General features: G+C 45.0%; 1 protein-coding gene, 1 long non-coding RNA gene and 1 pseudogene across 2 annotated transcripts; 2 read left to right on the plus strand and 1 right to left on the minus strand.

Annotated features, from left to right (window-relative positions):
* Positions 1–4143: 4143 nt before the first annotated feature.
* Positions 4144–8937, plus strand: LOC139032705 (uncharacterized). Its single transcript, XR_011485277.1, has 2 exons — positions 4144–4857; positions 6611–8937. It is a non-coding gene; the product is annotated as an uncharacterized lncRNA (long non-coding RNA).
* Positions 8938–12630: 3693 nt separating this feature from the next.
* Positions 12631–18929, plus strand: LOC110121946 (beta/gamma crystallin domain-containing protein 1-like; annotated as a pseudogene).
* On the minus strand, positions 18923–31631 carry CCL24 (C-C motif chemokine ligand 24). Its single transcript, XM_070460236.1, has 4 exons — positions 31355–31631; positions 22098–22164; positions 21510–21627; positions 18923–20021 (listed from the first exon to the last, which is right to left on the minus strand). Exons 2-4 carry the CDS (start codon positions 22159–22161, stop codon positions 19853–19855), a joined length of 351 nt encoding a protein of 116 aa, XP_070316337.1. The 5' UTR covers positions 22162–22164; positions 31355–31631; the 3' UTR covers positions 18923–19852.
* Positions 31632–61436: the final 29805 nt, after the last annotated feature.

The raw sequence follows: 61436 nt of genomic DNA on the forward strand, positions 1-61436 counted from the left end.
AGGGAGCCCTCAGGTAAAGCACCTCAGGTGCGTTCTGATGGGGGATGGAAGGAACAGTGAAAATAGGAGGGTGAGTGCGGAGGGAGGTGGGCTGGGCACCCCCAGTATCTGCTACATGTGGACTCTCAGGTAGGAGCCAAATATCCTTCCGCTAGGGACACTGTGCCCTGTTCCGCATCTGCAGAGACTTCACCCTCTGTACCTACAACCTATGTCACCGGCTCACAAAAACTTCCCTCCATCCTCCCTTGCAAGCTCTCCCCTGGTTCCCAGAGAACCTTGTGCCACATTGAATCACAGACAGCATCACCAGTTCAGTTCAGTTCAGTCGCTCAGTCATGTCCGACTCTTTGAGACCCCATGTATTGCAGCACGCCAGGCCCCCCTGTCCATCACCAACTCCCGGAGTTTACTCAAACTCATGCGCATCGAGTTGGTGATGCCATCCAGCCATCTCATCCTCTGTCGTCCCCTTCTCCTCCTGCCCCCAATCCCTCCCAGCATCAGGGTCTTTTACAATGAGTCAACTCTTCGCATGAGGTGGCCAAAGTATTGGAGTTTCAGCTTCAGCATCAGTCCTTCCAATGAACAGCCAGGACTGATCTTTTTTAGGATGGACTAGTTGGATCTCCTTGCAGTCCAAGGGATTCTCAAGAGTCTTCTCCAACACCACAATTCAAAAGCATCAATTCTTCGGCACTCAGCTTTCTTCACAGTCCAACTCTCACATCCAAACATGACCACTGGAAAAACCATAGCTTTGACTAGATGGACTTTTGTTGGCAAAGTAATGTCTCTGCTTTTTAATATGCTGTCTAGGTTGGTCATAGCTTTTCTCCCAAGGAGCAAGCATCATTTAATTTCATGGTTGCAGTCACCATCTGCAGTGATTTTGGAGCCCAGAAAAATTAAGTCTGACACTGTTTTTCCACTGTTTCCCCATCTATTTGCCATGAAGTGATGGGACCAGATGCCATGATCTTATCTCTTTTCAAACTCACCAGCTTATCTATCTACCTTCCTTCCTGGACAGTAAATTCTTTCTTCACTGACTCATTCATTCAACATTTATTTTTTTTCCCATGCTCTTTGCATGGTGCTAGAGGCTGAGAGCCAGGGGTAGAGAAGTGTCAACTACACATTGGCTCTTGCCAAGAGCATCTGCCAGTGACTGAACAACAGCCAGGATGTTTGCCATCTGCCTCTGCAGAGACTGAATCCTGTGCTGTTGCAGCTGTTGACCTTCAACACCCCCTGAGGGGGATTCAGAGTGGAGAGTGAGGCACTCTGTGCTCCAGTGAAACTGGTTCAGTTCAATTCAGTCCCTCAGTCGTGTCTGACTCTTTGCGACCCCATGAAGTGCAGCACTCTGTCCGTCACCAACTCCCGGAGCTTGCTCAACCTCATGTCCATCGAGTCAGTGATGCCGTCCAACCATCTCATCCTCTGTTATCCCCTTCTCCTCCTGCCTTCAATCTTTCCCAACATCAGTCTTTTCCAATGAGTCAGTTTTTCACATCAGTGGCCAAAGTATTGGAGCTTCAGCTTCAACATCAGTCCTTCCAATGAACATCCAGGACTGATCTCCTTTAGGATGGACTGGTTGGACCTCCTTGCAGTCCAAGGGACTCTCAAGAGCCTTCTCCAACACCACAGTTCAAAAGCATCAATTCTTTGGCACTTCTTTATGGTCCAACTCTCACATCCATACACGACTACTGGAAAAACCATAGCTTTGACTAGATGGACTTTTGTTGGCAAAGTAATGTCTCTGCTTTTTAATATGCTGTCTAGGTTGGTCATAGCTTTTCTCCCAAGGAGCAAGCATCATTTAATTTCATGGCTGCAGTCACCATCTGCAGTGATTTTGGAGCCCCCCAAAATAGTCTATCACTGTTTCCATTATTTGCCCATCTATTTGCCATGAAGTGATGGGACTGGATGCCATGATCTTAGTTTTCTGAATGTTGAGTTTTAAGCCAACTTTTTCACTCTCCTCTTTCACTTTCATTAAGAGGCTCTTTAGTTCTTCTTCACTTTCTGCCATAAGGGTGGTGTCATCTGCAAATCCGAGGTTATTGATATTTCTCCTAACAATCTTGATTCCAGCTTGTGCTTCTTCCAGCCCAGCATTTCTCATGATGTACTCTGCACATAAGTTAAATAAGCAGGGTGACAATACACAGTCTTGACGTACTCCTTTCTCGATTTGGAACCAGTCTATTGTTCCATGTCCAGTTCTAACTGTTGCTTCTTGATCTGCATACAGACTTCTCAAGGGGCAGGTCAGGTGGTCTGGTATTCCCACCTCTTTAAGAATTTTCCATAGTTTGCTGTGATCCACACAGTCAAAGGCTTTGGCATAGTCAATAAAGCAGAAGTAGATGTTTTTCTGGAACTCTCGTGCTTCTTTGATGATCCAACAGATGTTGGCAATTTGATCTCTGGTTCCTCTGCCTTATCCAAGTCCAACTTGAACATCTGGAAGTTCACAGTTCATGTACTGTTGAAGCCTGGCTTCAACATTTTGAGCATCACTCTGCTAGCGTGTGAGATGAGTGCAATTGTGCAGTAGTTTGAACATTCTTTGGCATTACCTTTCTTTGGGATTGGAAGGAAAACTGATCTTTTCCAGTCCTGTGGCCACTGCTGATTTTTCCAAGTTTGCTGGCATATTGAGTGCAGCATTTTCACAGCATCATCTTTTAGGATCTGAGATAGCTCAACTGGAATTCCATCACCTCCACTAGCTTTGTTTATAGCGATGCTTCCTAAGGCCTACCGGACTTTGCATTCCAGGATGTCTGGCTCTATGTGAGTGATCACACCATCGTGGTTATCTGGGTCATGAAGATCTGTTTTGTATAGTTCTTCTGAGAAGGGAATGGCAAACCACTTCAGTGTTGTTGCCTTGAGAACCCCATGAACAGTATGAAAAGGGAAACTGGTGGAACTGGTCTTTCCTGTTCCTTAGAGCGAACAGGTAGTTACATATTTTCAGGAACTGATTTCAGGATCCCAATCCTTTCACCTCTTCATATCTAGAAGAGCACTAAATCACTAAATGATGACATCAGATCCTCATCACTGGCAGAAAACCTTTTGTAAAGTAAGCACTTGATTGTATTGCACTCCCCCTTCACCAAAATCTTATATATTGACCTTCCCCCACTGCCTCTTTGGAGCAGTCTCCCAGAGCTATCTGAGACACTGTCTCCCAGCCTGCATTTCTCCCCAAGTAAAACTTAACTCCCAGCTCTCACGTTGTGCATCTTTTCAGTCAACACAAGACATGCAGTCCTTGCTGTCGGAGAGTGTATATTCTAGTGGAGGGACTAGATGTTGAACAGAAAGCAATCACCCAGTATATTACTTTTTAATTAATTTATTTTTAGCTCTGCTCAGTCGTCATTGCTGTGCATGGGCTGCTCTCTAACTGCAGTGCACAAGCTTCTCACTGCAGTGGCTTCTCTCGCTGCAGGGCGCTGGGCTCTAGGGCGAGTGGGCTTCAGTAGTGGTGGTGCGTGGGCTTAGTTGCCCTGAGGCATGGGGAACCTTCCCAGACCAGGGATTGAACTTTTGTCCCCTGCATTGCAAAGCAGATTCTTAACCACTGGACCACCAGGGAAGTCCTGCAGTGGATTATTAATTCTACCTGGATTAAGAGTGTAGACTAAGGGAATATGAATGAGGCTAGGGAGTCAGAAAAGTCTATGGTTTTTCCAGTGGTCATGTATGGATGTGAGAGTTGGACTATAAAGAAAGCTGAGCGCCAAAGAATTGATGTTTTTGAACTGTGGTGTTGGAGAAGACTCTTGAGAGTCCCTTGGACTGCAAGGAGGTCCAACCAGTCCATCCTAAAGGAGATCAGTCCTGGATGTTCATTGGAAGGACTGATGCTGAAGCTGAAGCTCCAATACTTTGGCCACCTGATGTGAAGAACTGACTCACTGGAAAAGACCCTGATGCTGGAAAAGACTGAAGGCAGGAGGAGAAGGGGACGACAGAGGATGAGATGGCCGGATGGCATCACTGACTCGATGGACATGATTTTGAGCAAGCTTCAGCAGTTGGTGATGGACAGGGTGCTTGGTGTGCTGCAGTCCATGGGGTTGCAAAGAGTGTAACGTGGCTGAGTGACTGAATTGACTGAACGCTTATACGTTTGGTGGCTTTCTCTCTCTCTCTCTTTTTTTAAGATGCAAAGCTACCAAATGAGGTTCAGGGCTTGGAAGGGATCCTGAAAGTGACGGGCCTCGTGGTGAATTCCCTCTGACTCTGCTCTGTTGCTTTCTATATAAAGCATGGGTCAAGCATTTTCTTCTTCTTTTTTTTGACTGTACCACATGACTTGCAGGATCTTAGTTCCCTGACCACGGGTCAGGGATTGAGCCCTGGCCCTCAGCAGTGAGAGTGTGGAGCCCTAACCATTGGACTGCCAGGGAATTCCAAACATTTTCTTCTTTATCCTAAACACAATGGGGAGACATTAGGGAATTTAAAGCAGTGCATAAGATTAGATTTATAAAGAACCCCCTGGCTGTTGTAAGGAGGATGTACTGGAGAGGGACAAGCAGGATGTGGAAGACTATTAAGAAACCTCCTTGTTTGTCTACACAAGCCTTCAGCACAGAGCCTGGAACCTGTTGATCTCACAAATGTTTGTTGAGTTCTTACCAGGTGCCCAGGAGCTCCCCAAGGCTTTGGTGGATCATGCTGGACGAGACCCACCCCTGTCCTTACCAAAGCTGAGTGGACGGACACGACCTCCACCCATGGAACGTTGCAGTGAAAACTCCGTCAGGGAGAGGAGAGGCCAGAAGGAGTCACCATGTGTCAAGAGGGTTTCCCCAGGAGGTGGGCAGTGTTCTTGTGGTTTTCTTGTTTAGTCACTAAGTTGTGCCCTGCTCTCTGAGACCCCATGGACTGTAGTCCTCCAGACTCTTCTGTCCGTGGGGCTCTCCGGGCAAGAATACTGGAGCGGGTTGTCATGCCCTCCTCCAAGGAATCTTCCCGATCCAGGGATTGAGCCCACAACTCTTGCGCTGGCAGGCGGATTCTTTACCAGTGAGCCACCTGGGAAGCCCAGGCAGTGTCCTAGTCTGGATGGAGTCCAGAAAAGAAAACATGTTTCCAGGAATTGGGAAAAGACAGGCTTTTATTTGGGGAGCGGGGGGAGGGTATTGTTCGTTACCAGTTACTCCATCTATCCTCATGGCAGTTCTCTGGAGGAGGTTTTCTTATCTTTACTTTTCATCCAAAGACACTGGGATTCAGAAAAGGGAGGTGATTTGTTCAAGGTCGCACAGATAGCAGGCGGCAGATTGTTTTGTTGTTTAGTCGCCAAGTTGGGTCTGACTCTTGTCACAGACTGTAGCCTGCCAAGCTTCTCTGGTGATGGGATTTCCCAGGCAAGAATACTAGAGTAGGTTGCCATTTCCTCCTCCAGGGGATCCTCCCAACTCAGCGATCGAACCTGTGTCTCCTGCATTGACAGTCAGATTCTTCACCACTAAGCTACCAGGGAAGCCCAATAGCAGGTGGCAGAGCCAAGGTTCAAAGCCAGGTTTGTCTCATGCCTGTGTCTTATCCTGCCTCTGAGTGTCTCAGGGTCCTGTCCCCTGTCCCACCCCGCTACCCTGGGAAAGGGCCTCCAGGTTGACTTGCTTCAGGCTATGTCCTGGAGCCAAACTCCTCAACTAGGTGATAACATCAAAGCAAAGGGTTAGTAAGGACTGACAGATAAGGTGTGGCACCTGTTTGCCTTAGAGGGTTGGCAAGCTTTCAATGAGCTAATAATATCCAAAGGGAAGTGCCATAAATCCCAGGATTCATGACATATACAATATAAAAGCAAGCCGCTGGTTGTCTGAGATTCGTGCAGCTCTTCCTAATTCTGAGATCCAAGAGATGTTTTTCCAGGTGACTCTTGGAAACAGGTCCCTGGGTGATATCACCAGGGGGGTCATACCCACAGCATCCAGACAAGAAGTGTATGTTCCCTAGGGTTTATCCTTGTTCTGAAGTTAGGGCTTCCCTTGTAGTTCAGTCAGTAAAGAATCTGCCTGTAAGACAGGAGACCCGGGTTTGATCCCTGAGTCGGGAACATTCCCTGGAGAAGGAAATGGAAACCCATTCCAGTATTCTTGCCTGGAAACTTCATGGACAGAGGAGCCTGGTGGGCTACAGTCCATGGGGTCGCAGAGTCTAGCATCATTTCGCGAACCACCATCACTAGAGAGCCAGGAGAAGGATACTGAGATTTCCAGGGAAAGCCAGTCACAAGATAATTTTTCCCCTAGAATTAAGAAATATAGAGGCCAAGCAAAACTTAATCTGAATGTGTTATTCTCCTTAGCAAAGAAGGGGCAGAAAGAGTGGAGATGAGATTGGTCAGGAGGTGCCTGAGCTGTCCTCCCTTTGTCCCCGCCCCCTCCTCCCCCAGCCTCACCCGTTTCTTGGGTGGAATGCTGGGTTGAAAGACCCAGGCACACAGCTTTAGGAGAGTGAAAGCAGAATGTTTTCTGAAGGGATTTCCTGGAAATTGATAAATGTGTAATTCTGGGAAGTTAAACAATTACTTTTTTTTTTTTGGCTGCATGGTTTGCAGGATCTTAATTCCCCAACTAAGGACTGAATCTGAGCCCTTGCAGGGGAAACAGAGCGTTCTAACCACCAGAGCATCAGAGAATTCCAGACAACTCAGGGGGCAACTGAGGATAAGATGGTTGGATGACATCACCGACTCCATGGGCATGAGTTTGAGCAAACTCTAGGAGATAGAAGACCCTGGAGTGCTGCAGTTCATGGTGTCGCAAAGAGTCAGACACGACTTGGCAACTAAACCACCACCACCTTTTCACAGGGCCTTGAAGAGATGAGGCCATGGGATATTTTGGAAAAATTAGTTTTGCAAGGGTGGGGATCTAGATCTGCAATAAGAATCCAGAAGTTCTGATGGCAAAACAGATATCTTTCTCTGCCAAACAAAGCCTCTTGCCAGTAACCCCTCCCAGAAGGTCTGTTTCCAGGAAGGAAGTGGGAAGGAAGTGTGGAGAAGAGAACCAATGCTTTTCTGAAGGAAACGATCACTGGGGGGTCAGCTGTGCAGGAACTCCCATCATCAGATGGTCGTCCTCTCGATAGGTGGGTGGGACCTTGTTGAACCCAGTAGGAAGCCTGGCTGGTGGGAGAGAGGAGAAAAACCCAGGAAGGAGGAGACAAGGGAGAGGAGGAGAAGGGAGGGGAGAAAGCTCTGAAAAGTTCAAAGGCTTTGAGCAAGTACAAGACTTTAGGTTGTGGATTGGAAGAATTACTGTCGTTAAAATGACCATACTACCCTAGGCCATTTGGACCCTAGGTCATCTGGGCTTCCCAATTGGCAAGAATCCGCTTGCCAGTGCAGAAGCGGCAGGAGACTCAGGTTCGATCCCTGGGTGGCGAAGATCGCCTGGAGGAGAGAAGGACAACCCACTCCAGTGTTCTTGCCTGGATAATCTCAAGGACAGAGGAAACTGGCGGGTTACAGTTCTTGGAGTCACCAACAGCCGGACATGATGGAAGCATGATGGCATGCTCGCGCTCTCCCTAGGCAATCTATAGATTCAGTGCAATCCCTTTCAAAATACAAAGGACAGGGGTGAACTGGCCGAGTTAGGCTGCTGTCTGCTGCCTCTGAGTCGCTGCTGCCACTGACATGGCTAGCCAGTTGGGGGGAGAAGGAATTCCAGGCCAAGGAAGCTGGGCTCTGCGATCCCACAGCAGCTGCAGCCCTGAAGTGGAGAAGGACACCCAGGAGAAGCTGACCATCCTTCAGACCTATTTCCGGCAGGACAGGGATGAAGTCCTGGATAACCTCTTGGCCTTTGCGCCATCCCGCCAGAAATCCATGAAAGCTACCGCATAAATGGATAGAGGCCGAAGAAAAGCGCCTGTTCCGTGGACTGGTGTTCTTAATGCCTTCATGGAACCTGAGGCTTGAGCAAGGCTGGAGTTACAGTCTTACAAAAAGGCATTAAATTATTTCTGTGTTTTATATAGTAGGTCCCTTCACTTTTTGAAAAATAGAAAACATAGATTCTTTGTACAGGCTGCAGGCTTATCCACAGATTGTATCTTTTTACCTCATATATCTTAGAAATTTAATGGATATATGTTGTCTGTTTTCTATGCCTCTTCGGTCAAGCAGCATATTATCAACACTGACTTTTTCTTTCTTAGATAGTTTTTAAAAACCCAATTTTCTTAAGAAAGAAAGGGTTTAAAATATTTTTTCCCTAAATCTCTCTTGAAGGTCAGGGGCTTTATCTATGAAAAAGTAGTAAATAGTTATTTGTAACTGATTTGAAGCAGCAGCCAGCCTTAATATAGTCCTTTTTCCGGCTAAGAGTTAGAACAATGGGTCCTAGTACTGGGCTGCTTTTCCTTTCTCTTATTCAAAATTGCTAGATTAGAATTCACTAACTTGTTACATGTTACTACTTGATGTACTGAAAATCATTTAAAAGTAAAGACTGTCATGCATTTCCCCTCCCCCTTCCCCCAAAATACAAAGGACATGTTTTCAAAGAGCTAGAACTAATAGTTTTTTTTTTAAGCTCTGACATCTACTTAAGAAAAAAAAATTTTTTTATATTTATTTAGTTGGCTGCACCAGGTCTTAATTGCAGCTCGCAGGATCTTGGATCTCTGCTGTGGCATGCAGGATCTTTTATTTTCAGCATTCTAACTCTTTTTTTAAAAAAATTAATTTATTTATTTCCATTGGAAGATAATTACTTTACAATATTGTGGTGGTTTTTGCATACTTCAACATATAGGATCTAATTCCCTGACCAAGCATTGAACCCAGGCCCCCAGCATTTGGGGGCTTAGAGTCTTAGCCACTGGAACACCAGGGAAGACTCTACTTTTTAAAATATATGTATACAGTAGGTCCTTACTGGCTATTTATTTTAAATATAGTAATGTGTACATGTCAATCCCAAACTCTGTAACCATCCCTCCCTACCACCCTTGCCTCTGGCAACCACAAGTTCTATAACAAATAGTTTTAAATTTTGTATGGAAACACAAAAGACCCAAATAGTCAAAACAATCTTGAGAAAGAAGAACTGAGCTGGAGGAATCACATTTTCTGACTTCAGACTATATTACAAAATGACAATAATCAAAGCAGTATGGTTCTGGCGCAAAAACAGACAGAAATCAACAGAATAGAATAGAGGGCCCAGAAATAATGTGATCACATACTCATGATCAATTAATCTACAACAAAGGAGGCAAGAGTAAATAATGGTGAAAACAGAGTCTTTTCTGTAAGTGGTGATGGGAAAACTGGACAGCTACATGTAAAAGAATGAAATTAGGGGGCGGGCCATCCATGGTCATCCTGGAACCGTGGATTCCAGTTTTGCAGAACTCTGATATCTGTGGACGCTAACACGGACTTCATTTAAAGAAATCCATGGACCACTAATGGAAAAAAACATGAATCAGTTTGCATTTTGGCATTCAAATCTTAGCACTTTGGGAAAGCATCAAGTACAAGTTTTTGAAGACCCTGGGGCCTACCATGATTCTGCGTTCAAGATTTCAGTTTGAATCACTTCATCAAGACTTAGATCCTCTTCAAAAGCCTCAAGTCTCACCTGTATTAAAGCTCCCCTCTGAACCCTCTCACAAAAATAAAAGCTTAAATGACTGGAAAAAAAAAAGAATGAAATTAGAGCATTTTCTAATACCATATACAAAAATAAACTAAAAATAGATTAAAGACCTAATATAAGTCCAGAAACTATAAAATTCCCAGCAGAAAACATAAATGGAACTCTTTTTGACATAAATCATAGCAGTATATTTTGGGGGGATCTTTCTCCTAAAACAGCAGAAATAAAAGCAAAAATAAAGAAATGGAACCTAATTAAACTTAGAAGCTTTTGCACAGAGACTTCCCAGATGGTCCAGTGGTTAGGACTCCAACTGCCAATGCAGAAGACATGAGTTCAATCCCTGGTCCAGAAAGATTCCCACAAACCAAGGGGCAGCTAAGCCCGTGCATCACAGCCACTGAACTACTGTGCATCCTAGAGCCCATTCTCTGCAGCAAGAGAAGCCACCCCAGTGAGAAGCCCATGCACCACGACTAGAGAAAGCCAGATTCTGAAGCCCCAGAGGGCTGAGAACTGCTCTTCTATGGGTCTCCTCCATCCCCCTCCCACTCCTCGGGCTCAGGGGCTCACCCGTGCTCACTTCCTCCCCACCCTGGGGTTACGATTACACATTTTGATCCACCAGCCGTCGGCTGTAACAGAGCTTATTAACTCAGTTTCAGTGAGTCACAGGGCAGGTTTTGTCTGGGGCAGGGTGCTCTCCCAAACACCGGCCAACTTTGGTTTCACAAAGCTCAGTCTCTCCCTGACCACAGCAACTCCCGGCACCCTCTCCATCTCGGGGATATCTCCAGGGAGCATGAGAAAGACTGGGCGACTCCACGCATTGTCATCGTGCTGGTGGCCCACCCAGAGGCGGGGCAGGAGGGTGTCCCCTCCCTACCACAGACTGACTGAGCACAGCCAAGGCTCACATTCTAAAGAGAGACCAAGGCCAAGGCAGGCTGGGACTTCTGTGGACAGTTCAGTTGCCCCGCAATCAGCATTGCAATGAGGGCCTCCTTTCTGCAGAGGCACTTAATGGCCATCAGAGAAATGAGGCAGGAGGAAGTGGGGCGGGGGGCACAGAGACACTGGAATGGGCACAGCAGAGTCAACCGGGTGCCCTGGCCATAGCAGGACCGGCTTCAGCTTCTCAGCCTCCCGCCTTAACTCGAGCCTGCAGTTAACACTCACTCAGCAGTTACCACGTGCCAGGCATTAAGAGAAGTGTTTCCCGTGCATTAAGCACCTTGTTTCGTCCTCATGGCTGACCCATGAGGCAGATAGTTCTGTTACGCTCATTTTACAGATGTGGAAACTGAGGCCAGGGAACTCAATTAACTTTCTCCAGCATCACAGAGCCAAAAATGGAGGGGCCTGGGATCAAATCCATCTGACTTCTCAGACCGAGTGGTCTCTCCTTTATTTATTCATTTTTGTTTGTCACTTAAACTGATGGACTTGGTTTGCATTGCCTCAGAAACAAACCCTGAGATGAGGGTCCAGGAGTATGTAGTTTATTTAGGAGAAGCAGACACACCAGCCAGAAGGGCAGGCAGCCAGAAGGGTGTGTTGTCAAGCCTGTAATTGTGAAACACAGCAACTTGTTGGCAGATGGCAGAGTACACATCCCCCAGGGCTTTTTCCACTGAGGAGTTAGGGACTGGGGATGGTGGTTAGACATCTACTTTATTTTATTTTTGTTAATTTTATTTGCACTGTATTTATTAACAGAACACGATGTTCTCCTTTCTACTACTACACTGATGCGTGCTCAGTGGCTCAGTCATGTCCAGCTTTTTCAACCCCACGGACTATAGCCCACCAGGTTCAACCCCGTCCGTGGGATTCTCCAGGCAAGAATACTGAAGTGGGTTGCCATTTCCTTCTTCAAGACATTCACTCTAATTAGCCGTTGGTTGAGGGCTGCCTGGGGCTCTTCATTCCCTGGTATTTCTGGCAAGGAATGAAGTACCCAGGCACAGAGCCACAGATCCTCCTGACTGTTGGAAGAAGTCAGGAGCACATTGAAGGTACAGCTCGAGGGAAAGGGGCACAGACAATACAGTTTCTGTACACTTTACTACAAAAGGGGTAAATGCACGTAGTAAGAAGCTTAAACGCCCCAGAAAAGTACTAATAAAGATGTCGTAATATCCCCTGTCTCCCTGACTCCCATTCTGACTTGCCAAAGGCAACCACCCTTGATAGTCTGTGTCCGTCAAGTTGCTAAGCATACAAGCATCTTTATTTGCAAAAATAGGATCATACAGTTCTTGCCCTTATGCACCTTGCTTTTTTTAAAAAAAAACTTAAAAATATGTCTTGGGGGACTTCCCTAATGGTCCAGTAGTTAAGAATCCACGTTGCAATGCAGGGGACATGGGTTTTATCCCTGGTCTGGGAATTAAAATCCCGCATGCCACAGGGCAACTAAGCCCGTGAACTCCAACTACTGAGCGCGCGCTCTGAACCAAGAGAAGCCACCCCAAGGAGAAGCCCGAGTACCACGACTAGAGAGTGGCCCCTGCCCGCCACAGCCAGAGAAAGCCCATGTGGAGCAATGAAGAGCCCATGCAGACAACAGTAAATAAATGAATTTTTTTTAATCTTAAAAAAATATGTATCCTGGCTGAATCGCCTATGAATGAGTGATTAGGTTGTTGTCAATTTTCTCTCACCGTTAATAGCGCTGCCTGCATCCTTGTACATGCACTTGTGTGCAAATGTGTAGGACACATTCTTGGAGGTGGAATTGCTGGGTCAATGGTGTGTGTGTTTAACCTTTTAACACATGCTCCCAGACCATCCAAAGAGGCTGGACCAGGAGACACACATGCCCGCTGTAGGACAGAGTTCTAGCTTCTAAACCCTCCCCGGGGGCACTCCTCTGCTTGCCATCATCTGCTTCAGTCTTCTCATGAGCCTGGCTGCCACTCTACCAGATTTGACGAAACAAACAAGAACCGCCAGATGAAAACCAGAAAAGACAGTCCATTCAGCGCTCGCTTCAGCAGAGGCGTCAGATGCATCATTTGCGTTTGGCAGGGACTCACGGGCCACTGGGGAGTGGGAGAGTTTCAGGGAGGAAGGAAGTGAGGAACATGTAGTAAAATCTGGCCCACAAGTCATGCCGCCTGAATCAGAAGCAGCTCTGCCTGTCCGGGCTCAAAGTGAGGACAACGGAAAACCCCTGAAGGCTGAATCCACCGCCACCAACTTCCTTGACAACAGAAGCTATTTAGAAACCCCTCAAAGACCCAGTCAGCGTGTTGTGAATGGCCAGGGCAGTCCTGCCAGTCTTTTGAACATCTCTGCTGGTAGTGATGATAGTGTATTTGATTCTTCTCCTGACATGGAAAAATTCACTGAGATTATAAAAAAGATGGACAGCACAGTGTGTATGCCCCAGAAGAAAAAGAAGCCCAGGCTGCCAAACTTCCCCGCCCCTCACTTTGCCATGCGGCCTGTTCAAGAGGACAGTTTAGAAAAGGTGTTTGATCCCAGCGTGTTTACCTTGGTTTGGGGAAGAAAAAGGAAGGCCAGTTGGAAATGTTAGCAGCTTCACATTTGATGCAGAATCTTGACACCAAATCCAAATTGGGGCCCAAACGTTCATCCACTGAACAGAGTGTCCTTTTCAAGTCCTTGCAGACTCACACTAATGGGAAAGACGAGCCCCTGGCAGCTCCAGAAGTCAGTGACAGAGAGAACAAGGATGTCCCAAGTGGTGGAGTCAAGAGATCAAGGCTAGAAAAAAGTGCACTTTTCTCAACCTTGTTATCTTCTCTACCACAAGACAAAATCTTTTCTCCCTCTGTAACATCAGTCAATACCATGACCACATCTTTTGGTACAGCTCATAGCAGTTCTCTTTCTCGACCTTCCATGCTGCAGCCCGTGGCTGAGAGTGCCCCATCCTGTGGTTCAGAGAAAGAACAACCAAGTCTGCCAGCCAGTAACTCAAAGGTCTTCAATTTCAACTCGTCAGATACGTCTCATTCGGGATTGAAAAGTCTGAGCCCCATGGAAAAGTGCCTGCAAAAAGAGGAAAACAAAAAGGATCTGGATCAGCAAAGCAACCTTCCCACGCCAGAAACTAAATTTTCTGAGTTTTCAAAACTGGAGACCAACGGTGATACATCTAATCATACTGAAAGTGTTCTTAAATTGAACTTGCCGTAAGCAGTGGCACAGACTTCACTGGTCTCTTCAAAGCCAGACGATTTGACCGAAGCATTTCTTTTTCAGGAATGGCATTATCAGATACAACAACACTTAGAGGGAGCATCCAGAATAAAATCAATCTCCGACCTGGAAAAGTAGTGATATACAGCGAGCCCAGAGTCTCAGAGGCATGTATTGAAGTGTTCAGTGACGTGGAGGATTGTAGCTCCTGGACCCTCTCTCCTGTGATACAAGTAAAAGTAATTTGAGGATGTTGGATGTTGTATGAGAAACCAAAATTTGAAGGGCACTCCATCCCCTTAGAAGAAGGAGAATTGGAACTCTCTGGTCTCTGGGGTATAAAAGATATTTTGGAAAGAAATGAGGATAAGGCAGTGTTGACTAAGCCCATGGTGATTGGATCAATCAGACTTGTGGTCTAGGATTACAGAGTTAGTCAGATTGACTTATTTACTGAACCAGAAGGGTTAGGACTTCTAAATTACTGCTTTGATGATACCGAAGAAATGCAGGGGTTTGGCGTAATGCAGAACACTTGTTCCATTAAAGTACATTGGGGCACATGGCTGATTTATGAAGAGCCTGGATTTCAGGGTGTCCTTTTTATCCTGGAAGCTGGTGAATACCCTGACTTATCCTTCTGGGATACGGAGGAGGCATACATTGGATCCATGCGGCCACTGCAAATGGGTGGCTATAAAGCTGAATTCCCTACAGATCCTAAGGTAGTTGTTTATGAAAAGCCTTTCTTTGAAGGAAAATGTATGGAGCTGGAAACTGAGATGGGTAGGTTTATCATGGAAGGAGGTGAAACATAAGAAACCACTGGAGATGAACATTTGTCATTTATATCAGTGGGATCTATGAAAGTTCTACGAGGCATTTGGGTTGCTTATGAGAAGCCTGGCTTTACAGGTCATCAGTATTTGCTTGAAGAAGGAGAATATAGGTGCTGGAATGACTGGGGAGTTTACAGTGGTGAACTTCAGTCTTTATGACCCATATTAGGTGATTTCTCAAATGCTCACATGATAATGTACAGTGAAAAAAAAAACTTTGGATTCAAAGGTTCCAGTATTGATGTATTAGGAATTGTTACTAATTTAAAGGAGACTGGATACAGAGTGAAGACACAGTCTATTAATGTACTGAGTGGAGTATGGGTAACCTATGAAAATCCTGACTTCACAGGAGAACAGTATATACTGATAAAGGTTCCTATACCAGCTTCGAGGACTGGGGAGGCAAAAACTGTAAGATTCCTCTGTCCAGCCCATATGTTTGGATTCTTTCACTGGCCCAAGAAGGCAAAATCAGATTCACTTGTTTTCGGAACCACACTTTCAAGGTCACAGTCAATGTCTTGGAGAAACAATAAGTCAAACTGATGATTCATTCTCTACCAAGTCTTGTAGAGTTTTAGGAGGCAGCTGGGTTGCATATGATGGAGAAAATTTCTCTGGGAATCAGTACATGTTGGAGGAAGGCCACTATCCTTCACTCTCTGCAATGGGATGACAACCTGGAGCAAATTTCAAGTCTCTGCGTTTTACAGATGTTGAATTTTCTGAACCAACAATTATTCTCTTTGAAAGAGAAGACTTCAAAGGAAAAAAGATTGAATTTAATACAGAAATAGTTAATCTCCAATCCCTAGGATTCAACACACACATATGCTCTGTCCAGGTGATTGGTGGCATACGGGTTACTTGTGAATATGGCAATCACAGGGGCCGACAGTTCCTACTGTCACCAGCAGAAGTACCTAAGTGGTATGAATTCAGTGGCTGTCACCAAATAGTTTCTCTACGACCTTTTGTTCAGAAACGAATTTATTTTAGACTTTGAAACAAAGCAACAGGGTTATTCGTGTCAACCAATGGAAACCTAGAGGACCTGAAGCTTCTCAGAACACAGGTCATGGAGGATGTCGGTGCTGATGACCAGATTTGGATTTATCAAGAAGGATACATTAAATGCAGGATAGCAGAAGACTGCTGCCTGACCATCGTGGGGAGCCTCGTAACCTCTGGCTCCATGCTGGGCCTGGCGCTCGAACAGAACGCTGACAGTCAGTTCTGGAGCATGAAGCCTGACGGCAGGATTTACAACAAGCTTAAGCCAAATTTAGTTTTAGATATCAAAGGGGGCACACAGTATGATCAAAATCACCTTATCCTCAACACTGTCAGCAAAGGGAAGTTAACACAAGTGTGGAAAGCCATGGGCCTGTAGACCTGAATAGAGAACACAGGGAGAATATTTCTGGAAGTCTTCCAGGGCTACCTTACTTAAACAGAAAGAAAGAAAAAAAGGCCTGCTGCTGGAAGCACGGAGAGTAGACCTGCTTCTTCAACAACTCTAAAGTCTCTCTTGAATCACATTCCTGTGACCAGGGCAACCTCTCATCTCATCAAAAGACTGATCATTTTAAACCAATCATCTGTCCTCTTATTTCTTCCCTTTCCTTTCAGGAGCTGCTTAAACAGGTTTCCTCCTTAGCCGCTTTAGGGTGCTTTTTGGGAAAAGTTATACTAAGACCTTAAGAGACGATGTGCGTTTGAAATTATTTCCAAAGATAGAGAACAGGAACAAACTTACCAACCCTGCAGGCCTACAAGTCCTGTACACTTTAAAGGGAAGGACAGAAGCTCAAGTTTGTAAGGTAGGAGACGCTTCAGCATCTGAGAAGAAATCATTTATTAGGCCTGTAATTTTGGTCCCTGACCCTCTGTTTTCTGGACTCATTAATTATGCTGTTCAGACATATTTTACGGAACTAAGTATAAACCAAGTATGTTTCTGTTAATATTAAAAATTAGCAAATTTACAAAGAAAAAAAAAGGAAGGCACAGGGATGTCTTGATTAGAAGCTGTTGGTCAGGAAGCTGGAGAAGGGATAACTATAAGCAGACATCTGTGATTGATTTGGGAGTTTGTTTCTCTAAAGATTTTTTTGGTGTGGGAAAAGTCTTTATTGAATTTGTTACAATGTTGTTTCTGTTTTTTATGTTTTGTTCTTTTGGCCACCAGGCATGTGGAATCTTAGCTCCTCTGACCAGGGAATCAAACTGGCACCCTCTGCACTCGAAGGTGAAGAGTCTTAACCACTGGTTTTCAGTCGTGTCTGACTCTTTGTGGCCTCATGGACTGTAGCCCACCAGGCTCCTCTGTCCTTGGGATTTCCAGGGCAAGAGTACTGGAGTGGGTTGCCATTTCCTCCTCCAGGGCATCTTCCCGACCCAGGGATTGAACCCAAGTCTCTTGTGTCTCCTGCATTGGCAGACAGGTTCTTTACCACTGGACCTCCAGGGAAAACCCTGGTTTTCTGGGCTGGTTGCTACAGAGTCTCTGTGTCAGAGTTCTGTTGTCACCTATGAGACCAATGTCTATTTGTGGTTCAGCCTGTCATCCCTGAAGATGCAAGCTGTCTTCCATCCTTAGAAAACCACTCTTCTTTTCAGAGGGAAAGCTCAGTCACTGTTCAGATGCCAGCTCTTTGCTAAGGATTTCTGCAGGTTCTCTTCCCCCCATCACAATGTCCTCTTTTCTGCGTGGTTTACCCATATCCTTGATTCTGCTTTATATGGTGTTAAAAGAAGGTGCCACTCAATCCTAAAGGAAATCAACCCTGAATATTCATTGGAAGGGCTGATGCTGAAGCTGAAGGTCCAACACTTTGGCCACTTGATGCTAAGAGCTAACTCACTGCAAAAGACCCTGATGCTGGGAAAGATTGAGGGCAAAAGGAGAAGAGGACAGCAGAGGATGAGATGGCTAGATTGCATCACCAACTTAATGGACGTGAGTTTGAGCTAATAGTGAAAGATAGGGAAGCCTGGCATGCTGCCGTCCACGGTGTCGCAAAGAGTCAGACACAACTTAGCGGCTGAACGACAACAACCAAAGAACTTTAATAGTTTACTGCCAGGTCTTTTCAGGAGGCTCGTTTTGGACCGCGGAAGGTTGGCTTGCCTCTCACCTGCAGGAAGACCGCTGGGGATTTCTCCCCAGTTGGCAATGAGTGATGGAGGGAGGTATAATTCTGAGGGGTGGGTCTCACAGCACTTCCCTGTGGCTGGAGCTGATTCCCCTCTGCTTGGTAACACACTCTTCTTACTGGCTGCTTTCTGTCTCTCGTGTTACATCCTCTTTCTCCTGGTGGTGTTTCCTGTGTGTGCGATCAGTACCTCCCAAATGTAGTATTTTAACCCCAATCTTTGTTTTGGGGACTGCTTCTGGGGAAAACTCAAAAATGAAAAGTTTTTCATCTCCCAGAGTCCCTTGGACAGCAAGGAGATCAAACCAGTCAATCCTAAAGGAAATCAACTCCGAATATTCATTGGAAAGACTGATGCTGAAGCTGAAGCGCCAATATTCTGGCCACCTGACCTAAAGAGCCGATTCAATGGAAAAGACCTTGGTGCTGGGAAAGATTGAGAGCAGGAGGGAAGGGGCGACAGAGGATGAGATGGTTGGATGGCATCACCGACTCAACGGACATGAGTTTGAGCAAGCTCTGGGAGATAGTGAAGGACAGAGGAGCCTAGGGTGCTGCAGTCCATGTGGTCACAAAGAATCAGACACGAGTTAGCAATTGAACAGTAACAGCAACAACAACATTTTACAGATGAAGGAAACAGGCTCAGAGAAATTAAGTGACATATTTCAAGCTCCTACAGTTTATCAATCAGGATTGGTATGAATGCCACACGGCTTTTGATTTGTGAGTGTAGATGTGTTATTTTTCTCCCTCATCCTTTGAAACCAGAGACCATCTTTTATAATTTAATAGTCTTCTGATGCCTAAATAGCTTGTTGTGCAACAATGTGTTCTGTGGAAATTGTTTAGAAATTTAATTGAATACAGCTATGCATATGTGTTTTTTGAAGTTCATAACAGGATTCCCAAGGGCAGGCCAAGACCACTCCTGGGATGCCCCGGGCTCAGGCTGCCTTCATTCCCTCCCAGCCTTGAATGGGCAACTCATTCAGGGTGATCTCTGGGGCACACGCTCCACTGTTTACACCCAAACCTCCCTCCCGAGGGAGATGAGAACAGGAAAGACAGGACCAGCCTCGAAGGAAAAATTCTATTTTACTTGGATTGTCATTTCAGAACATCAAGTGTGTCCGTCTACACTTGACAGACAAATGACATGGTGTAGGAAAAAAAACTGGGGTCCTCTTCCCCCTCAACTCCCACCCCATCTACCCCTCAGCAAAATGTAGGGGAAAGGCCAGCTTTAAAGGCAGAGTGGGTCTTTGTCCCCAAAGGAGCAGGGAAGCCAAAACATACCACGAAGCAAAGCATCTCCTCAATAATCCCCTATCTTCACAGAGGAATGCAGCTCCCCAGGCTGGCCCCTCACCCAAGTCCTCCAGGTCCATTTCATTACAAAAACCAATGAGTTCCTGAAAACGTTATTAATCATGTCCCACAGAGGTGTGCAAGGAGGGCCAGGATCTGGCGGTGTCTGTGACCAAGAGCCCTCTGCTTTTGTTGGGTTTTTATTCACCTGTGAGTGAAGCATCCCCGGAGCATCCCCATTGTGATGGAGAGCTACAGGTGTTGAGAGGTCACCCATCCCCGGACAGACAGACAGACAGGCAGGCAGACAGCCTGGAGGTCTCACTACAAGACCAGTGGGCCCATCGAAGCCGCTTGCAGACTAAGGCACAAGCAGAATCGGTTTGCAGCTCAGGCCTCATGCACTGAGACTCTTATGCAACCTGTGAGCTGGAGAAGGGCTGGCTCCAGCTCAGAGGAAGGACAAAGGGCCGCCATGGCCTTCCTTCTGAGACCTTCTCCCCCCAGCTCAGGAAAAGCAAGGGGCTGGGATCCTTGGAGCCTTGGGTTCTTTAAATAAACTAGACACATCCCCTGAGAATGATGCAAAGAAATGGCAACAGTAGTCCTTTGCCTACCACCACTGGCTCACCAGGCCCCAAGCAGCCTGCCAGGAGGCGAGACTCAGGCCGAAGCTCAGGACTGGGGGCCAGGGCAGGGCTTAGATGAAGGTGCTGTTGGCTAGGTGTCTCCAGAAGGGGGCTGTAGTGTTCGTCACCCTGGTCCTAGTGGAGGCTTTCTTCTGCTTGGCATCCAGGTTCTTCACGTACTTCTGGACCCACGGTAACTTGGGGTTGCCACAGAACTTCTGGCCCTTCCGGGTGGTGAAGCTGTGGGGAGAAGATAGGACACCCATGAAGCTGGGCAGGGGGTGGGATCCCTCCCCTTTCTGAGGAGGGCACGTGGAAGCCCAGAGGACATGCCACTGCCCCAGCCTCCTGGCAGGCTCTGAACACAATGTCTTCTCTCTGTGCGTCTGCATCCCTTTGTTCCCAAAACTTCATGTTCAGGTTCAGTAACCTCCTTGTCAGATGGGGGAGCCCAGCCCTACCTGCAGAGAACACTGGGTCTGAAGGGAGAGACGCAGTGTCTACTCACAGGGGACGAGAGAAGATGCACGGAAAACCCCCAAGACAAAAAGGCCTCCAGCTCACACACTGTGCAAGGAAAGGTGGTCGATAAGGATGCCAGAGCTGGGAGGAGGCAGTGGAATGCCCTCTTCCAAACCAGGGATGCCAGGCTGTGGAGCTGGGTCTGGTGCCAGTGGAGAAAATTACCAATAATAATACAATGGTTTTCTTTAATCCCCCTCAAAGATGCAGACATAAAGATTCAAAGTTTTAATTAATTTCCAGAGTGATAAAAACAATTCTCTGAATTATGTAAACCATTGCACAAATACTTGCTTTTGGGGCTTCCCAGGTAGCACTAGTGGGTAAAGAACCTGCCTGCCAATGCAGGAGACATAAGAGACATGGGTTTGATCCCTGGGTTGGGAAGAGTCCCTGGAGGAGGGCATGGCAACTCACCACAGTATTTCTGCCTGGAGAATCCCATGGACAGTAGCTTGGCAGGCTACAGTTCATAGGATCGCAAAGAGTTGGACATGAAGTGACTGAGCATGCAAAACCATTTAAACAAGTGTAAGGAGCTTTAAACAATTCACTACAAGGAAATGGTTATACATTATAAATACTACCTTCTGGGTTAAGAAAAGATCACATTTCTGTGGCATGCTGCTGCTGTTTATGAAGTGAGCTCCCACTTGCTGTCTCGAAACTCTGAAGTTTATTTCAAGTCCTAAGTGACCTTGAGTAGGTCACCTTTCTAGCCTCAATTGCCCCCTGTCAAATGGGGATAAACAACTGCAGCTGATATAATGGCTGAGAGGGTTAGTTAGGGGAATGTTATATGCCCCGATGGATTTCCCTGGTGGCTCACTGGTGAAGAGCCTGCTTGCCAAGCAGGAGACGCAGGTTTGAACCCTGGGTCAGGAAATATCCCTTGGAGAAGGAAATGGCAGTCCACTCCAGTAATCTGGCCAGGAAAATCCCATGGACACTAGCCTGGCGGGTTACAGTCCATGGTGTGGCAAAGAGTCGGAAGGACTGAGCGACTAAACAGCAACAGCAAAAATATGCCCCAAAGGCTGCCTCATATGTTTATGATGGTCAACCCTGAATCCTCTTTCTAGTCTCATGGTGAGGAAGCTGAAGCTCAGAGAGGTGGCGTGACCTGTCCGGGATCACAGAGCAGGGCCCCCAGTGAGCCTGGAGGCTCATCTCTCCCCGCTCCCCTCCCAAGTAGTAGTTACTTACATCACTCCTGCCTGTGGGCAGATGCTCCCGTTGGTCAGCTGGTAGCTTATCACTCGGCTCTCAGGAATTTTCTTGGAAATGAAGGTAATGCAGCAGGAAGAGGGGAGTGTCACAGAGTCTAGAAGACAGGAGAGAGAAGAGCCTCTCTGCAAGCCTGCCCTAGATTCTGAGCTTCAATAAGGACCCATACCCCGCACTAAGAGCTTCCCCGATGGTTCAGGGGTAAAGAATCCGCCTGCAACATAGGAGCTGCAAGAGACACAGGTTGGATCTCTGGGTTGGGAAGGTCCCCTGGAGGAAGGCACAGCAACCCCACTCCAGCATTCTTGCCCAGAGAATCCCGTGGACATAGGGGCCTGGCAGGCTAAAGTCCATAGGGTCACAAAGAGTCGGACATGACTGAAGCAACTTAGCATACACTCACCCCGCGTTAAACACCTCCAGTCCAGCCACTGGGCTGCCCCCCTTCTCACCGTTCCCCTGCAGACCCAGGCTGCTCGGTCCTCCACGCTCTGCTGTGCCATCCCAGTCATGCCCTTGGGATGGCTGTTCCGAACAGGAGACCCAGGATGGGGTCGGAGGTCTTACCTGCAGGGGTGATGCACAGGGCCAAGAGCAAGAGGCTGGTTGCCATGGTCACGGGCCCCGCCATGTCCTGGAGAGCAGAGAGGGCGGCTCAGGGCTCAGTGCTGGTGGGCAGGAGGAGAATGGCTGGGACGAGAGCACTTGAGCTACCCTCTGGCCCTTTTCAGGCAGCTAGGAGGAAACATCGGCTTTTATAGAGGCCTCTCTTTGGGGAGTCTCTCCCCCTCATTCAAAGTCCTAGAAACCTCAAATCTGTAAAGAGGAAGTTGTTGTCAGCTGAGTCAGGGGTTATCCTGAGCATGCTAAGAAAGCGCTGGAGGAGGAGGGCAATCCCCCGCCAGGGTGAAGAGCAAACACATTGGATGAACAGTCAGAAGGCTGATAGGGAGCCTGGCTATGCTGGCCATTGCCTGTGGGACTCTGGGTCAGTCATTCATCTCTCTGAGCCTCAGTTTCTTCATCTGAAAATGGATAATGTTATCCTCTCTCTTTCTTCCTTTCATCCATTCATTCATTTAGCAGCTCTTATTAGGCATGTACCTTGTGCCAGGCTTCTAAGTGGGGAGTCATGTATAAGATCAAGTGCGTAGAATCAGCTATTGCAGGTGCTGACAGAGTGGGCGTAGAGTCAAGTATCATTCGTCTCCAGCCCCTCAGACCCCTTGCCCATGCTCATGCACACCGCCTCTTGGTGACCTTGCCTTTCTAGCCTCCAAGCTACCAGAGCTGCCTAGCCTGCAGGGTCTAGGAAAGTGGGAAGTGTCTGGAAACTTACATCCTCGGGGAAGCCCTTGACCAATGCTGGCTGGAGGGGTACAGACTCCAGGTCCAGTGTGATCTACACTGTTCCCTGTGTTCCTGTCGAGGTTGAGTCAGTTTCTCTTTGCGAGACAAGGCTTGAGTTAACCCTACCTACCCTTCAGGGTCCGCTTCCCTTCTCCCCTGCTGCTTTCCCCTGGAAGCACTGCTGGATAAAGCACTGGCCCATGAATCCTCATCTCAGGGTCTCTTTGGGGGACCCAAACCTGAGACAAGGGGACATTGGAAGGACTGGCCAGTTCTGCGAGGAGGAAAGTAGGGGATGCCCTTGTGGAGGGTGTGAGGTTGGCTGTGCTGAGGTCTGGAGGATGAAAGGCGGTGGGGACTGTCCTGGAGCTTTGTAGCCCATAATACTCAGCTCAGCTGTCAGACTGAACGGAACATGATACCCACCCAGCTCCATCCCCCATTCCTGGCTCCCAGCCTGGGACCCCTGTCACTGCTGCTTCCTTTCCCAAATCTTCGTCCTCTCCATTCCACCTTTCACGGGAACAGCTGGCTTTCTCCAGCCTCTCCACTCTGGCCTGGCAAGAGCACACCTGTGGGGCACCAGAGTGGCCCGCATCACTGGGCTGCCGCTGACCAGCTGTGTCCGTGCCTTCCAGTTGACCATGAACACCTTGAGATCAATGTCCCATTTCCACCAAGTCCCGTGCAGGTCACTTGTCCTGTGGCCGGTATTTGGAGAATGAATGTATGATGGACCAACTCTGGGTCACTCTCCTCTGGACCAGGGACTCCCAAGGGGTCTCTGCCCAGCCCGACTGGGGTCAGTGGGTACATGGGGGAGCCGCATGGCAAGTCCTCTGATGAGGACAGGGCTGAAGTTGGGGAGGCCTTGATCAGCAGTGCCTGATCTCATTGTCCTTGTTTACGGAGTGAGAAGCACTGAGCACCCCAGTCAGCTCCCCCCCCCAGCCGGCAGTGGCAACTCTCACCTGGCAGAGGATGGGAGCATTCAATGAGAGCCCTTTACACATGCAAGAGCTTTTCCCGAGTCCATTCTAGGGAGCCCCTTCTAATCCTTGCTCCTCAGTGATTCAGAGGGGACAGCCTGTTATCTGTCTGAGTTTCATGACTCAGGGGGCGCTGGGAGGGGAAGCAGCATGCTGGAGAAGAGTGGGGACTGGACTGAGCAGGGTGGGACGCCTTCGTGCATTGACCACATGTTGCAACCAGAGTGGGACGGCAGAAGGTCATCTAGCGGGAGGATTTGGGGTGGGGTGCCTCACCCCGATTAGTTAACACCAATTACAAGCTTTCCCAAAACAAAAAAAAAAAAAAAAAAAGAAACCCCACCCAAACACAACATGGTAAAACAATTACACTCCAATAAAAATTAATTTAAAAAAATAAAAGAAAGGCCAGTTCGAGACAAAACAAAACTCGATACCCAGTCTCACTGCTGTGTCTGGGGAAGTGGTTAAGGCAGGGTTTACCAGCCCATTTTACAAAGGGGAAAACTGAAATCTACAAAAGGTGACTGGACACCACCACAGAGCCACTTACCCTGACTCCCAACATGGGGACCTGCACTTTCCCGCTTAAAGCGGGGGATCCAATAACCAGAGCAATTAGTCAAAGTAAAAGAGGGAGAAGTTGAAGGTTCCAAGAGAGCAGAATAGAAAGAGATAACTAGAGAAAGAGAATGAAGGCAGGAGGGCAAGTGGATGCAAAGACTTGGGGAAGGAGGACTTCCCTGCAGTCCATTCATTAAGACTCCGAGCTCCCATTTCTGGGGGCCTAGGTTCTATCCCTGGCCCATGAACTGTGATCCCACGTGCTGCAAGGTGGACAAAAAGAAAGGGGGGTGCTCCGTGAAGCACCCAGAGCCCCTCCACTCCAGCTCGGACCCTGCCCCATCCCCTGCTGGGCTTTGTCCGTCTAAGAAGTGGGGGTGTTGGCCAGATCTGCATTTCCCCAGGTGTAGTGGTCACACCACCACAGGTGCTACATAAGAATGGGTGCTTTTCATTTTAATTTAAATATGTCTTGTTAGGGTCTGTCTATGATGAGGGGTTTTATATTTATGACAGTGATAGAGAAAATATGAGTTGACTAAAAAAACTGGAGGTTGAAAGTTAGTCTCACAGTTGTGTCTGATTCTTTGAGATCCCATGGACTGTAGCCAGCCCAGCTCCTCTGTCCATGAAATTCTCCAGGCAAGAATACTGGAGTGGGTTGCCATTCCTTTCTCCAGGGGATCTTCCCAACCCAGAGATTGAACTCGGGCCTCCTGCATTGCAAGCAGATTCTTTACCAACTGAGTCACTAGGGAAGCCTTTTTTGACTAAAAAAACGAAATAAAGCAAATCGCAGAACAAATGGTATGTAAATATGACAGAGACAGAGACAATATATCTGATATCTAAGAATATCTGAAGTCTGAGAAGCCTGGCCAAGTCCTCGCTGAGGGCCTTTCCCCTCCGATGTTCTGTACAGTGGAGCCGGCCCTGGGGAGGAATTGAGGGGTCGGGGGGGATCAGAGCTGCGCCTGGTAGGGAGCAGGCGGCTGTGGTCCTGCCCTCATGAACCGTAGCCAGGGTGCTGTCCTGGGTGAGCCACACCATGAGCGGTGATGTAGCACAGAACTCAAAGGGAAGCTGGGCCAACGGACAGCGGCCAAATGACCGAGGGCGCTCCAAGGCACATCCTAACAAGAACCGATCAGAAGAAGCGAGCTGTTAGCTTGGGCTAGAAACGACTTCCATACATGAAGACGTGTCCCAGAAAGGAAGAATGGGCCTTGATGACCCTAAGTGGTGCAAAAGCAGACCACAGACAAGGGTTATGATGTTCGGCTGGGGTGCATGGGGTAGGAAAGGTGACCGGTGGAGCAGAGCCCCACTTGCCGATGAAACTAAGTACTCTGAAGCCCTTGTCTGTGTTAATTTCCCCCACTTTATAGGCAAGGAGACTGAAGCTCCGAGGTTAGGAAAGGGGAGAGCTGGCATTTGAACTGAGTTCTACCTGAGTTCAAGGTTCAGGCGGTGCCTCTCACCAGGTGAGTTCAGCCGTGATCCTGTGGGCAGGGGGCCAACTCAGCCTTGAGGTGCAGGGTCAGCGAGGTCAGATCTGTGGTCTGGTGTCATGGTTGGATCCACCAGCAGGTGTGATAGGAAGGTACTAGGGGCAGGGATCAGAGATTACACAGCTTCCCAGGGGAGGGACGATCAGGGAGCCGGGCAGGGGTCGAGAGAGCTTAATTGGCTCCGCTCCTCACGTTAGACCGACCTGACGTGCCTGGAGGAGAGGGTGATGTGGAATCTGGGTGTGACCCCTGGTGCGTCCTGGATTGTGGGTAAGAAGCACCCGCAGGTTTCCTAAGACCTGCTTCTTGGAAGTCAGTCCAGAATCCATCGTTTAAAGCCCCTACCAACTTGGAATAAGTATTTTGCATCAGTTAAAAAAAAATAAAGCCCCTCCCTAAACCCTGAGAAGACTGACCAGGATCCAGGGCTCAGAGGACCACCTTTCTAGATTGGAGAGTCACCTGCCAGGGTTGAAATCTTAACTCAGCTGGGTGGCCAGGGTTACTTAACTCCTCCAAGCCTTAGTGTCCACACCCCGTCTGTAAAATGGAACGTACTGACAATATCTGCCTTGTAGGTTATTATGAGGATTCAGTAAGATAACTCACATCAAGTGTTTGGCTCCCCCTCTGGATAGAGGACTGTCCAGAGTGCCCATGAAAAGATGGTTATGTGTTTCCTTTATTTCCCAACAAATATTTATTATTGACTAAATGGCAGGTAAGTTCTAGGGACAAGAGATCCAGGAGTGAATACAGCTCAAAAAGTCCATTTCTTCATGGAAAGACCATTCTTTAATTAGGAGATAATATAGCAAGTACAAAACAGTGATAATTGTATCTTATAATCTGCCAGGTAATGACATATAAAATGCCTTTTGTAAGTAGTCTTTTATAAACTTTTCATTGACTTGGAAGCATTAAAAATTTTACAAAAATATTGGCTTATTTATCAAAGAGGTAGTTCACTAAAGTGTATATTTATTAGAACATTTCGGCAAGCAAAAGGTGGTCATCATGTTTTGTTGTTTTTATTACAACAACTTGTTTACAAGCTGGTGAGCTGACTAAGCAATCCACAGGCTCTTCCAATGACCTTTCATGTATCAGGGCATTTAATCTAATCTTTACAATAATGACCCTATGGAGTAGATACTATTCATTTTGTTGCACAGAGGTGAAGTAACTTGTTCCGGGTCACATGGTCCCTGACTGTATCTGGTCTGCAGCTGAAACCTCAGCCACCATGGAGGGTGTTAGAAATATAGAGGGAACATGAGGGAGAAAAAAGTTTAAGAAAAAGAAGACAAATGGACGAGCTGATCCTAAAATTGACGTGGAAGTGCAATGAACTCAGAGGCAGCCAAAACAATCATGAAAAAGAAAGCAAAGTTGGAGGACTAACACTTCGAATTTCAAAACTGCACCCTAAGGTAATCAAGATAGATTGATACTGGCATTAGGATACATATGTAGAGTAAAGGAACAGAGTTGAGAGTCCAGAAAGAAACCCTTACATTTACAGTTAATTGATTTTTGACAAGGGTGCAAAGTTCATTTGATGGGAAAGAACAGTCTCTCAACAGTTGTGCTGGAACAACTGGATATCCATAAGCAAATAAATAAAGTGACACTCTACTAGATACCACATAGAAGAATGAAGTCAATATAGAGCAAAAATCTAAATGAAAGAGCTAAAACTCTTAGTCAGGCTTCTCTGTCCATGGGGATTCTCCAGGAAAGAATACTGGAGTGGGTTGCCATTCCCTCCTCCAGGGGATCTTCCCAACCCAGGGTGGCCCACACTGCAGGCGGATTCTTTACCAGCTGAGTCACCAGGGAAAACCTTAGAAGACCTTGGATTAAGTAACAGTTTCTTTGATAAGACACCAAAAGCACAAGCAAGCACAGAGAAAGTAGATAAGTTTGACTTCTTTAAAATTAAAAACTTTTGTGAATCAAACCACACTCTCAAGAAAGTGAGTAGCCAACCCACATAATGGGAGAAAATATTTGGAAATTATCTGATAATTCTAGCATCCAGAATATACAAAGTCCACAATACAAAGACCAAAAAAAAAATCTAATTTAAAAATAAGCAGAGAATTTAACTAGATGCTTCTCCAAAGAAGACTACAAATGTTCCATAGCACATGAAAAGATGCTCAACACCATCCATTAGTCAGTAGGGAAAAGCAATGAGATATCAATTCACACCCACAAGGATGGCTATGGGAAAAAAAAACAGACAGAAAATAAAAGTGTTCCCAAGGAGATGGGAACGCTCATACATTGCTCATGGGGAATGTGAGACTGTATGATTACTATGGAAAAGTTTGGCAGTTCCTCAAAAAGCTAAAGATAGTTATAGTATGACCCAATAACTTCACACCCTAACCCTAACCCTAACCCTGGAAAACTGAAAACAAATATTCACACAGAAACTTGCACCTGAACTTTCATAGCAACATTATTCATAGTAGCCGAAAAGTGGAGACAACCTGATGTCCCTCCAATGATAAATGGATGAGCAAAGGTACAGTGGGACATACAGTGGGATTTTATTCAGCCATGAAAAGGAATGTAGTGCCAATGTATTCATTATGTTAAATGACAGGCACAACAGCCCAGACACTATGATTCCATTGATAAGAAAAGTTCAGAACAGACAAATCCATAGGGACTTAGAGCAGATTACTGGCGGCTGGGGGCCTGGTAGGAGGAGAAAGTAGGGAGATACAGTTTCTTTTGGAGGTGATAAAAATATTCTAGAATTTAATAGTAGTGACGGTTGTACAACTTGTGAGTATACCACTCACATGTATGATTTAAAGAGGTTAAAATGATGAATTCTTATGTAATGTGGATTTTATCTCAATTAAAATTTAAAGGAGGGAATTCGCTGGCCATCTAGTGGTTAAGACTCTGTGCTCTCACTGCCACGGGCTCAGGTTCAATCCCTGGTGGGGGAACTAATCTCACAAATCATGCAGCACAACCAAAAAAAAAGAAGATGCTGAGGAAACCTTCAAAATGTTTGTTCAAATGGTGGGGCCTAGAAGGCTTCATTAAGGCTGCACCCAGTGTCAAAAATCTCATCTATCTCCCTCACGTGGCCTGACTTTCATCCAAGGGTCTGATTAATGAGAACGAAATCTGAGAGGGCACACAGGCAGGCAGGGAGCAGTGGGTTTTCCCCGGGCTCTCCCCGACCCTGGGCATACTTCCTGGCAAGCAGGCAGAAAAGGAAGCTTCCTTTGGCGGGTTCCTTGGCCAAATCCTTAGAGAGATGAAGCTTTGAGGGCCCCCTTCTCTCTCTCTTTTTCCTCCCCCAACCCTCCTAAGACCCCAGTACTTCCTTACTCCCTCTGTCCCTTCTTATATCAAAACCTACTGTATAAAAAGGCAATAAAAGGCACTCATTCCCTCGACACACAAGTGACTTTTAACAGCTTAAAATGGGCTTCCCAGGTGGTGCTAGTAGTAAAGAATACACCTGTCAATGCAGGAGACCCAGAAGATGCAGGTTTGATTCCTGGTTCGGGAAGATCCCCTGGAGGATGCAATGGCAACCTACTCCAGTATTTTTGCCTGGGAAATTCCAGGGACAGTGGAGCCTGATGGGCTACAGACCATGGGTTCAAAAAGAGTCAGACATGACTGATCAACTGAGCAGAACACAGAAGCACACAATCGCTTAAAATAAGAGGGCTTCTTGTATTCTAGGCCTCTGGAAAAAATGAGGATCACGGAAGCCAGGTTTGTCCTTCTTGGAGAAGAGTGCTGAAAATATGCCAAGGGTGGGGGGACTTCCCTGGTGGTCCAGTGGTTAAGAGTCTGCCTGCCTATGCAGGAGACACGGGTTTAATCCCTGATCCGGGAAGATCCCACACGCCGCAGGGCAGCTAAGCCTCTGTGCCACAACCACTGAGCCGGCACACTCTGGAGCTTGTACTCCACCACAGGAGAAGTCCCTGCAACGAGAAGCCCACGCAATGAGAAGCCCACTCACCGCAGCTGGAGAGGAGCCCCCGCTCGCGGCAACTAGAGAAAAGCCAGTGCGGCAAGGACAGGCCAAGGACAGCCAGCAATAAATAAATAAATAAATTGTTTTATAAAAGAAAATACGCAACGGGGGAAGGAGTGAACCCAAGAGTGCTGAATTGAAAGCAGAGGTGTCCGTGTACATATCATCTTTCAGAAACGGTAGTACACCAGTAGTGATGAGTATATCTAGCAAAGATATTTCTCCTTGGAGAAATAAACGATTCCAGTGCTGGGTCAAAGAAAGTAGAATCTGGAATATCTTTTTGGTGACAGAAAGAGAGAAACTGCTCAAGGAATCATGGAGATAGATCCAAAGGACACAGGAGCTAGCTTGCCCGAACACACACTGGCCAATCTGGGACAGTTGGATCAGTAATAGTGGATAGTGATGAACTGAATAAAATAAGAATCAATTAACAAAGTTTGGGGCTGAATTTTTGTCTATCCCCAAAAAATGAGTGTTGGGGTCCTAACCCCCAGAATCAAAACGGGACCTGATTTGGAGACAGAGTCTTCACAAAGACAAGCAAGTTAAAATGAGGTCATTCAGAAGAGATAAAATCTGATATAACTGGTGTCCTTACGCGTGCATGAGAGTTCAGTTGGTCAGTCATGTCCAAGTTTTTACGACCCCATGAATTGTAGCCTCCAGGCTCCTCTGTCCGTGGGATTTCCCAGGCAAGAATACTGGAGTGGGTTGCCAACTCCTCCTCTGGAGATCTTCCCCACCCAGGGATCAAACCTGCATCTCCTGCACGATAGCCAGATTCTTGACCACTGAGCCACCCCTGAGCTTCCTCCGTCCATGGGATTTTACAGGCAAGAACACTGGAGTGGGTTGCCATTCCCTTCTCCAGGGGGATCTTCCTGATTCAGGGATCGAACCCATGTCTCTTGCATTTCCTGCATTCGCAGGCGGATTCTTTACCCCTAGCGCCACCTGGGAAGCCCCTTTCTGAACTCTTACCTGATCCTTTATTATTCCCATTTCACAGGTGAGGAAACTGAGGCTCAGAGAGGTTAAATGACCTACTCAAGCCCCAGAGCCATGATGCAGCAGGACTGGTCCTCCATCTTCCTGTGAAGAACCATGGCCCCAGTCTCCATCAGCTCTCTCCTGGATTCCTGCCCCGACCTCCTAACTGATGGTGGTTGAAGATAAGAGTGTCTGGGGTGGAAAGTGAAGGAGATGCGGGAAGGGGCCAGGAGGATGGATGGGCACTGGGGTGAGACGTGCAGGGGATTTGGGGGAGAGCAGGCTGGGGCTATCACTGCTACCCCTGGTACCCTCCCTGCCCGTTACCCAACATACACCCAGTCCAAAAAGGACTGGGAACAGGGGATGGTCCAGGGAGCCACTTACCTGGAGGTGACAAAGTGACAAGTCGTAGCACCAACTCTAGAAATATTTCTCCTCTCTTATCAAGTCTGGGAGAGTGGGCGGAGAGGAGGGGCCTCCTGGGCAGGGAGGGGATCCTCCTGTACATTTCACTTTTGTTTGGCTTGGAAACTCAGGAGCCCAAAGTTCACGAGGACATCTGAGAACATGGCTTCATTGCATCAGGGGGCGGGGAATGCTCAGGGTGAGAGGCCAGCCCATTGATAGACCGTGGGAGCTCTTTGATAAGGAGGTCATCTCCTCACATACCCTAAGCCCCGTCCCGGAAGGGACGTGGCCCTGGGCAGTACAACGGGAGACAGGTGACAACTATGAAGCACCTTGCCCTTTGATATTTTGATAGGAGGACTTCCCAGAACTCAACTTTTTTTTTTTTTTTTTTTATCCATGAAACACCCTTATTTTACTGGGCTGTGAAAAAAAATTGCTGTTGTTGAGTCACTAAGTCTTGTCTGACTCTTTGTGATCCCATGGACTATAAGCCTGCCAAGCTCCTCTATGGGATTTCCCAGGCAAGAACACTGGAGTGGGTTGCCATTTCCTCCTCCAGGGGATCTTCTTGACCCAGGGATCGAACCCAAGTCTCCTGCATTGCCAAGCAGATTCTTTACCACTGAGGCACACTTGGAAAGTGAATATGAGGTAATCTCAAAGGCAAATAAATAGTTAATAGAGATGAAGGTGTCAATTGGCAAGCATCAAGGTAAAAATAAAGGTCTGTGACCAAGGCTCGGGGGGAGATAAAACACCACGTGGTAATGATCCACACAAATAGGGCTGGTGGATGGGGGTGTTAACAGGGAGGTAGGATGGAGTAAGAAATATTTGCTAGTTAGAGATGGTCACTTCTCAATTCCTCCCCAAGAATGGTGTTTGTTTCCTCAAGAGAAGAAAGGGAAACAAATATCATATATTAACGCATATATACGGAATCTAGAAAAATGGTCCAGATGAACTGACGTGCAGGGCAGGAATAGAGATGCAGATGCGGAGAACAGACTTGTGGACCCAGGGTGAAGAAAAGGGTGGGATGAATAGAGAGTAGCAGCGACACGCATACACTAGCGTGTGTAAAGTAGCTAGCCAGGGGGAAACTGCTGCAGCGGAGAGCTCATTTTGGTTCCCTCTGTCGGCCTGGAGGGGTAGGAAGGTCAGAGTGCAGAGGCTCAGGAGGGAGGGGGGTGTGTGTCCTAATGGCCGATTCACGTTCTTGTAGCAGAAACTAGCACAGCACTGTAAAGCAAGCGTCCTCCAATTAAAAATACATTTTACAAAACTCCAAAATATTCACCTTGGTTACTTCTGACTCCAGGAATTTAAAAGAAAAAATTGTCTACATTTTCTGAAAAGGAAAAGAAGAAAGGAGAAACAAAATTAACCCGCATCTTTAACAAAAGTGAATAAAGTAAACTGCATTGAGTCTTTTCACAAACACACAACACCAACATGTCAGATGTTCGTTTCCGACTGAAACAGGGTTAGAAAATATGATTATGTAATGAATCAAAAATCTAATTGTAGGCCTGCGTTATTGATAATAAATAGTATACAGTATATAAATATACTAGTAAAATAGGATTCTTGACCAAAGAATAAAAACTAAAGATATGTTTATGTCAGTGGCTCAGTGCATAAAATGAACTCAAAAATCAACAATATAAAAATCTCATAAATCTAAAATTATCATTCTTGCAGTATGAATTTATGCATTCACTGTATTTGTTTTTATCATACATGAAGCTTATAGTATGGAATCCTTCATGGCTCAGACAGTAAAGAATCCACCTGCAATGCAAGAGACCTGGTTCAATCCCGGGGTCAGGAAGATCCCTTGGAGAAGGGAACAGCAACCCACTCCAGTATTCTTGCCTGGAGAATTTCAGGCAGGAGACAGAAGAGCCTCATGGGCTACAGTCCATGGGGTTGCAGAGACACGACTGAGCAACTAACAACATGCTTATAGCACTGGAAACCAGAGCTCAACTTAACGGAAGCCGGAGCAGAGACAGTGGTACTGCTCGCCCAGTCTCCTAGTGAACTGGGACAACTCTAAACCAAAGGGAGCTAGAAGATCCCCTTGCACATCTCAGAGTCAGTGCTACCACCTCACTTTCCCAACGGCTCAGATGGTAAAGAGTCCACCTGCAACGCGGGAGACGTAGGACCAATCCCTGGGTCGGGAAGATCCCCTGGAGTAGGAAACGTAACCCACTCCAGTATTCTTGCCTAGAGAATCCCACAGACAGAGAAGCCTGGTGGGCTACAGTCCATGGAGTCACAAAGAGTTGGATACAACTGAGCATACACGTACACTGTTATGTCTTAGACACTGGAGGTCCCAGGAAGACAGAAACAGGGGTCAAGAGGTAAAACTCAACCAAGGAAGACGTTAGTAGTGGAAAGAGCCATCTAGAGACAAATCTGCCCATCTTGGATGATAGCGAGATCCCCCAACAAGTGGGCCATGCAAGCACTTCTTGGCGGATCTCCCTAGTAGGAAATTCAAGCTTTAGATGAAGAAGTCCCATTCAGCTCTGAGGTTCTGGGATCTCGGGAAGGACCCATTTCAGACTCAATGCCACTAGAACTTGAAGTCCAGTGCAAAGACAAACACACAAATGAATAATTACACTTGAGCATGATAAGGCATAGGAAGCAGAGAGATTAAGAGCATGCACATTAGAGGTAACTGGGCTGGGGTTAAGATCCTGGCTCTGTCAGCCTCGATTTTGTCATCTGTGAAGTGGGGATGAAACCCTTTGCTTCCCAGGGGTGTTAGAAGAGAGTGAACCATGAGCTGTACATAATGTTCCTGGTACGGTGTTTGACCTGCAATAAATGTTAACAAGGGGGAGTTATCGCTAGTGCCAAGCCCCTGCCAGGCACAAAGGTACAAAGGGCTCTGGGAGCAAAAAGGAAAACACAGTTCTATGTGGGAGGTGGGGAAGCTCCAGGAAAAAAGGCAGCCCACTCCTGGGTGTGTATTTGGAGAAAACCGTAATTTGAAAAGATACATATATCCCAGTGTTCACTGTAGCACTGTTTACAGCAGCCGGGACACGGACGCGACTTAAACGTCCACTGACAGAGGAATGGATAAAGAAGATGTGGTACATATGCACAGTGGAATATTACTCAGCCATAAAAAAGAATGAAATAATGCCATTTGCAGTGACGTGGATGGGCCTAGAGATTGTCATCCTAGATTGTCTGAGTAAGTCAGACAGAGAAAGACAAATACCGTATGATATCGCTTAAATGTGGAATCTAAAAAAAAATGGTATAAATGAACCTATTTATAAAACAGAAATAGAGTCACAGATGTGGAAAGCAAAATTATGATTACCAAGGGGGAAAGGGAGAAGGAAAAATTGGGAGATTTGATGACATATACACACTATATGTAAAATATATAATAAGGAGCTACTGTTTGGCACAGGGAGCACTGCCAATACTCTGTAATGACCTAAATGGGAAAAGACTCTAGAAAAAGGAGTGGGTATCTGTACACAGATAACTGATTCACTCTGCTGTACGCTTGAAACTAACACAACTTTATAAATCAACTCTACTCCAATAAAATTAATTAAAAAAAAAAAGAAGACAGCAGGACTTCCCACAGGACGAGGGGGTCAGAGGTATTCTAAGCTAATGGGAAGCCTGGTGAGCAATGGATTGACTGAGTTCTGGAAGGTGATGAGAGGAGATGAGGTTGGGAGATTAGCGGCAGAGATAACGCAAACATACCTCAGTCATCCTGCCCCAGATGCCACTCACGTATTGCTCCTTAACGTCCAGCGAAGTCACCATTGTCCCCTTCCCCGTATCTGGTAATGTCTCTAATTTTGTTGATTGAACCTATTTAACTCCCAGACCCACCTGCTCCTTCTCAACCCCATCCCACTGCCCCCCAACTTGCCGCCGTCCAATCTGTTCTGCACACAGATGCGAGAAATCTCCTCCTAAGTGCAAACCACCCAGCTCACTCCCCTGCCTAGAATTCTTCACTAAGACCCATCACCAACAACTAAACTTTCAACCATTCCATCATCTCCAGAATGTTTACCCACCACCCAATCTATCTTACATCTAATTGAAAGTGACCTCATCCAAAAATATCCATGACAGAGTTCCCCAGTGATCCAGTGTTTAGGACTTGGTGCTCTCACTGCCGGGGGCCTGGGTTTGATCCCTGGTCAGGCCACTAAGATCCCTCAAGCTATGTGCACAGTAAAAAAAAAAAAAAAAAAGGCACACATACACACAAAAAATCCTTGAAATCACAGATTTAATGTACTGGCTGTATTTTTTTTCCAATATGCATTGAAATAAACCCACAAATATTGAAGTAAACCAGGAATGAGTAAGTATGTGTGTGTGTGCGCAGGTGTGTGTGAAACGATTCATGGTCTGCCCGTATCCCCTAGTTCTTATCAATTCAGGGCACATTGGCCTGGCTCCCATCTGCCAGCACCTGGCTGACTCTGCCCCCTGGGGTCAGGCTGACCTGGGAAAGGGGACTCAGGAACTCCAACTAAGTGACTGATACCAACACCAGTGATTATCAGCAAATACCTTGGCAGCTCTTGGTTGACAGACAGGTGAGATGCAGCCCAGTGATGATGCACTGGTAAATCTTTAACAACTGGCTCTGAGAGGAAAGCTCTGTTTTGCAACATTTGCTCATTCCTATGATGTAAATGGGCTTCCTTGTTGGCTCAGTGGTAAACGTGGGTTGGATCCCTGGGTCGGGAAGACCCCTTGGAGAAGGAAACAGCAGCTGACTCCAGTACTCTTGCCTGGGAAATCCCACAGACAGAAGAACCTGTCAGGCTACAGTCCATGTGGTCGCAAAGAGTCGGACGTGACTTAGTGACTAAACGATAACAACACATGATATAAATACTCCTCACGTGCCTGATTCCAAGCTTTCAACCTGAACATGGAGTTGGGAAGAGATGCTCTCCCAGGTGGGATGAGCTAGCTTTGGTGTACCACTGGGTGGAACCCAGAATGAGGACTTAGGGGACTCATGGTCCTTATGTTCTGGGAGATGCAAGAAGGGGAAACAGTGGTATTGAGAGGGAGGCTGGAAGGTATTTACTAACCGGAGGCTCACCGAAAGCAGGTGGGTGCAGGAGGAAGGAAAGGCCTCTGGGCATGCGCACAGGGTCTCTCGGATGGGCCACAGCTAAGGATGCCATGCCTAAGAAGGCAAGGCTTCCCCAGGCTTGTGGACAGGAAGCCAGCCACCCAGTTTTCCTGTCTTGCCCAAGGCCAGGTCCCATCCTTCCCTTGCAGAAAGAGCTCCTGATTGGAAGTCAAGGAAGGATCAGATTCTGCTGATCCACAAAAGCTCACAGGCCAAGGACCTCAGTAAAAGGAGAAGTGAAAGGGCATTCTTCCTGAAGGGTTATCACAGCTGGATTTCTTCCCTAAGGCAGAAAGAAACTGAGGCTGGAGCCAGAGAGGCCCGGCTCCTTCACTGGGCTGCCCAAGGATATTGAAGAGGTGGGTCTGGGATCAGACACACTCTTCCCACTTGCTTGACTCCAAATCTCCTGGGATTGGTTGGAATCATCAGGAATCTTATGCTTCTGGTATGTACTCACTTGTCCTACCTCCTGGAACCAGTAGGAGGCTTGAATGACAGGGAGTTACAAGCTCACTTTGCAAATTGCAAAGCAAGAGTAGAAATGAGTGATGGAATTATGGTGATGCCCAATCCATCCAAGACCCCTGGGGTCAGTGGCTCCTACTCATGGACTCAGTGGCTCAAGCCACAGAAAAAAGTCCTTGTTGGGTTGGATAGTTAGTTACCCAGCAAGTTTGGGGAGTCTGGGGGAGATGGGGTTCTAAACAAGCTCCTGGGAGAGATGGGAGGCACCAGAACAGATAATGGCACTGAGAGAGGAGATGGGAAGAGTCTCAGCACCAACCACTCTGCCCGTGAACCCCTTCTGTCCTCAGGAGGCTTACAACCTCAGCAGGAAGACAGGGCACATGAGAAAGCCCACTTTGCTCATCTTTCCCCTGGTTTCTGCCACCAAGGACCTTAACAAATGGCTTCTTACAAGGAATGATTTCCTGATTGACAGAGTCTCCCAGAATACGATGCCGAGAGGAGACGCTGTCTGCACAGCACGAGCAGTTCTATTTTGCAGTTTTGCAGCAACATGGGAAGACACTGGACCGAGAGTTGATAGATTCAGATTTCAGCTCTGCTACTTAGCGGCTTAGTGAGAGCAGGCAAGTCACTAATTCTCCCTGAGCCCCAGTTTTCCCACCTGTAAGATGGACATGGAGATCTCCACCCTGTTTGCCAGCCCCAAAGCATTGTCAAAGACTTAGCTGAGTTAGTGAGTGTGAGATGTGTGTGTGTGTATTTAGTTGCTCAGTTGTATCTGACTCTTTGTAAACCCATGGGCTGTAGCCCACCAGGCTCCACTGTCCAGAGGATTCTCCAGGCAGGGATACTGGAGTGAGTTGCCATTTCCTCCTCCAGGAGATCTTCCTGACCGAGGGATCAAACCCATGTCTCCTGCATCTCCTGCAGTGCAGGCAGATTCTTTACCATCAAGCCTTCAGGGATGCCCACTCTCTCGCAGGAACATACCAAATTCTAGAACCCAAAAGGAAGGCAGATGTTCCGCATTAACCATATTGCATGAATGAATGTTCTGGCCAGAATGAATCTTCCTTATCAGTTAACTATTGACTAGAACACTCCAAGGCTTCCCAGGTGGCACTAATGGTAAAGAACCCATCTATCAATGCGGGAGACATAAAAGACGAAAGTTCAATCCCTGGGTTGGGAAGATCCCCTGGAGGAGGGTATGGCAACCCACTCCAGTATTCTTGCCTGGAGAATCCCATGGACAGAGGAGCCTGGCAAGCTACAGTCCAGGGGGTCACAAAGAGTTGGACAGGACTGACGTGACTTAGCATGCATGCACTCCAAGGACCAAGTTCCCAGATGCCAACCAAAGACCAAACTCATAAGCAGATCTTTCTAAGGCTAGGTCTAAGGGTAGGCTGACTATGCGATGAATAACTTTTTTCTGCATAGGACTAAATATTCCAATTAAAAAGCAGAGATTGTCAGACTGGATAAAAGAGCAAGACTCCACTACATGCTGTCTACAAAAGATGCATTTTAAATATAAAGACACAGGTAGGTTGAAAATAAGTAGATGGGGGAAGACATTTAAATATAAGTAGGGACATCTTGTAATAAGTCATCAGGACGACAAAACAATTATAAGTGTGTATATGCCTTAGAGTTTAAAGATACATGAAGAAAAGGACTTCCCTAGCAGGCCAGTGGTAAAGACTCTGCACTACCAATGCAGGGAGCATGGGTTTGATTCCTGGTCAGGGAACTAAGGTCCTGCATACAGTGCAGAACAACCAAAGAAATAAATAAAAATTAAAGACACATAAGGAGAAATTGCCAGAATTAAAGGGAGAAAAAGACAGATTCACAATTATAGTTGGAGACTATAACACAGTTCTCTCAGTAATTGATAGAAGTAGATTCAAAATCAGTATGGACAGAGAAGTTCTGAATGACTTTGACTGAACTGATGTTTATAGAACACTACCTTCGACAAAGGCAGAATATATTTTTCCCCAAATACATAGAATATGGCCATTGAGATACACAATGTGCTTGCCCAAGGGCTCAGTACATTTAAAAAAACTGAAATATGGGCTTCCCTGGTTGTACAGTGGTTAAGAATCTGCCTGCCAATGGAGAGGACAAGGGTTCAATCCCCGGTCTGGAACGCTCCTACATGCGTCGGGGCAACTAAGCCCATGTGCCACAACTACTGAAGCCTGAACAACTAGAGCCCTTGCTTTGCAACAGAAGAAGCTACAGTGATGAGAAGTGCCCGCATCACAAGTAGACAGTAGCCCCCATTTGCTGCAACTAGAAAAAGCCGGCTTGCAGTAAGGACGACCCACAGCAGCCAAAAATAAATAAATTTTTAAAAACTGAAATATTAAAGAAAGTGTCCTCTGACCAAAATGGAATTAAATTAAAACAAGTAATGATAAGAAATCTACAAAAATGTATTTGGACATTAAACATCATGTCTCTTAATAATCCATAAATCAAGGAAGGAATTACAGGGGAACTTAGAAAAGATTTTGAATTTGGTAATAATGAAAATACAACATATCAAAAGTTGTGGGATTCAACTAAAACAGTGATTAGAGAGAAATTTACAGTTTCTAATTCTTATATTAGAGAGAGAGAAAGGTTTAAAATTGGTGACCCAAATTTTTATCTTTAGAAGCTAGAAAAAGAATACAAAGATTAATCCAAAGTAAGCACAAGGAAGCAAATAATAAAAATAAGAGCAAAAATCAATCAAATAGAGAACAAATGTAGAGTAAATTAGCAAAGCCCATAGTTGCTTGTTAGAAAGATTAATAAAATTGATAATAATCCTAGCTAGGTGGATAAAGAACCAAAGAGGTGTTTTCACTGCAGATTCTATACACATTAAGAACATAAGGAAAATAACCAATGGGTCAGAAAAGATGTAACAAGGAAAATTAGAAAACACTCTGAGATGAATGAAAATGAAAACACACTATACTAAAACTTACGGGTTGCCACTAAAGCAGTGCTTACAGGGAATAATGCACATATCCATATGTCAACAAAATAGATAACTTAAGTAGAATTGACACATTCCTAGAAGGACATAGACTACCAAAACTGACTCAAGAATAATTTGAAATTCTGAATAGGTTTATGACAAGAGATTGAATTAGTAATCAAAAACCACCCACAAGGAAAAGCTGAGTCCCAGATGACTTCACTGGTGAATTCCACCAAACATTTAAAGAAGAAGTGATATCAGTTCTTCACAAATTCTTCCAAAAAATAGAAAATGAGTAAGCACTTTCCAACCCACTCTATGAGGCCAGTATCAGCCTGCTATCACATCAGAGAAAAATATCACAAGAAAAGAAAACTACATACCAATATCTCTTCTAAATATAGACACAAAAATTCTCAACAAAATGCTAGCAAACTGAATCTAGTAGCATTTCTAGTAGAAAATTATTATACACCATAACCAAACAGGACTTATCCCAAGAAGGTAAGGTTGTTTTAACATAAAAAATTAATCAATGTAATACACTGTATCAATAGAATAAAGGGCAGAAACCTTATGATCATCTCATAAATGCAGGAAAAGCATTTGACAAAACTCAACACCTCCATGAGAAACCACTCAAAACCTAGGCAGATAGTTCCTCACCTGATAAAGGGCATCTCCAAATAACCCACAGTTATCAATGTACTTAATAGTGAAAGACTGAATGCTTTCTCCCTAAGATCAGAAACAACCAAGGGTGTCTATTCTCATCACTTCTATTAGGTATTTTACTGGAGGTTCTAGCCAGGGCAACTAGGCAAGAAAAAGAAATAAAAGGCATCCAAACTGGAAAGCAAGAAATAAAAGTATCTCTATTTGTGGATTACATGACATTATATACAGAAAACCCTAAATAACACAAACACACACACACACAATTAGAGCTAGTAAATGAGTTCAGGATACAAGAGCAATGTTTTAAAAGTTATATTTCTGGGAATTCCATGGTTGTCCAATGGTTAGGACTTCACCTTCACTGCCAAGGGCACAGGTTCAATCCCTGGTTGGGGAACTAAGGTCCCACAAGCTGCATGGTATGTCCCAGGGGGGGAAAAAAGATTATTTATTTCTACACACTAGGAGTGGACAATCTGAAAATGAAATTTAAAAACAATTCCATTTACAGTAGCATCAAAAAGAATACAACAACCAGGAATACATTTAACCAAGGAGGTGAATGAATTATATACTGAAAGCTACAAAATATTGTGTTTTTTTAATTTTATAAAACATTGTTGAAAGAAATTTTAAATGACCTAAATAAATGGAAAAACATTCCATGTCTATGGGTTGGATACTTATTATTGTTACGATGACAACATTCCAGAAGTTGATTTACTAGCAGAATACCAGGTGGCTTTTTTGCAGAAATTGACAAGCTGACTCTAAAATTCATATGGAAATTCAAAGGGCCCAGAATAGCCAAAAAGGAAGAAAAAAATTGGAGGACTAACACTTCCTGATTTCAGAATTACTACAAACTAATCAAGATAGTTTGATACTGGTATAAAGATCAATGTATAGATCAGTGGAATAGAATTAAGAGCCCAGAAATAAATCGTCATATTTACAGTCAAGGGCTTCCCTGTAGCTCAGCTGGTTAAGAATCCACCCGCAGTGCACAGGACCCTGGTTGGATTTCTGGGTTGGGAAGATTGCCTGGAGAAGGGATAGGCTGTGCACTCTGGTATTCATGGGCTTCCCTGGTGGCTGGGATGGTAAAGAATCTGCCTGCAAGGCGGGAGACCTGGATTCAATCCCTGGGTTGGGAAGATCTTCTGGAGGAGGGCACGGCAACCCACTCCAGTATTCTTGCCTAAATAAACCCACGGATAAAGGAGCCTGGCGGACTACAGTTGATAGGGTCGCAAAGAGTGGGACACGACTGAGTGGCAAAGCACACAGCACACTTACAGTTAATTGATTTTTGACAAAAGTACCAAGTCTGTTGAATGGGAAAGAATAGGCTTTTCAACAGATGATGCTGGGACAGCTGGATATCCATATGCAAAAAGAAAGAAATTGAATGCCTACCTCATACTATATGCAAAAACTAACTCAAAATGAATCAGAAACCTAAACATAAGAGCTAAAACTATAAAACACAGGAAGGAAACATAGGGGTAAATCTTCTGGATTTGGCAATGGATTTTTAGATATGACACTAAAAGCCCAGGGCTTCCGTGGTGGATCAGTGGTAAAGAGCGAATGCAGGAGACACCGGTTCAAAGGTTCAGTCCTTGATCTGGGAAGATCCCGCATGCCATAGTGCCACAACCATTGAGCCTGTGCTCTAGAGCCCAGGCGCTGCAGTTACTGAGCCCACGTGCTAGAATTACTGAAGCCCACTTACCCTAGAGCCTGTGCTCTGCAACCGTAGAAGCCACCGCAGTGAGAAGCCTGCACTCTGCAGCGAGAGAGTAGACCCTGCTTGCCGCAACTAGAGAAAAGCTTGTGCAGCAATGAAGACACAGCACAGCTAAAAATAACTAAATCAAATTGTATCTAAAAAAGTAGAAGCCACCCAAGAGAAAGCAGATAGACTGAACTTCATTAACATTTAAAAGTTTGTGCTGTGAAGAAAGCGAAAAGACCAGGGAACTGTAGTCAATATCTTGTAATAACCTGTAATGGAAAATAATCTGAAAAATAATATATGCGTGCATGTATAACTGAATTGCCTTGCTGTGTACCTGAAACAGACTTCAATAAAATATATATATAAGAAAACAAACAAATAAAACTACTCAAAAAAAAAGGAAGTGAAAAGACAACTCACAGAAAAGGATAAAATATTTGTGAATCATACATCTGATAAGGGACTTGTACCTCAAATATGTAAAGAACTTTTATAACTCAATAATAAAGAGACAAATAGCCTGATTAAAAATAGGAAAAGGATCTGAACAGATGTTTTTCCAAATAAGGTACTGAAATGACCGATAAGCATGTGAAAAGATACTCAACATCGTTAGTCATGCGAGAAATGCAATTCAAAACCACAATGAGATAGCACTTTATACTGACTATAATGGTTCTAATCAAAAGGACAGATAATAATAGGTGTTACGGGGATGTGGAAAAATTTGAACCCTCATGCAGAGCTGTTAAGAATGTAAAATGGCACAGCCATTTTGGAAAATAGTCTGGCAGTTCTTCAAAAGGTCAAGCATACAACCCAACAATTTTTCTCTAAGGTATATAACCAAGAGAAATGAAGACATACATCAACACAAAACTTTGACGTAATGTTTAGAGCAGCATTATTTATAATAGCTCCAAAGTGGAAACAACCCAATATCTATCAACTGGTGAATCATTAAATAAAATGTAGTAGGGCTTCCCAGGTGGCTCAGTGGTAAAGAATCCTTCTGCCAAGGAAGAGACGCAGACACGATCCCTGGGTCGGAGAGATCCCCTGCAGGAGAAAACGGCAACCCGCTCCAGTATTCTTGCCTGGGAAATCCCATGAACAGAGGAGCCTGGTGGGCTATAGTCCATGGGGTCACAAAGAGTCAGACATGACTTAGTGACTAAACAACAACAGCAAATACCCATGTAATTGAATATTGTTATTCAGGCGCTAAGTCGTGTCCGACTCTTTTTGACTCCATGGACTGCAGCCCGCCAGGCTTCCCTGTCCTTCACTCTCTCCCGGAGTTTGCTCAAACTCATATCCATTGAGTCGGTGATGCCATCCAATATCTCATCCTCTGTCATCCCCTTCTCCTCTTGCCCTCAGTCTTTCCCAGCATCAGGATCTTTTCCGATGAGTCAGCTCTTCATATCAGGTGGCCAAAGTATTGGAACTTCAGCTTCAACATCAGTCCTTCCAATGAATATTCAGAGTTGACCTCCTTTAGGATTGATTGGTTGGATCTTCTTGCTGTCCAAGGGACTCTCAAGAGTCTTCTGCAGCACCACAGTTTGAAACATCATACATGTTTCAGTGTATCAATTCTTCAGGGCTCAGCCTTCTCTAGTCTAACTCTCAAATCCGTACATGACTACTGGAAAACACAGCTTTGACTATATGGACCTCTATTGGCAAAGTGATATCTCTGCTTCTTAATATACTATCCAGGTTTGTTATAACTTTTCTTCCAAGGAGCAGGCATCTTTTAATTTCATGGTTTCAGTCACCATCCACAGTGATTTTGGAGCCCAAGAAAATGAAATCTGTCACTGTTTCCACTTTTTCCCCATCTATTTGCTGTGAAGTGGTGGAACCAGTGGCCCTGATCTTCATTTTTTGAATATTGAGTTTTAAAGCAGCATTTTCACTCTCCTCTTTCACCCTCATCATGAGGCTCTTTAGACCTTCTTTGCTTTCTGCCCTTAGAGTAGTATCCTATGCGTATCTGAAGTTGATAACAGTAATAATCATAGCTGTCTGTAGATATTTTTGAAATATGTGTAGTACCAAGAAAATCATAAGACCAATTGTTCTACTAGTAAAGGTTTTATTCTTTGATAAAGAAAAATAAATTCATATTTCCTAGCTCTGTCCACTGAAAAGGCCCAGAACAATGACCACTTTTGGTAGCAATGAACAATCCTAAGAGGCCCAGAATGTGGTCTCCAAATACTATTTCCCACTAAAGAAGCCAGAGTACTTTGAAGAAAATGACTTATTTCAGTTCTGGGATTGGAAATATCCAAGATAAGCAAAAAAGCAAAGATGACTGCAGTTGTGCTAAAGGGAAGCGGGAGTCAAGGTGAAGAGGGACTCACTGACTAAAGACTGGACAATTTGAAATGCAACAAAAATTATGACCTGCTATGGATTAAAACAAAAAGCATGGTCAAATTTGTGAGTTCACAGTGGCACTTAAGAAATAAAGCTTCAGGCTTCCTTGGTGGCTCCGTGGTAAAGAATCTGCCTGCCAGTGTAGGAGACACAGGTTTGATCCCTGATCCAGGAAGATCCCACACGCCACGGAGCAACCAAGCCCGTGCACCACAACTGCTGAACTTGTGCTCCAGAGCCCGGGAGCTGCAGCTACTGGGCCACGTGCCACAAATGCTGAAGCCTGCGAGCCCCAGAGCCTGTGCTCTGCAATAGAGAAGCCGCCGCAATAAGCTCTCGCACCGCAACTGGACAGTAGCCTCCACCCTCCGCCACTAGAGAAAAGCCCACACAGCATTGAAGACCCGGCACAGCCAAAAATAAAATAAAATAAACAAATAAAGTAGTCTAAAAAATGTGAAATTTCATCAGTTACTCTGTTAGTTTATTAGAGTTGCCATAACAAAGTGTCACAAACCGGATGGCTCGCAACAAGAGGAATGTTTTGTCTCGTGGTTCTGGAGGCCAGCTGTCCAAAATGAAAGTGTTGGCAGATCCACACTCCAACTGAAACCTCTAGGGAGGAATCCTTCCTTGCCTCTTCTAGCTTCTGGTGTTTGCTGGCACTTCTTGGAACACCTCGGGTTGTTGGAGCATCACTCTGCTTCCATCACCACATGGCCATCTTCTCCCCTTCCCATGAGGACCCCAGTCATACTGGATCAAGGGCTTGTCCTAGGGTTAGCAACAACCTTATTTCCAAAAAGGGCTTCCCTTGTGACTCAGCTGGTAAATAATCCACCTGCAGTGTGGGAGACCTGGGTTTGATCCCTGTGTTGGGAAGATCCCCTGGAGAAGGGAAAGGCTACCCACTCCAATATTCTGGCCTGGAGAATTCCATGGACTGCAAAGAGTCGGACACAACTGAGTGGCTTTCACTTTCACTTTATTTTCAAAAAAGCTCACATTCGAAGGTTTTGGGGAGTTAGAGCTTGAGCATATCTTTTAGGCAGTGGGATACAATTCAACCCCTAACAGTCATTTAAGGGATGCTAAGGAAACAACTCACCCAGAAAACTAAAGGAAAAAAAAATCAAGTAATTAACCTGGCTTTCCTGTGCAAACTGTATCCAGGGCAACCAAGTAGTTGCCAAGGGAACCTTCCCCTCCATGAATTTCAACTAATAAAGGAGAAAGAAATGATGAGATCGTAATGTTCCATTTTTCAACCTCCTAATGAAATAACGGATCCAGGCAAAGATCATTTTGTACAATATCACAAAGAGAGAGAAAGACAGGGGCATGAGATTCCTCCTAATGGAAGGTCGCAGTGACCCCAGGAAGTAGTCTTTGCAAAACACTTAAAGCTGAAACAGACTAAGCCATTAACCATGGGTGTCCTGGAACTAGAGGGGACAGAGGGAAACATTAAACATTAATAGTACCCCAGGTAGTCGATCTGCCATGTAGGAACTTTACAGGATCAACAACCCAGTCTCTTCAAGCAACAAATTCCAACAGAAAAAAATAAAGAAGGAGGGAGGACAAACAGCAGTTGACCAAAGAAGAGACTTAAAAGACACATCACCACTGCGATGTGTGGACCTTGTTTAGATACTAATTCAGATAAACCAACTGTAAAAGGTATATGCAGAGATGCATATAGATTAAGGGGTAATTGGGGAAATCTGACACATGGACTGGACATCTGGTGACATTCAGGAATGATTATTTGCAGAGACATGAACAGACCTAGAGATTGTCATACTAAGTCAGAGAAAGACAAATATCCCATATATTGCTTATATGGGGAATCTAAAAAAAAAAAATGATACAAATGAGCCTATTTACAAAACAGAAATGGAGGCACAGATGCAGAAAACAGACTTAAGGTTATGAAGAGGAAAGGTGGGGAGGAATAAATTAGGATGATGGGATTGACATATACACACTACATATAAAATAGATATTTAACAAGAATCTACTGTATAGCACAGGAAACTCTCAATACTCTATAATGACTTACATAGCAACAGAACCTAAGAAAGGGTGGATATATGTATATGTATAACTGATTCACTTTGCTATGCAGCAGACACTAACACACATTGTAAATCAATGATATAGCAATAAAGATTAATTTTAAAAAATCTTTACTTCTCCCGAAAAAGACATATCAACCACTTATGTAGGTACCTTGTTAAAATATTGATTCAGATAAACCAACTGTAAAAAAAAAAATATTATGGAGTAATTGGATAAATTTGACTTGGACTGGATATTTAGCAACATTAATGAATCAATAATTTTTTAGCTATAATGGTATTATAGTTGTGTTTTTAAGGAGAGTCCTTATATTTTTTACATAATATTTACAGTTGAAATGATATGATGTCCGGGAATGGCCTCAAGACACTACAGAATGGAGAGAGGGTAAAATGGAAAGGCACACATATGAAGTCTGATGTCATAAACCGATGGTTGTTGAGCTGGGTGGTGAGTAAATGAAATCTCACTATGCTGTTCTCTCCATTTTTGCATATATTTAAAATATTCCAGGCTTCAGCAATACGTGAACTGTGAACTTCCAGATGTTCAAGCTGGTTTTAGAAAAGGCAGAGGAAACAGAGATCAAATTGCCAACATCCGCTGGATCATCGAAAAAGCTAGAGAGTTCCAGAAAAACATCTATTTCTGCTTTATTGACTATGCCAAAGCCTCTGACTGTGTGGATCACAATAAACTGTGGAAAATTCTGAAAGAGGTGGAATACCAGACCACCTGACCTGCCTCTTGAGAAACCTGTATGCAGGTCAGGAAGCAACAGTTAGAACTGGACTGGACATGGAACAACAGACTGGTTCCAAATAGGAAAAGGAATATGTCAAGGCTGTGTATTGTCATCCTGCTTATTTAACTTATATGCAGAGTACATCCTGAGAAACGCTGGGCTGGAAGAAGCACAAGCTGGAATCAAAATTGCCGGGAGAAATATCAATAACCTCAGATATGCAGATGACACCACCCTTATGGCAGAAAGTGAAGAGGAACTAAAAAGCCTCTTGATGAAAGTGAAAGAGGAGAGTGAAGAAGTTGGCTTAAAGCTCAACATTCAGAAAACTAAGATCATGGCATCTGGTCCCATCACTTCATGGCAAATGGATGGGGAAACAGTGGAAAAACAGTGTCAGACTTTATTTTTCTGGGCTCCAAAATCACTGCAGATGGTAATTGCAGCCATGAAATTAAAAGATGCTTACTCCTTGGAGGGAAAGTTATGACCAACTTAGATAGCGTATTAAAAAGCAGAGACATTATTTTGCCAACAAAGGTCTGTCTAGTCAAGGCTATGGTTTTTCCAGTGGTCATGTTTGGATGTGAGAGTTGGGCTGTGAAGAAAGCTGAGCACCGAAGAATTGATGCTTTTGAACTGTGGTGTTGGAGAAGACTCTTGAGAGTCCCTTGGACTGCAAGGAGATCCAACCAGTCCATCCTAAAGGAGATCAGTCCTGGGTGTTCCTTGGAAGGACTGATGCTGAAGCTGAAACTCCAATACTTTGGCCACCTCATGCAAAGAGTTGACTCATTGTAAAAGACCATGATGCTGGGAGGGATTGGGGGCAGCAGGAGACGGGGACGACAGAGGATGAGATGGATGGATGGCATCACCGACTCGATGGACACAAGTTTGGGTAAACTCCAGGAGTTGGTGATGGACAGGGAGGCCTGGTGTGCTGCAATTCATGGGCTTGCAGAGAGTCAGACACGACTGAGTGACTGAACTGAACTGAACTAAAAATATCCATAATACAAAGGAGGACAAAAGCAATACAGTACTTCATGATGAAAAATATTGCAAAAATAAACAATATGGAAATTTTGTAGATGTCACAGATGGTTGCTTCTGGCTTGTGATGAGATTTCCAGCAATGATATCATACACAGTTTCCAAAACTGCTCTATTAAAACCCTGAAACATCCTAAATATGTGGGGCTACCCTCCTGAGTGATTGCTCTAGGTATACACACGTTGGAATAAAACTTTTGCATGAAATGTGAGAGTGAGGAAAGCAGTATTCTTGATCAGTATATTCTTTCCTATGAAGGGTGCAACTACGTGGAAATTAAGGATGGTAAGAAAGAGAGAGAGAGAATAAAAGAGACTTAAGAAATATTGCTGTGTTGGAATAAAATTGTTGCATGAAATGTAAGAGTGGGGAAAGTATTCTTAATCAGTATATTATTTTCTATAATAAATGCAACTACATGAAGATGAAATATTATAAGAAGGAGAGAGACCTAAGAAGCATTGCAACTGAGTGTACTGGGTGGGCCTATTCAGGGGTCTCACTGGAATGAATCAACAATAAAAAGATATTTTTAAGATAACTGGGAAAATTGAGCCCAGATTGGATCTGGGAGATTCTAAAAACTTGTTTGATTTTGAAGGATGTTGTAATAGTCATTATGACTATATCATAATGAAGAATGTCATTATAGTTATATTATCTCCCAAAGCCTTGTTTATTAAAGACATAAAGAAGCAAAACACAAAAGATCACATATTGTATGAAACATTCAGAAAAGTAAACCCAGACAGACAGCAGATTAGCGGTTAATGGTGAAACTGCTTAATGGGAGTAAGGAGTTTATCTGGGGCTGATGAAAACATCTTGAAGCTAGACAGAGCGCGTGGTTGTACATTGTGAACATGCTCAGTGCCACTGAATTGTATACCCTCACAATGGTTAATCTTATGTAACCTTTACCTCAATTTCTAAGATATTTCTGGCTGTGCTAGGTCTTTGGTGCTATGTGTGAGCTTCCCTAGTTGCGGCGAGCGGGCGCTACTCTTCGCTGTGGTGCTCAGGCGAGGCGGTGTTCACTGCACTGCTTTCTCCTGTTTCAGGGCATGGGCTCTAGGGTACGTGGACCCAGTAGCTGCGGCACTTGGGCCTGCTTGCCCCATGGCATGAGGAATCTTCCTGGACCAGGGATCAAACCTGTGTCCACTGCATTGACAGGCGCATTCTTAACCTTTGGGCCACCAGGGAAGTCCTTATCTCAAATTTTAAAAGTGAAAAAAATGATATGGGAGAGATGAACAGGGTGAACACAAAGAAAACGAGATTGTCCAGGCACTGTTAATGATTGGAGCTAGTGATGGGTACTTGAGATTCCACCGTACTGTTCTCTTGATGAGATACAAGTTTAAAATGTTCTGAAATAGAAAGGTGTGTGTGCGTGTGTGTTTAAGAGGAGGATTTCAGTAATAATAAAGCCACTGGTGTCAAAGATTCAGGAAAGCATTTGGACAAATTAGTTTCATGAAATCAGAGAGTGGGAAATCCAGTATTTGCAAATTAATAAATTGCTATATATATATTATAGCATGCAGTTTTAAAAATGAGCATATACCTAAATTAATAAATAATATTTTATAAATAGTACAAGTATAGTATTATAAACAAGCATCATTCTCCCTAAAAGTTTCTATATTCAAGTTGGGGAAAAGCTCTTTATTTTAGCCTTCTTCAGAAGCTTTGTGTGGTCTTGTTATATCCTAGCATTTAAGCTGTATTTCTGTGATGAACAAGAGGATCTCATCATTAGAAAGAGATCCTTATTCCTGGAGCAGAACTACATCCGAATATTTCTGCAGAGCCTGGGTGACACGAGACCCACCAAACCATTTGGCTTCGAGTCCTTGCCCATCAACCCCTCACTTTACTAACTTGGTTTTCGTATTGAATAATTCTGATCTTCCATCCACAAAAAAGGTAAATTCAGGGAAGTCCCAGGTGGTCCAGTGGTTAAGATTTCACCTTCCAATATAGGGGGTGCAGGTTTGATCCCTGCTCAAGGAGCTAAGACCCTACCCACATGCCTGCAGGCCAAAACATCAGAACATAAAACAGAAGCAATATTGTAACGAATTCAATAAACGCTTTTTAAAAAGCCCAATAAAGCCCATTAATTTCGTTAAACACCCACAAATGAGATTTACCTAGAGCCTGCTTTACCAATACAGGGACCCAGTTCCCCTCGTATTATTCACCTGTCGTTTCTGTGTGTTCCCCAAGGGCTGCTTCTCATGACTCAGGTGAATTTCTCAGTTTCTTCTCCTCTGGCCTTCTGACCTCACCTGTGTCTTGTGAGGTGACCATGCGCTGGCTCCCTTTTCTGACAGTATTCTCCACACCTCTCATCCCTCTGACTCCCAGAGAAGATACAATTTTTCTTTGACCCCACATATCTCTCAGTTCCCCACAGAGCAGCTGTGATCAGACTGTAACATCTAACAAAACTATGTATATTGAACACTGGGGCTTCCCTGGTAAAGAATCTGCCTGCCAAAAAATGAAAAATAATAAAATAAGATAAAATAAAAAGAAAAGAATCCGCCTGCCAATGCAGGAGACATGGTGTCGATTCCTGGTCTGGGAAGATCCCACATGGCTAGGAGCAGCTAAGCCCGTGTGCCACAAGTATTGAGCCTGTGCTCTAGAGCTCGGGAGCCGCAACTACTGAAGCCCAAGTGCCCAAGACCTCTTGCTCCAAAACAAGCGAAGCTGCTGCAGTGAGAAGCCCTCGTGCCTCAACTAGAGTAGCTCCTGCTCTCTGCAACTGGATAAAAGCCCATGCATCAATGAAGACCCAAAAATAAAATAAATGATTAAGCATTTAAAAATAGTAAATTGGACATTAATGGATAATAATCCATAGCAGGGTCTGCAGATTTCTTTTTGTAAAAGGCCAAATAGTAAATGTTTTAGGCATTGTGGACCACGCACAATCTCTGTCACATATTCTTTTTGACTGATTGTTTGTTTTGACAGCCCTTGAAACATGCAAAACCCCACCTTAACTCCATGGGCTGCACACAATGTCCTGCAGGGGATTTGGCTCACAAGCCATCATCTGCTAACCCTGATCCACACCCTGCCAGCTGAGCCTCGGAAGGGACAGCAGCCCAAGTCCACAGGGGTCAATCCACCCACAGCCTCCTTTCCAACTCCATTCTTGCTCAACTCCCAGCCTCAGCCCTCGCAGGAGCTGGTTTCTGGAGAAATTGTTTGCCTTAGTCAGAATTCTCAGAGAAACAGAACAATAGGGTGTTTATCTATAGCTACAGAAACAGAGACAGAGATTTATTTTGAGGAATTGGCTCACATGACTGTCCAAAATCTGTAGGACAAGATGGCAGGCTGGAAGTTCAGGCTGATGTCACAGTGTCAAGCCCAAGCTTCACAGGGCAGCAGACTGGAAGCTCAGAGAGGATTTGGGTATTACAGCCTGGAGGAGGAGAATTCCTTCTTTCCCAGAATCCTCAGGCTTTGCTTTAAGGGCCTTCAATTGATTGGATGAGGCCCATCATAATGCTAAGAGCTGACTCACTGGATAAGACCCTGATGCTGGGAAAGATTGAGAGCAAGAGGAGAAGGGGACGACAGAGAGATGTGATGGTTAGAGGGCATCACTGACTCAATGGACATGAGTTTGAGCAAACTCCAGGAGATGGTGAAGGACAGGGAAGCCTGGTGTGCTGCAGTCCATGGGGTCACACAGTTGGACACGACTTAGAAAATGAACAGCAACATCACATTACAAAGAATGATCTGCCTTATTCAGTGTCACTGATTTAAATGTTAATCATGTCTAAGGACATCCCTGGGGGTCCCGTGGTTAAGACTTTGCACTCCCAAGGCAGTGGACCCAGATTCGATCCCTGGTCAGGGAACTAAATCCCACATGCTGCAACTAAGAGTTCACATGCTGCAATTAAAAATCCTGCATGCTGCAACAGAGAGCGAACATCCCAGTGCCATAACTGGGGGGCCGGTGCAGCCAAATAAACAAATAAAATAAATATTTTTAAAAATGTTAACCACATCTAAAAAATACCTCCACAGCCACATCTAGACATGTGTTCAACCAACACCTGGGCATCTTAGCCTGGCCAAGTTGACACATAAAATGAACCATTTCATTGCCTGAGCCTCAGAGTAAGGTTCAGTGGGCATGAGGCCAGGGAAGAGAGAGAGACCTTTGCCTCCTCTTCAGTCTGAGCCCTGCCTCCCCCCGCACACTGCCACCACCATTTACTGTCCAAGGACTGGCCTCTTTCCAGACTGTCTTACAGTAAAATTTCTACCCCTTCCAGAGGAAACACAACTCCCACTCACACTGATAAAGGACACTTCCTTAGTACTTAGTCAGAGTGATGAGATCTTTATTCTCATTTCAGCTCTGCTGTGGGGACTGGTTTTTCACCAGTTTGGAGCCTTCTGCTAGACTCAATACACAGAAGAACCTTGTAGAATAAAGTAGACCTTCAACAGATGTGTGTTACCTTAGCTTTAGGAAGCCTTGTGCAATCAGAAAATAGCTTTATTTCCCTAGGCCAGCCCTCCCTCCCCTTGTAGCCCTGAGCGTTGCGTCTCAGTGTTCATGTTTGGGCCCCAAAGAGCAGTACCGAAGTGTTGGCAGCTTGGGCCCAGAGTGGAAAGTTAGGCTTCCTTTCTGGTAAGGAGAACGTATCACTGACAAGCGTCACGCCTGTCAGACGCAGTCAGAATTCTATCTATCCCTGAAACAGTTCTAGGTAATTTCGCCTTCAAGCATCTTTGCTGTGGACATCTGGGCCACAAACATTTTTGCTACAAAAAACATTTTCACCACACAGCTGTGAGTGCTCAGTCAGTTGTGTCCAATTCTTTGTGACCCCATGAACCAACCAGGCTCCTCTGTCCATGGAATTTCCCAGGCAAGAATACTGGAATGGGTGGCCACTTCCTCTTCCAGGGAATCTTCCCAACTCAGAGATCAAACCTGCAAAATTGGCAGGCAGATTCTTTACCACTGAGCCATCTGGGAAGCCGCCACATAGCTAGTTGGCTTTGAAAGATAAAATACAGTAAGTCTCCTACATACAAATGAGATCTGTCCTGAGAGCATGTTCGTTAAGTCCAATTTGTTTGTTAAGTCCAACGAAGTTAGCCTAGGTACCCAACTAACACAATCAGCTATATATACTGTACTATAATAGGTTTTTATTAGTTTTCAAACAAATAATATGTACATAAAAAACAAACAAAAATAAAGAAAACATTTTTAATCTCACAGTACAATATCTGGGAAAGTACAATAGTACAATAGCTGGCACACAGAGGCATGTCTGCTTCTTTGAAAAGTTCACAACTTGACAGTTCGTATGTAGGGGTCTTCCTGTAACTGGTTGACGCTTCAATTTCAACTGGCTGAAATGTGTTAGTGTTTCTTCCAGTTAATGATGTTAACTGAGGGCTTTATCGAGCAGCTAGATGACAATGATTGGCCCCACGAGCTGGGATTTTTTTTTCTTCTCCCCCGCTCGAAGCTTGTGGGATCTTAGTTCCCCAACCAGGGATTGAACTTGTGTGCCCTCAGCAGTGAAAGCACAGAGTTCTAGACACTGGACCACCAAGGATCTCCCCAACAGCTGGTTTCTTATTTTGAAATATACTACATTGGAGGAAAAAGAGGCTGAGCGCCTTAAAGGTGCAGAGTTGAACCCACATTTCCCATAGAACTTTGGAACATCTTGTCAACCCGGATATGGACAACACACCAAGGACAGAAAGAGTGCAGAGGCTTTCCCGGCGCAGTAAAGAGCTGTTACAAATACACATCCCAGCATTTGGAAACGGATACCTCTCTTGAGAAAAGAAATTTTAGTGAAAAAGGAAAAAAAAAGTATAATGAGAATATGAATCAACAAGCAGAAAAATGCATGACCCTATGAATGACATACATGACACTATGAAAGACAAAGGTGTAGGCACAATCCCCAAGTAACTTATTTGTGCAGATTTGTCACACACTTACACACATATTCAATTTATTCAACTGTTTTGTATTTTGCAATAAAGTCTTTTTAGTTGAATTTTGTTATTCCGTTTTCATGTTTCAGGGTGTCCTTTTTAATGTCCCTCTTTCATTTTACACTGTTTTGTCTTTTAGAGCAAAATTGCCTGATGACCAATTTGTTGTTTTTCAGTCACTCAGACACGTCCAGCTCTTTGTGACCCCCGTGGACTGTAGACACCAGACTTCTCTGTCCTTCACTATCTCCTGCACTTTGCTCAAACTCATGTCCATTGAGTTAGTGATGCCATCCCCCTTCTCCTCCTGCCCTCAATCTTTCCCACCATCAGGGTCTTTTCCAATGAGTAGCCCTATGTGGCAAAAAAAAAAAAAATTAAAAATGTTTGCAGGGAAAATGCTTGTGGCAAAGATGTCTAAGGCAAAGAGCTTAGAGTAAAAATAACAAGCTCTGCTCACTATTGGCCAAGTCTGTTCTGATTAGACATTTTCTCCCAGCCTGTCCATACAGAGGGCAGCCTTGAAGAGCCTGGTGCTTCTGCCCATGATTCAGAGGGGACTTCCTGTGAAATAAAGATGGGTTCTCTCTGTGAACAGGAATTCTCAACTCTTTAGCAAGAATGAAATTCATCTAAATTTAGGCTGTCAGCAGAGTTGAAGTTTACCACAAAGCTGAACTCTAGTAGAAAAGGAAAATTTTGGTCTGTGCAATTCTCAAGGGATTGAAATAGGGGTGTGTTTGTGTATGTGAGTGTGTGTGTGTGTATGTTTTGGTCTGGGGAGTTGTCAAAGGATTGAAATAGGGGTGTGTGTGTGTTTTGGTCTGGGGAGTTGTCAAGGGATTGAGATAAGGATGTGAGAGTATGTGTATCTGTGTGTGTGTGTGTGTTGAGAAATTCAGCTGCAGCTGGTAAGAAGGTAGAGGAAGAGGAAGTTGGATCAAAATGTGTAGAAGAAGTTGTGGTTGGGACACAGTCAGATTGAGAGTTTGTTTCTCTGTAAGGCACAGTGACCTTGGTTGGCAGCATCTCAGACCCAGATCCGGTTCATGTCCGTAAAGGTAACGCTGAGAAATGTGAACCTCTTGTCAGCACTGGGCCATGAGGGTGGAAGAATATTTGCCCTAAAGTTGCTCATGTTTGCCCAGAGAAGATGATTTTTAAATTTCATTTCATAATTAAATAACATTTTAATAAGCCATTTCTAAAATCCTCCTGGCAAAAGTTCCCTATCTGGGATAGGGGGAAATTCCTTGATCTCTGGACTTCCTCCTAACCCAATACTCACCAACATACAATGGCAAAACAGGAAGGGTTAACCATAGTATACACTCCCACTCAAACAGGAGAAAGATGGAAGGCTGCCTACCTGGGTTTGGGGAAAATTCTTTGACTGGGTATTGTCTCTGTCTCTGGAAGGGTCTCCCTAGTCCATTGTTCCCTGTGGCTCTTGGATTTGCTCTTGAAGAAGCTCTGTCTATACCATTATATACCATTATATACCCGGCGGCCTTATCTGAAGTAGACTTTGGACCACACATTCTCTGTGGAAGCCAAGTAGCTTTCTCAGTTTCCTTCTTGCCTTAGAATGTTGAAGCACCCCAGGATTACTTCAAATACTGAAATACTTCTTTTTTAGTTCAGATGAATGGTTCTTTTGATGCTACAACTTTCTCAAAAATTTAGTTAGCTTCATGAATATGTGTCAGATGCAACCGAGAGAAACCTAGTCACGGCAGCAAATTCTGTTTTCTCATTTCTTTATCCCAAAGCCAAAAATTCATTAGCTAAGTCAATTTCCTTCCCAGTTAGTTCAGGTGGTTGATAGTTTTGACAAAGGTTTTGCCATTGTGCAATGCAAACTGCCATTTTTTCCCCTGGATCTCCAATGACTGCCAATGCAAATTATTTTTAGATTTTCGTATTTCTAGGTACCAATTTTTGTATAGGTCATTATTCACTATAATGTTAAAATCGCCACCCATAAATCTCAGTTGCTTACCAAAAAAAAGTAAAGGCTATTCTTGCTCACTTTACGTGTTATTCTTTGGTCAGCCCCAGCTATGCTCACATATCCCAGGCTGCAAGAACAGCTCATATCTGAACAAGTCAGGCTCATGGCAGAGAAAAAGGACAAATAAGAATGGTAGAAGCATGTATTGACTCTTAGGATGCTTGTACTCATGTGGTTCATTCATAGCTAAATTCAATAAATGCATATCCTGACTTTAGGAGAGTGGGGAGAATAATCTTCTCTAGGGAAAAACAGTAAATGTTTGGAACAATAATGCAACCTACCACGGGGCCAATGAACAGAACTCTCTTTTCTTTTGGCCTCCCCTCATAGCACACGGGACCCTAGTTCCTTGACCATGGATTGAACCCATGCCCCTGCATTGGAAGCAAGGAGTCTCAACTACTGCACTGCCAGGGAAGTTCCAGAACCTTCTGTTTTAAATTTAATTTTTATTTTACATTGGGTTGTGGTTGATTTATCCCAACCCAGGGATAGAACCCAGGTCTCCTGCATTGCAGGCAGATTCCTTACCATCTGAGCCACCAGGGAAGCCCAGCTTTCACAGATGTACAGCAAAGTGGTTCAGTCACGCAGATACATACGTCCCTTCTTTTCAGACTCCTTTCCCATGTAGATTATTACAGAATATCGGGTAGAGTTCCCTGCGCCATACAGTAGGTCCTTGCTGATTATCTATTTTATATAGTATGTGTATGCTAATCCCCTGATTTATCCCTCCTCTCCCTTCTTCCCCCTTTGGAAACCACAAGTTTGTCTTCGAAGTCCGTGAGTCTGTTTCTGTTTTGTAAATAACAGAACCCTCCTACCTGAGCTCTGAACTAAGACATAAGACAACGGAGACAACATATAGACGATCAAAATCACTCCTTTAGGGACTTGGGCTGCCCCGGTGGCTCAGGCTGTGAAGAATCCGCCTGCAATGTGGGAGACCTGGGTTCGATCCCTGGGTGGGGAAGATCCCCTGGAGAAGGGCATGGCAACCCACTCCAGTATTCTTGCCTGGAGAATCCCCAGGGACAGAGGAGCCTGGGGGGCTACAGTCCACGAGGTTGCAAAGAGTCAGACATGACTGAGCGACTAAGCACATAGCACTGGTGGTCCAGTGACTAAGACTTCACACTCCTAATGCAGGGTCCTGGGTTCGATCCCTCATCTGGGAACTAGATCCCACATGCCACAACTAAGACCCAGTGCAGACAAATAGATAAATAAATATGCATTTTTAAAAAATTACTCCTTTATCACTAATACAGGCTAGATTGGAGACTGGCAGCTTGGTATAAGAGCCATAACGGGATCAGATATAAAAGCCCAGAGTTAAAAACCTTGCTGCCCAGTCACTGCTTTGCTGGATGGGGAGGCTTGGGCGGGTAACCTGTTCTTGGAAGAACAGAAGATATATTCCAAGGGAAAGAACCAGCTCTAAAGCAAAGGAGAAGAGGGTGGGAGGTGAGGGGAGACACTTGAATTCTCCTTCAAACTTTCCAGGCAACTGAGTTATTCCAGCTTCTCTGGAAGAGAGTAAGTGGACAGACAGAGGAAGGCCAGGAGTGTAGTGCAAATAAACTCCCACCACATGGAGGGAAACATAAGGAGTGGGCCAGAAACACTTATGAAGTTAAGTACCTTTCAGATGAGGAAACAAGTTGGTGAAGAGCAGTAACTTACTCAAGTCCCAAGTGGGCAGCTGAGTATCACTCAACTCTGGGGAGGGAGGAACTGATTTCTACCTAAGAGAGACGGGAGGCTTCCCTGGTAGTACAGTGGTTAAGAATCCGCCTGGGGCCACGGGTTCGATCCCTGGTCGGGGAAGAACCCACATGCCGCCACAGAGCAGCTAAGCCCATGCGCCACAGCTGTGAAAGCCTGTGCTCCGCAACAAGAGGAGCCACTGCAACGAGAAGCCTGGGCACCTCCACGAAGCGCAGCCCCCATCTCTGCGGCTAGAGAAGCCCACCGCAATGAAGACTCAGCACAGTCAAAAATAAACAAATAAAACCAAATAAATCTTTTTCAAAAAGAGCGAGAAAGACCAGACTGTGCTTCATGGAGAGGAATTTGCCGTCTGGGTAGGAAGGTTAAGGTTTGAAGAACATTTTCTATGTGCCTTCATGTATCCAAATTTGTATCTGCTGATTTCGTATAAATCTGTTTATGTTTGATGAGTCTATACAGTTTTAAAACATCCCCCGTCCACTCCCCTGAATGGCCATTCAAGAACCCAAAACTCAGCCAAAAAAAAAAAAAAAGAAAGAAAGAAAATTGGTTGATTCTGAATAAGAACAGCCTTACTGGGACTTATCAGGCCTACTTTACAGGCCCAGAGGAGCTGAAATGCTGCCTGAAACCCAGACATAGGAGGCTGGGCTGGGATATAAGCCCTGGTCTTGTAATTCCCATGCAGGGTTTCTTCTCTGCCTCACACTGCCTGTCTCCTCCAACGAGGGCTTAAATATCTCAGTGCATTGAGTCCCATCCCTCCAGCGGGAACCTGGAGGATGGTTGGCTGGCTGATGCCATCATAGGATCCCAAGCCAGTGTCAGGCTGACCCACCCAGGGGCCTGCAAGGGGAGTCTCTGCGTTCACCAGGCAGCACACAGTGGCGGCAAGCCATCACAGACATGCAATTCCAGAGTCTACTGCCTGGGAGTGGGTCAGAGACACAAACCCTTTTCAAAAGTCTCCTCAGATTTGCCCCAAGACAGAGCCAAGGCAACAGATGTGAGTTGTGATCCCTCCTGATTCTTGTTGCCTCATCTACATCAGTTTTCTCTCCTGACTCATCCCAGGACATGGGGATGGAGTCTGTTATCAGGGAAACCGGAGGAGAATTTCCCTGGTTTCTCCCCTCCCCCTGCCCCGTTCCCTGCTCCTTCTTCAGTTCAGTTCAGCTCAGTTCAGTGTCCAACTCTTTGCGACCCCATGGACTGCAGCATGCCAGGCTTCTGTGTCCATCACCAACTACCAGAGCTTACTCAAATTCATGTCCATCAAGTCAGTGATGCCATCCAACATCCTCTGTCGTCCCCTTCCCCTCCTACCTTCAATCTTGTCCAGCATCAGGGTCTTTTCCAATGAGTCAGCTCTTCGCATCAGGTGGCCAAAATACTGGAGCTTCAGCTTCAGCATCAGTCCTTCCAGTGAATTTTCAGGACTGATTTCCTTTAGGAAATTGGTTTGATTGGTTTGATCTCCTTACTGTCCAAGGGACTCTCAAGAGTCTTCTCTAGCACCACAGTTTGAAAGCATTAATTCTTGGCTTTCCTTACTCTTTCTGCCCAAAGAATTGCAAACCAAGCCATCCTTCTGCTTCCCTTTCTCTCTTACTTTTTCTCTCTTACTCTTCATTTTCCAAAGTCTGAGTCCTCCTATGAGATCAGATTGACCTTTGTCATCTCCCCCAGCCTACTCACTTAGGTCTTTGTATTCCTCCAGCCAGTGGGTGCCTTTGCCATCTCCTGTTAGCAAGATCTCTCTCAGGTTTCTCCTTTGGGTTCCTACTTCCCAACAGTGAGGAGTTCAGGGTTAGGATTATTTCTGGGGGTGAGGAAGTTGCAGGTGGGTTTTGAGAGAAAACACCCCCCCTCTTTTTTGGGGGGAAGATTGGTCTATTCTTGTGTTGTGGACATTGGGTCATCCCTCTATTGGTACCTCTTGCCTCTCGGGCTCTGGAAGTGTAATGACTCTTGCTCATTCCCAGCCCTGGGGGACCTGCCTGCCTACCTGGCCTCATCTTTACAAATAGCCCCTTTACCAAAGTTCTCTTAAGGGTCCCATTTTCTTAAAAAGAGTCTTGGAGGTGTGTGTTTGTTTGTTTTCTGTCCTAGGTCTAGAGAAGCATGCAGGCTTCTCTAATTGCATCACACAGCCTTTGTTGCCCCGAGGCATGTGTGACCTCAGTTCCCAGACCAGGGATTGAACCCTGCATTGGCTGGCAAATTCTTAGCCACTGGACCATCAAGGAAGTCTCAAGAGCCTCATGGCCCCATTTTGAGTCTGTTGGTCATCCTTTTACTCCAGGGTCTTGATAAGAAAGATAGACCAGCAGATCTCAGTGGTTTGACCCAATGAAAGTTTATTTCTTATTCATGTCACAATCCACTGTGGGTTTGAGTATCTCCACATGTATAGGATAAGGGGAGGAGATGAGGAAGTTGGGTTAGACAGCATAGAAGAAAAGTTGTGGGTGGAGGTTTATTTCTCTGGAAGGCTTAAGGTACATTGACCTGAGTTGGCGGTTGACAACACCTTGGAAAGTGACTTTTTAGGTCAAATGGTGTTCGCTGTAATTGAAGATACGTCAATTACAGAGAAACAGGAACCTCTTGTCAGCCCTAAACTGTGGAAATCTAAGAATAATTGCCCCAGATGTGCTGATGCTTGCCCAAAGAAAATAACTTTGATTTAACAATCATTTACTTTAATTCACAACTACTAAGCATAAACCAATGTATTCAACTTTCTGGGATTTATCAGTTTGATGCAGATGTAGGGTCTGCCCTCAAGAAACTTGAAATTCCTTCATACTTAAAAATTATATTTTAAGTTTACACACAAGAAAATTCATTTATAGGGGCATACAGTCCTATCAGTTTTTAGTTTATTTTTTCATTTGCATTTTTTGAGCACATTCTTCACTGCAATATAATTCACATACCATAAAATTCATTCACTATT

This window comes from Odocoileus virginianus, chromosome 33 (assembly GCF_023699985.2).
Source record: "Odocoileus virginianus isolate 20LAN1187 ecotype Illinois chromosome 33, Ovbor_1.2, whole genome shotgun sequence".
In the NCBI taxonomy this organism is placed as follows: domain Eukaryota; kingdom Metazoa; phylum Chordata; class Mammalia; order Artiodactyla; family Cervidae; genus Odocoileus; species Odocoileus virginianus.

Coding starts and splice junctions, on each gene's coding strand:
- CCL24 (XM_070460236.1), bottom strand. CDS start 22,161: ATGGCGGGGCCCGTGACCATGGCAACCAGCCTCTTGCTCTTGGCCCTG. Junction 21,628..22,097: donor CCTGTGCATCACCCCTGCAG/GTAAGACCTCCG, acceptor CCTGTCTTCTAG/ACTCTGTGACACTCCCCTCT. Junction 20,022..21,509: donor TGCCCACAGGCAGGAGTGAT/GTAAGTAACTAC, acceptor TTCTCCCCACAG/CTTCACCACCCGGAAGGGCC.